The following is a 71604-nucleotide window of genomic DNA, read 5'->3' on the forward strand; positions in this document are numbered from 1 at the left end:
TTGCTCGCTGAGGTCGGGCATGTCGTAAACAGTTCCCTCCAAGGGGAGGCGCATATGACCTTGCGGGATTGCCATAGGCTCGACCCGTTCGACTTAAGTTGGACCCTAGATATCCGGTTCGCGAGAACCATAGCTTTGACCGAGCCCAGAGGCCAACTCGCTCCGACCAACCGTAGACCGTGAGCAGCGAGCGTAAATGCACTGGATCGTGGAAGCACCAGGGCTGAAAGCGATGCCGATGAGGTGTAGTATACGTGAAATTAGTACCTTACCTGGCCGGAACAAACCGAGCACGCACGCACAACACCGTCAGAGTTGTGGGATGGTTATTGCTATGGCGATGCGAGCGGTAACGCTCCGAGAACGATTGTTTGAGTGCCGATTGTTGGTGATTGTTTGTCCATGATACGCCCATCTACTATTTACCCGGCGAACCGGCGTTCTGTTAGCTGCGAAAATAGCCCGCTCGTTTGCCTTAATGATTAGGCGATACTTGATGCTACAGCAAACGGCTCACATTTACCAAACGCCCATCCCAAAGAAAGCTTGCTCTCTTTCTTTCTTTTTCCATTGCCATTGCAAACGATTATCGCAATTCATTATGCTCCGGCAGACAGCGGGCTCATATCAAGCCATCGTCCGGGGACCGTAACTGGGTGCGTTCTCCATCGTCGATAAGATTGTGCAGGGATTATTATTTTTATGCCCTCTCTGGCTTTCCGTGGCATGGCACGGAAAGAAACCGTTTCCGAGTAGGATTACGGTCCAACTTTTCTGCCACGCCTTCGTCAACGGATTATTAATTCGCTTATTGTATTCGCATTCGAATGAGATTGCGCAGGCATAAAGCTCACTTCCCATCAGGGAGGATCGCTCCAATCGATAACAAATCTTTTTTCATGCTTAATTAATTTGCTCTGATTGATCCATACGCTCAGATACCCAGCGCACAACTGGTTGGTTTATTGCCTGTAGAGAGACAAGCTATCAACGACTCCCCAGCCGGCAGCGTCACAGCCGCACGGTAAGCATTGCAATGGTTGGTGATGGTAAACATTTTAAAAATTCATAACCCACCACATTTTGTACGACTTCTGATATGATGCTTCCATGGCTCATGTTACACCATGCATTTATTAGGCAGCAAATCATCAATCATGGATACACTACTTTGACAGCGTAACAGACATGCGTCAACAGGACAATTTATTCACATCTATGTGATTGTTTGCATTTGTCCGCCGTAAAAACTAGATCACATCAATATTTCAATTTTTCATCTCCAAACATATCAAAAGGGAGCTTCAATGTATTGCTCATGATAACATTATTCCACAGAGCTATCAAATGGTTTTATGAAAACATAATACCTTTCTACTCCGAAGCAGAGCAGGATTACTAAAAACAAATCCAAAAAAATAAACACACATTCATAGGTTCGTTTTGTTTGCATGGTCAAATTGAATATTGATTTTATGGCAATTCAAATTAAAAAACGATGCTGACAGATATTGAAAATTGAGCTCATTATTTCAATTTGAAACCTTTTTTATTCGACCACCAAACAGCTTTTAAAAGCTAGATTGCTATGCACAGTAGACATATCTAGAATATGAAGAAGAAAAAGAGTACTAACGTTTGTCGTTAGAAAATTACCTGTGAAAGAAAACAATTCCGATATCATTATCCCACAAAGGATATCCTTATGGCTGCGCGAGCAAATCGAATTACCGTTAACAATACCGAAAGCACACCGTGTAATGGGGGAAAACATAAAAATTCTCGTTAGGTCCAACGAAACCGACTCGTTGCCAGATAAATATCCAGTAAACGCTTTTTCTTCGTTATCCCGCTATGGCCAACTAGCATTGCATTACCGATGTGTTGTTGCTAACAAAGGACACTGTTCATGATGAGTGATAACGCTGCCGATCGAGCAAGGTTTCCGTTATAAAAAATGATCGATTTGTCGTAAATGTACAACTAGGGCAAGAATCGGTGGAACGGTTTTTAAACGTAACTTGTTTCATTTGACATACAACCGAATATGCATCCAACTACTTGACACAACAAATCGTGGCAGCCATCCGCACACTATTCTGCAGCTACCCAATTAAAAGTTTTCCCGGCTAAACCTCCATCAGCGGGACGATGCGTTGAAGCGAAACTTACAACCCATCCGGATGGACGAAGAATATCCACTCGAATTTCTCAGTGAAAACGGACTCGATACTAAACGAGAAACGAAGAGCAGTTTAAAACTTTGCTCCGCTTCCAATGGTGTCGTATTTTCTACGATGCTTTAGTTTCGATGGACCAAAAGCCAGACCCGCGTTGCATTAATATTCTAACGGCTTTTTAAGCCTCGGCGAAGGAAAAAAGTTATTCGATTGGATGACGATGCTTTCTATTATTTTACTTCCTGTCTTATAGACAGAAATCGTTATGAACAAACTGGCACAGCCAGTGATGAAATAGCAACATTCCACACGTATTGGAGGAAAAACATTGGTCCGTTTCATCATCAACTTAAGGGGAAGAAAAACTTGCAGTGTAGCATTTTTTATTTTTGTGGATTCTATCGAGATATTTCTTCTTTTTCACAGCGAGTTTAAATCACCACTTTGTCTCAAATCGATCGATTATGATGCGTCTTATTTTATCGGATAATTTTCACCGACTTCCATCTTTCGGAGGAAAAGCGAAGAAAAACTATATTATTGATACTTTTCGACGAGAAAGAAACTTAAACTTCACATAACAATCTATCCGAGCAAAAAGAAATCGAAACGTGGAACCAGCACAATAAACATCACAAGCAACACAAGCAAAACAGGAGATTCGCCGTACAACTTTGGAACGGATTTTGGCCTCAGCTTCAAAACTTTGTCCGTTTCATATTATGCGACCATGCAACGACTTCCTAAAGGATCACATTATTCAGCAGCTTTGTCTGGTGGAATTCGACCGCGCTTTAGTGCGCGTGGCTCAAAGGTAGCCATAGTTAGTGCGCTTAGGCAATGGAAAACGCGCTTAAAAAATGCACGTCGTCGCTCGTGCGAAACCTGAAGCCTCGGGTGGTGAAAAACAACTCACCACCCAACAACACACATCTCGGCAAGCACACAGACAAACCTTAGGGCGTTAGGAAATTTGTGTGTCCTCAGGGAAAGTTTCCCGGGTGGAAAACGTATACGCTCGAGGAACGTTTACCAAAGATATCGCATAGGAAACAGCGGTACAGCAAGCGTGCTTGGAGTGAGCAAGAAGAGACTAAATCCTCGATTCTTCGAGTGGCTGGTCCTCGTCTGTCGCTTACCGTTAGTTATCATTTTAGTTGGGCGTGAGTTTTAACCGTTCCCGGTAAGGTGTAGCACATTTGTTTGCTCCACACGTCATAATCTTAACTTTGCAAGTGTGGCCTTGTTTGGGTGAAAGAGTTTTATCACAGCAGCTGGGCGACAGTTTGCACCTCAATTACAGCGAAAGTTTTTTGTGCTTTACGAAGCAAAATCTGCTGCCACATAATGGTATAGTGAGCGATGCGATGAACCGAATCTTTATTTTGCAGGGACGTTCTATAGTTTTTTTTGTATTAGGAGACTTATACTCAAATACGCTCATAATCAACCTTCATTCACTACAGGTACGCCATTGGCCTCCCAAAAAATAATCGCCAATCTTTTGAGGATAATTTTTTAGCTGTCAAAAGATTTGTGATACTGAAGTTTACTTCCAGCAAGCAGTCATTTCACCTTAATTAGTTTTAGGAACAATTTCAACGCGTGTTGATTACAAATAACACCGTTTCTTCGATATCGCAGTTAATTAAAAACAATTAACCAAAATGGATCTACCGGTTCCAAGAATTTTGCTTCCCTTCTTGAAGCACTCGTTTTCCGACGTAAGTACGAAACAATCAAACCGTTCCACCCCTCTGTTGTAGCTCGTCATTGGACCGTCAATATTAATTTTCACCTTCTTCTAAGCCAATCATGCCGTCGAAAACACAATGGACTGATTAGCGAAATTTAAAACAGACGTTTGAAGTATCTAATTAGGTCCTTTTTTATCTAGGGCTCATTCTTTGTCTACTATTTTTTACGTTTGCTAAAACATATTACCATGCCACCCCGTCCGTACTAAGGTTATTATTTTCTAAAAATATATCAATACTTGATGCTTCGTCAAGACGTCAACCCAAAAAAAACAATGAATTGTTGGATTAATTTTTAATTTGAGTTGAATTGTACTCCAACTGGATGCATATTAATTTATTTAAAAGGCTAGATTAAGGTGATATTTTGCATAAGGAGATGTTTGAAATATATATGCCATACTTATATAAAACTAAGCATTGTGCAAACGGTATGAAAATCATTCATACATTCCTGTTTTTCTGTATCGTTTTTGATACATACAACCGTTGAGAGCCACAAAAAATTCTCTTTCTGAAACCGCAACAAATTTAAAGCCCGTAAAATCATTTCTGTTGTGATGCCTTAAATGGTACGCACTCGTCAAATGGAGGCGCCCAGTACGTTGTAGACGTATGACTTCAATCATCTCTCTGCTATCATAAATGTAGTAATGCAACAAAAGCAGGATGTTTGATATTGTTGGTGCTAAGCATAATCGTACAAAATTTCCCGAATTTTGCTATTCCTAAACTTGTGACGAATTTGAAGCACGTACAATGACAACTGGAGTTATAAACCAAATGGAGGCGCCTAGTATTTTGTACGCGAAGGGCTTCAGCTAGCTATGTACACTGATGAATTAAATTTCTTTTTTTTCGGCATCGTTGATACAAAATAAAATTGGGGAAAATTAACCAAAAAACGTCTTTTCCTGAAACCGTTACTCACAATGAAGACTTGTATGACGCCTTGAATGAAAGACCCTTGCCAAATGTAAGCGCCTGGAACGCTGTAGACGAATGGCTTTAGTCATCAATTCGAACACATAAATTTCGCCGAATGTTCTAGACTTTACCGCTTAAATGAAAAGAATGTGTTTCCATGGATAATAAAACAATAATCCAAAGACTGTAAGCCTAGCATCTCTGCTGCATAAAAATAATTTCAAATGTTTACCGACGAAATCGGCTCATTTGAGCTTTCCATGAAACTGCGCACCTCTGCTAACAGAGTATCAACAGTTCGGCGTAAATTATTCCAACTTTCCGTGGCACGCATGTACGGCTTGGCCACGAGTAACGGTAAAAACAAGTGAAAGGTGGAACCATTGGAAAGGCACCGTCGATATAAATTATCCCTCTGACCCGGGCGCTTGTTGGCTCGGGCGGTAAAATGCTAAATTGTTGCTCGCGAGCTCGTTTCGAGTGGACCGACCACCGTTCGTATGTCGATGGCAGCTGTGGGCGCATAGCGCGGGAAGTAACTATTTCAAATCGTACCGGACCCGGGCCCATTTTGACTTTTCGCTACTCGGTGCTTACCACCCAGTGGAGCTGCCGAAGCCCGCTAAGCTGGTTAGTCCCGGTGCCGCGGAACGTTAGGGTGAGGAACAATTTAAAATTTATGGTACCACTGCGTACCGGCTCGTTGACTCGCAATCAAATCCCTAGCCGTGTTCGCATTGGGAGGAGGTTGCAACGACAATGAGTCTACGGCGTGGATTCATATTGGAAGCGCACTCATATCAGCCGCGAACTTCTATTACATGGTAACACAACCGTGTTCCATGCGAGCATGTTCGAGAGCACGTACCACGTTTTCATTACCATAAATAAAACCGATCCGTAGCTTGGCACGGAAATCGATGGCTCTCAACGAAGGCTTCCTCTGTTCTCGTGTTAGTGAAGTATGGAAAAGAAAAAAAATCAAATAGAAACTGCAACTGTAACCGGAGCCACTCGCCGTCAACTGCACGGAACAGGGCAACGGCGATTTATTGGAATTTTCAGCTACCCGATCTTCGTTGCTCTCGGTCTGGTAAGGTGAGAGGTTGCTCAGGTCAAAAGAACACCATGCGCTCGTTCATTGGCGAGAAACTTTTCCAGCACCCAACCCCATTCAGCTGGCGTTGTGGTGATTCTATTCCGTGATCGCCATCGGCATGTCGTAGAAATGAACCTTGGAGTACGTTTCCTGCAGCACTTTGCGCATTTCCTTGGAATGTTCCCAATCGCGCGTTTCGCAAATTACTTTCACCTGGAAGTATTTCGCACCAGCGACGAGAGAAGAATAAATTGTTAGAATACCACCTGTTGGAAGGGTCAGCAGTGGTGGATTAGAAATAAACGGTTCAATCACTGGAATAAGTGTTTTGTTGACATGATTCTTTTTATATGGAACTTGAATGTTTCGAATATAATGATTGACACAAAATTCAATGACCTGAATTGAAAAAAAGCTCTCGCTTTAGATTGAGATTCAATGTTGCTCGAAACGCTCTGTAAAATTCGAATTCGAATCAATTAGTTCTCGTTGCATAAAATTCCCCGAAAATAACTGCATTCCGGCTTGCGCGGATCCCGGAAGTACGCCTTACACGTGCTTCAAAGGGTCACCTCTGTAATGTCAAAGCGAACGACGGGATTTCGTTTACCACAAAAAGAAAACCAGCTATCCAAACAATTTCCTTCCCATTCAATCAACATCGGTGCGGTACCGCGTCGATTCATCGCCATTCGCGCGCGTTAGCCACCGCCACCGGTACGCTGATCAAACACCGGCATCAGCGTTATGGCGGGGTAAACGCGCGGTCCTCACCAAAGTGTGCGCTAATCAACGCAATCAAACAGCGACCACCGAACATCCGAGCGAAAACGTGAAATCCAATCGTCCAGAGCGCCCCCACAGAACCTTTTCCGCGCTAATGAAGCGTGCCCCGGTCAAGGTAAATATTAGACGCACCGAAGTACTCTCAGGGTTAGCCACAAAAACCGCGACAAAACCAACAAAACCCAGTCACCCAGGTACTCTGTCGAGGGGTTGCCGTCGTCACGCACGACCGCGCACGGTCACTGACCATAAATTAAATCATAACGACCTCCCATCGCGCACCCATCATTACCATCAGCGCGTTCGTGTTTCGGCTGTCGACGCCCGAAATCCCGGCCCCATTGTGGTCGTTTTTCGCGCGAAACGTTCTGCCGAGCTTTTCGTCCGGGTGCTCACACCCATCGTGAAGCTCTCGGACGACCACAGCGAAATGGAGAGGGGAATAAAAATGACATTCGCAGAGCAAACTATGGTGACCCGGGAATAGGACCGTTCCGGGAAACACGCCTATGCGGTGGATGAGGCTCGCGCGCGGCTACGTAAACGGCGGCTGCGCCAGCTTACCTCGACGTGGTGAATGTCCCGGATGAAGGCACGTTCGTGCATTATATCCTTGATGGAAACGCCCAGACTGGCCAGCAGATTGCACAGCTTCGCGACCCCGCCCGGTCCATCGCTGACGGTGACGGTGAATCTGTCCGTGGTGGATCCGATTTGCGACCATCAGCACGAGCGCAGGCAATTACCCGCGTGAGTCCAAGTTACGCCACGGTTACGGTTCGAATGACACACAGTCGCGGGCACGGCGAGTGATAGGAAAATAAAAAGGACACGCAGGGCAGTGAAATGGTAATTACCGTCAGGCACCGTCGAAAAGGCGCGATGTCCTTGTTACGGCCATTCCAGCTCCACCACCTGGCTTACCTCTGCAGACGTCCTTCGGCGGCCATGCCACGTTCCAGACACTTGCCGAACATGGTCGTATCGATATTGCCTCCGCAAATTAGCAGCACCACTCTAGCGGAAGCGGGATTGATCGAAGGAAGGAATGCAAACGCGTTAAACGGTGGTGTGAGAAAATGGGGCGCTTTCGCCGAAATGGCCGCTCTTTCTCGCTCTCTGGCACTTACCGCTTGCCGATAAACTCGTTCAAATGACCGGCCAGAATAGCGGCTAAGCCCGCTGCTCCAGCACCCTCAACGACGCACTTTTCCAACTCAACAAGTCGCAAAATGGCGAGTGCTATCCATTCCTCCTTGACGACGATCATTTTATCCAACAGCGGCACGGTCGTGGCGTACGCGTTGTAGCCTACCTGCGGCACAGCCAGCCCATCCGCTAGCGTTTCCTGGTTGGCCACGAACACTGGGCTCTTGTTTTCTAGTGCTCGCGTGAAGCTGGGACACTTTTCCGACTCGACACCCTGCCACCGGTGATGTGATGAGAACAAAAGCACACGCGCACGATTAGCGATTGCAGGAATTCAGGCGCCATGGCGCAATGTGGGCGCGATCGAACGGAAAACATTCCACCAACCGGAACTTACGATGATTTTGGTATTCGGGCTGAGATTCTTGATGGCTGTCGCGACGCCAGCAATCAGACCGCCTCCTCCAACCGGCACGACGACCGCATCGATATCGCTCACCTGCTCGATGATCTCCAGCCCGATCGTGCCTTGGCCGGACATAATGTGCGGATGGTCGTACCCGTTGATGTACGTGAGGCCTCGGTCGTGACCCATTTTCAGCGCAATTCGCTTCGCTTCACCCATGTCCGCGCCCTACAGAATGGCGTTAGCGTGTAGATCAACGAGTAAAGTCGCGTGAGCTTGTCGCGTAAACCGCCGTGCAATTACGCGAACATTCCAGCACCGTACGCTGGGGGTGAAATTAACAACTAAAACAGGACGTACCTGAACGACGACATTAGCGTGGTAGTTGCGGCATTTCTGAATTTTCATCAGCGAAGCCTTCAACGGCATTACCACCGTCACTGGGATGCCGAGCTTCCAGCCGTGATACGACAGGCCCTGGGCGTTTGGGACCAAGCGAAAAATGGGGTTGAAACACAAGAAAAACAAGAAAAAAGAGGATACGACACGGTGAGTAACACCAGCACCCTTCACAAACGCTGACTTTTCCTCGAGCAGAAAGCACGACGACCGCTTCCGGATCCCTTTTTTTCAGGAGCGTACCCCGAGAGGGCTGATTTTTGCCGGAAAATCACTTCCGCAAACGAACCGAACCCAGGCTCGTTACGTCCCACAGCTCACCTGGGCGTGGTTCCCGAGGGAGGCCGAGATTACGCCAGTTTTTTTCTGCTCGTCCGACAGCATAAGCAGCGCGTAGCGAGCGCCACGTTCCTTGAAGCTGCCGGTGAACTGCAGAAACTCCTTCTTCAGGTAGATGTCCATGTCGATCAGGTCGGAAAAGTGAGATTTCTGTGAAAAACGACCACCAACAGCGTAAGCGACAGCGAAACCACGACCATCACGTGCCAACCGTCACGTACCACGCAGGGTGTCAGCTCGACGCCCTTTCGTATCTTGAACGCTGCCGACGTAACGTCCTGGAAGCTGATGATCTGCGGGTTGTCCGCGTTGCAGAACGGATCGACGATTTCCGGCTCGGCCATGGGATCGGCATCGCGCGGTCCATTCTGAGTCATCGCTAGCTTCACTGAGGCCATTTGCGTCGTCACGGATGACACCTGCATCACTGGCAATTAATCTACGGCGACACTCAAATCATACGAGCTATTAAAACCCGCGACAAACAAAATGAGGAAGGTGAGCAAACAAAGATGGCAACCGCACGTGACAGTGATGGCGTTGGCTTGTCGTAAAAAATTAACTGACACGTAAATGGCCCCACACCAACAGGCGAAGCGTGTACGCGTGTATACAGTAAGAGGCGTTCGAGCAAACCGAGGCACCGAAACGTGACTGTGTCTGTGTTGAAAAGCCACTCTCACCATCCAGTAGGGGGGTGAAATATTAATTTGCGAAATTTCACAACCAACCACCAACCGCGTCCGGGGAATAGCGAACGAAAAGGCCTGTTGAAGCGCCAACCCACAACGAAAGATATAATTGGACCGAGGTTTTAATGGACGAAATCCCGCAGGAGTCGTGCCGGACAAAGGCTCCACCATCGCCTGCAGCACTCGCTCGAGTGAGCTTTATTGATAGTGATCGTGTAACTTCGTTAATCGGTTCCGTGAGCATAACTCAATCAAACTTTCGGGCACGGGACGAATGCATTAGCCAAAAACTACTTCGGAATTCCCCGGGCTGGCAACTTCGAATCGCTGGCCTATTGAATCGGAACGAGGCACGTGCAAAAAGATGATTGCATTTGCAAACACATTTCGAACCGTTCCGAACTCCTGGCGTGCCTAAATCACGATCCGTTCAATGTTGGGGTAAATTTTCCACTCTAAAGCAGCACTCCCTTACTCTCCACTAGCTCCCATATCGGTGCAGATTCACATGAATTATTTAGAAGTCGAAACGCGTCACTGATTTACTCGGAGAAATGTTTGGCATCGGCGAGCAATGCGCACTCGTTCACATTAGCTCCCATTCGCAACCCCATGCACTTGGTTGCGTTTCTGCACTACCGAACGCTGGGGTGGCACTGGCCTTCGGAATCTCGAAACCAAATATTTGCCAACGCAAACACGAATTAAAATATGCGCTTGCGAACACATGCGAACAGATTCCGCATTCGGTGTCGATTTCGTCCCCATCCTGGCACTCTATTAACGAATTTCCCTCTCGCGGGCATTCGGCGGTTTATCGACCCGTCCCCGTTGGTTGGTTGGTTGGGTTTGTTTTTGCCTTTGTACCACAGATCTGGTGCGATTTGAAACACTTTCAGGTTCATTCTCAAACCGGTGCCGCAAAAAAAAACGAGCAGCTTGAACGCACATCTAATCAAACGAACGCGAGAATCCTCGAGCACTGCACGCGCGACTCTCTTGTGAACAACCGCGAAGAAACGCGCAAAAAGGCTCAAGGAGTAAAATACACACACACACACACTTTTGGCAAGGACTCGAGCTCGATGGTGCTTTCGGTGCTGCAAACACCCAACCAGCTCGTTAGCGGCCACTCTCCGGTTACGCACCTTGTGGCAACGCAAAGCTTCTTCACCGATCGGCACCACTTTCGAAAACGCGATTCGTTGCTCGCCATCGCCCATCGTGGGTGCTCTTTTTATACGCTGGCGCCTCAAACTGAACGCTCGTTTCACACTGACGCAAGAACGTTCGCCCTGGCAGGTGAAGCGATCGTTGCGAAGCGTCCAATTATGAGCGTCCCATCCTTGAATTCCGGGCGGCTCGATTATCGTTCATGTGCGAAAAAAAAGCGAAGTAGCAGAAAAAAAAAATAATCACCACACAACGTCATGGGGATGTTTTCGGTGCCAAAATCGATTCGTATAAAAGTTCGATAATTGACACACCATCCACCCAGCAACCGATCGGTGGGGTGTTTCTAAGCGAGCGGCCAAATTCGGAACGGAACCTGTCGGGGAACTTTTTCCAACGCGTCCACGCTAACTACCAATCCCAGATCGAACGGTTCACTTACCTAGCCGCCAAGCACGCCTTGTCTCACATTCCCAATCCGACTGATTTTGTGTCCTCCATCGTGAACGGTCGCGAGAATTCCAAAATTCATTCCATTAGTCCGCTTGTCACCATCGTTCACGAGGGTCAACCATCCCTCAGCGCCACCGATAAAGCCCTTTGTTAGGATGGCTTCAATTCATCTCGCTCCGCTTGCGATGCAACGGTGTTGTGGCTGCGGTTTGCTGACTCGGAACGGCTTTGCTTATCACCCGGTTATGGTGCACCACGCCGGATCAGTGGTAAGCTGCAGTACGGGCTCAATTTGCTACGCGATGGGCGCCTTATCGGTGTCGGTTGGTTCGTTTCCCAATGGGCCTCGTGAAGGTGGGTGGCTGGTTGTTTTCAATCTTGCTGATGTTTGCTGCATCAACGCTTCCGCTTATTACTCATTGTTTGCATTCGCTTCTCTGTCACTCGCTTATCGGCGATCAACGATGAAGTCTCCCATTCGAGGGCTCAATGTTCGCGTTATAGGTCGAAGAGGCTATTAGGACGACCCAACGGCTTGTGGTGTGCTTCTTGGTTGACGTACATAATCAAGGCGAACTTTACACGCCGGTTCTTCGGTTTACCAATTCATCACCAGCTCATCGTGATTTCATTGCTTTACCACGCGTAATCGCGTAGTGTAGCTGATCGCTGCAGCGAAACGACAACAAATTCAAGCTGCTCCAAGTAACGAGCCCATAAATGATACGCAAAACATACCGCACCAAACGGCGTAGGCAATCATTCGGCACTCGTATTCGGCAGGCCTGTTTTGCGTCCACTTCGCGTGCGAGTGTGAATGTTTCATCAAATATTTTCCAGCTGGCCCCCGCTAAACGATCACTTCTGCTGGCGCCAGCACGTCTTGTGACGAGCCCGCGGAGTGTGGATTAGCGCGCTTAAATTAGGCTACCCGAAATACTCTCGCACCCCGGGATTTTGAGTGCGCGTTGAAGCCGCATGGCGTTCTTTGCCTGCGGAAACTGTGTAGAACGGGTGGTCCTTTAAATTATTCATTCCCCACCGTGGTAGCGTAATAGTTGATCTTCGCGTCTCGTTACGTTGAATGAGGTAGCCTCTTTCTTTGCTTCTCGACGGCGCTTCTGCACCATCGCTAACGCAATAAAATAAGCAACCGTGGCAGCGACAGCGACGATGATGATGGAAGACGTGTACACGCGGGTGGCTAGGCAAAACTGGAAACGGAATAAAATATCTTCTTTGTCTGAAGTCGAAAGCAAAAATAAATAGTCGCATCGCTTGGCATTCAAATCTCATACTTTGCGAAGCCTTCAAAGTTAGCGCGGACGGTGTACAGTTTTTCTCGCGCGACTCCCTCCAGCTCGCGTCCGGCATTTTCAATTCTATTTCCTCCCGTTTTCCGTTCGCCGCTGGGAAAATGGCGCTACGAGCCGGGACTGCTCCATCAAGCGCCAGTCAAAGTAAACAACCATCTCAACATTATTTAAGCGCTGTTGAATAAGGGCGCAGCTAGTCTTTTTCGTTGTGTACGCCATTTACATTTTCAAAAACTACGCCCCATTTATGTGGATCATCCGCATGTTCAGATGCATCGACAGTGCACGAGCTGGGTAATTCGTAATTTCATGCACCCTCCTTACTGGTAGCATGTTTACACACGCCAGGACCAATCTGTGGCGTAAAAAGCATTTAAAATGAGATGTTCGATAGAAAACGTACGCAATACATTGCTGATAAGCACAACCGTTGTCGCAAATAACATATGTATCAGAAGGCTAGTGTAACGCCAAACGAGTGAGAATTGGGGCCGAGCATTCTATAAAAACGTAGACCAAACAAGCCGCATTCTCAGTTCCAACGTACCACCAAGATGCATTCGAAGGGATTGTTGGTGATATTTCTCATGTGTGTAGTGTCTCTCTTAGCGAGCGCTGAAAGTGTAAGCGACCACAATTGATTTCAAGCTGAACGTTGGCAGAATTTACTTATGAACTGTGCTTTTTTTATCCGCTACCATCCGCCATAACCAGACTTCGACAACTGAGAAACAAGCAAACAAGGAGCAAGTGACTGCAAATCCAACCGCTGTTGATCCGTTAACAAAGCAAAAGTGCTGCCCGCAGGTGATGGCACCGTACTATCCAACGATGAAACCGAAAATTAAGCTCATTGTCGTACCGCCCGAGCGTGTGTCATGATCCTGCCCGATATCTAGTGTGCGGTGGAATTGCTTCACCCAAGCGAACAATAAAGCGTGCATTTTTGTGCCATTCAATCGGGTTGTCTTTTCGATGGCAGCCAACAACCTCTTGCTCTTGGTTAGGAAGAATCATCAAAGCAACCGTGGCCTGTCAGAGCTGCTGCTTTTCCTCGAGCTGCTGTGTCCTTTCTCGTTCTTTCTCACTCGTCCTTAGCTCCACGGTCTCTTTCGCTCGCTCTCGCGCTTTCGGTCGCGAGGAGGCAACACAATTTTGCCCCATTTTCGAGCGTCGATCGGATAATTTCATCTAATAATTGTGCATTTTATCATCGTTTTTAATCGCGCAGCTGTGTCAGTTCACAGCAAACAATGCCGGAAGGCATGTCTGCCCGCGTGGGATCGAAGCCCCCTGATAGTGCCAAACCGGAAGCGAAACGAGCGTGAACAGCGCGAAACGAAGGACAACCGTTCGGCACACATCCCCTTGGCTTGGGCACAAAAAAGGGTCGACGTGGTAGAATGCCTGGCAGGGCTCCTTTCGAGCGGCACCGGCAGCTTGGTGCAGATGTCGAGCATACCACGGTGGGCCCGTGTTCCAACCGCACGAAAGCCTCGACCCATCTGACCGGACCGGAGTCTCGAGTATCTGCCATTGGAGGGTTCTTTCGCCGGTCGGGAATCTTGTACGGCAAGATTTTTGCACCAAGGAGGAGGCACGTTGTCGTTCGCTGGCCGAGGTCACGGCAAACCGATGGTTGGTATGGTGTGCGGCTATCATCACCGGCATATCACCGGCACTTTCCGCGTTCCAGACGCCTCTTGCCTTGCCTTGCTGCCTCGCTGCGTTTAAAGCAGCGCCTTTGATGCTTCTCCGTGTGCTTGGCTAGCCGGCCGGAGACCACTTGCGAGGCTAGAAATCAAATCCACCCCACAGGCGTTGCCAATCCTGTTGTCCTTGCGGGCGTGGACCTAACCTCCTGCTTTCCGGCCGGTGCGACGAGGCCGAGATTAGTTTTTGGCCCTTATAACGCTACGCCAACCTGCATACCATTAGAGCCGTTGGGAGAAAGCCCTCTCTGGGGCCGGGAATGCGTCCGTTCGGCAAAACAACACGGCTGCACTCTCGATCGTGCCTCTCGTGGGTTTTCTCATAATTTTTGTCACAAACAGGCATGCGTGGACGGGCCGTGGAAACCGGAAACCGTGGTGTCTGGGGTGGGTGAAGCCATAATCGGGAGGAAAATTTGGAGCAACCTCGCCCGCGTACGAGCGAGCGCTTGTGCCGCATTTCCGTTATCATTGCCCGGGCATCGAAACCGGTGCAGAGCTGCGATAGAAAGCAACGTAAACACCGGCTCCGGTGCTCGAAAGTATTCACCGTTTGCGTCGAGCTCGAATGTTATAAAATGAAAAGAAGAATAAATCAGCGCAGAACGGGCAAAAGGCATATGCAAACGACAGGAACGTTCGTTGCAACCGTCCAGCATGGGTGCTCTGCCAGCATCAACATCGGGCTTAATCAATGGTAATTGAAATCAAAATATTTACCCAGCCCAACATCGCCCAGCGATGGTGTTGTGAGCAAGCGCAGGTATGTAACGGCAGAGCGATGAGTTTAGCACGTGATCTGGGACCAGTTTGAAAGTCCCTAACGTTCTCCCTTACAAGCCTCTTGGCGCTAATTACATCGCAATGATGATGTTTAAGCTGATAACACGTGCCGTGATAATAGCTCGTACACTGAGAAGCACCCATTTCGAGATACAACATCACGATGTGCCTCTGTCGCTACACGATAGAGTTTATTTTACAACAATAGTTGTACTGTTCTCTGCATGTTTTCCCAAGACGCCAAACACTTCGTTATTTCAAAATTGCAGCACAAATACTCGGTCTCTCGGGTGTAAGCAGCAAAAGTTCCATCCATCCCACTCGCAATAAGCGCGCTCGCAATTTTGGTGATGAACGAGCTCCATCGAAATCCATCGCTTCCATTAAGCATACAAAACTTATAACCTATATCGCCAGTAGCGTGTCCGGATGACAATGGATTTCAATTTGCTATTGTTTCCTTTTTCGCGTATTCATAGCCGAAAAAATCAACACCACGTTCGTCTCACACTCCCTTCGGCAGCAATCGCCGGGAACGGTTCACGTGATTATATGGGAAAATTGTTTGTTTTGTTTTCGACCCATCGCCATGCCGCTTGAAAATGCGTCCCACTGGCGTGCGGATGTGCAGGGCACGAATCGGTGAACCCCAACGGCCCAAGCACCGCAACCGCCAGAGAAGGAAAATCATTTAATGTGCAAACAATTTCACCAATCGATTGCTTCCGTCCGAAGGGGAAATGAAAAATGATGAACTTCCAAACCCCGCTTGTGGGACGACCCGAAGGATCATCGCGCGGTACCCGCAAACTAAGGGAAACGTTTTCTTAGGACATATCGCCTTGCAAATGTTCGAAGGTTGATTTCGATTTATATTTCATCTAGGTACACGGGTGGAATCGAAAGTGAAAAACACCACCGGAAAAGGGACGAAACCGTTCCATTTACTATCCATTATGTTGCTGATCGGTTTCGATGCATTAGAAGAGAATGCTAGCATTCTTGGGAACCGTTCTACAGAATTGGAATCGCTCGGATCTTCGTAGTTGGCTGACTTTTCGGGGCAGCTCCAGGCGCCGTTAGTCGGTATAGTTCCCGGAAGAGATCGTAGGCTGGCATCGTTTCAGTGCCATTATAAAAACGAGTTTCAAGTATAAAATAAACGGCAAACTATGAAGAAGCAGTGTGGACCTGTATGGATGAGATCGAACAAGTTTCATGTTACAAGAATTCAAATCAAAGCATCGTTATTGCAAAACTAAAACCGATTGTCCATTTTACCTCTAACCTGTGAATACCAGAAAATGATCTTCCAATTTGGATGCTGCAAGGGCATCACGGCATCTGAAATGATAAGTATCCATTACATTAAATTTGCATTCGAAAGAGTAACAATGTTGCAAAGTAACCAGCTCGCAAAAACGAATCGATGCAAATTGGATTCGTGTACCTCGCAAGGTTAACATAAACATTTAAGAGACGGCCGCACATCTGCAAACTCAGACGAGTCGAAACAACGATACCTCCAAGCTATCCATTTCATTATGATTTGCGTGTACGTGTGTGCATGCGTGTGTGTGTGTGTCCGGATGTTTTTTGTGCTAACAAAATGATCATCTCCACGTCTGCCTCGCATCACATCCGATACGATATGATGATGTTATTAGGCCCTCTATGTTGGGCAACCGAACGATGAACAGAAGAACATCTCACTCACAGCGCTCGCTTTCGATGAAGTGCTTTTTCGCTCGTTTTTGTGTTATTTTTTTTTTTTTTTGGTTGTGCTGCCACTCTAAAAGCAACCATTTTGCTCCCGAGCAATCTCTCCTCGTGTTGCTCTTAAGCTCGCGTTGCTCTCACCATTTCCCGGATCGGTTCATTTGGCGAGTTCCATCGTCAGCCTTCGACCGAGCTGGTGAGGTTTCCCACATCCGGCTTCCGGTCGAGGTTCATGACAGCGGGCAGCGTGAAAAAGGAAGGAAGTGCCCGTTTAATCATATTTCGTTTCAACCATTATTGAATGGTTTTGACTGTCATCTGACCTTTTGCTTATCGAGGTACACGAGCGCCACCATGACCAAGCTCCAGACTGCTGTGCTATGGGTGTGGGATGCTTGAGCGCAAGAGAACCTCACTTCACTATTGCAAGAAAAACAAAAAAAGCAGCTCGATGATGGAAATTGGATTTTTGGGTGCAATGGAAAGGGGTCGACCGGTGTGTAGAGGTGTTGGAAGGTGCTGCCAGCTGCTCACATGGCAGCCCACCAGACGCAGCCATGGCAAAGCGAAGATGAATCGACCCGACACGGAATATCGGAAACAAACGGGCAGAAAGCTTACCGTCCGTGACGTGCTGAGCGTAAGCTGGGGTGCGTTTGAAGCAGCAGTGCCTCGAAAATGCTGACTACCGGAATGCGGAGTTCACCGTCGCAAATGTGTCCAGCGGCTTCCTAATGCCTCGTAAAGTTTCGGCAAACTTAAACAAGTAAACCACTAACAACGTTAGCGCGCCTCGCGTCCGTGAGTTAAAAGCTCGTCGGAGGCAGCAACTTCGATGTATCCAACACGCTGGATCCGAGGTCCTGAGCTGCAGTGAACTCACGGAAACGTCTCACTCGGCATCTTAAATTTACTGTGCTCCACTCTCGAGTCGCCTCGTTCGACAGTCGAAGACATTCGATATTCGGGGGCATGTTTGTTAACTCAATTCGGTGCATTTCCCCGGCGTGCCTTTGGCCACCGGTGACTTCTACCGGTGGAGCAGCGAAGTGCAGCGTACGGGCTCAACTCAAACACACGCCAACACCGAGGGCACGTCCGCAGCATAAAAGTCTGCCGTGTCGTGTACGCCGCTACACACGGGAACTTTGGCGATGCTCTTACCGCTCCTGGGGAACAAACATAAGAGCACCAGAGCCATAGCTAGCCCTCTGGGAGTGTGTGGAAAAACAATTGCGGACGCCCGACGGGCAGGCGGTCGGATTGGGAACCGTTTTGTTGAACGAAATGGAGCGATCCCGCGGGAAGTCAGCCCGACGCGCAATCCATTCGATCCGGGGAGCGAACATCCTCGCTGAATCTTACCGGCGTTGGGTTGAGACACGACCATAGCTGGTAAAAGGCTGGTAATGCAGAGTGAACTCGGAGCTTATCCGTCTGATGACATACACACGGTGGAAAGGAATCCGTTTGCTGGGCTTCTTTCGCTATCCGTGCTGAAATGAAACCGATCTCCGGTGGACCGTGTTCGCTTCCAGATGCAGTTTGATCTCGGTGGACGTGGGTCCACCGTGATGGGACATGGTCTACCGGGTTTTCGTCCTTCGTTTCCATTCGCGCGTGCATTTGCCTTCCGCCATCGCGTAGCACGCTGCAATGGAAAGAATGACAAAGAGAACCATGGGCGTGCACGATGGCTTGTTTGATCGTAGGTGGGAAATGGCATTTTCTGAAAATAAACAGCTAAGAACTGTGCTACCGCGCTGGAATGGCTGCCATGTAGCATGACATGTAGAACACACACGGATGTGAGTTCGCCGCTAGATCATGAGTATTAACATGGTAGAAGGTAGGAGTTTATCTTGCGGGAAATACGCTCAAATGCACGAAGCCATGAATAAACGCTTGTCAGCTCATTCAAGGTTTTTATGGATGAGAAAACGTTGGAAATAAATTCTTACACGTCAAATGTCATTAAAATCGGACATGGGTTGATTGTAAGCCAACAAATTGCCATGAACTTTCTAATTGAACTTGCTGTAGACCATTTGAGCTTATTGATATCTGCTCAACCGAAAGTTAAGCAATAGCTAGTACTGTCATTCAGATCATGCTCTGCATACGAACTGAACTATTCAAAGCGTTGAGCGGACCGTAATCAATCGCATTGTTCCATTTATCATTATTCCGAAGAATCCACAGCCACAGCATTCACTATGCATAGGAAAAATCCGCGCAGGCTGAATGAGATTGCGATAGCGTTACGTTAAGGTGTCCTTTCTCATGGGAACATGTTGCGGCAAATGGAAAACCGTACTCAGTGAAATCCCAAACACGTAAGCATGCACGTCCCGGGGGTCTGCAGCACGAGCTAATTAAATCTTTCCGCTTATGTGGAATTCTTTGCAGCAATCTCGTCGCTCAAAGCGGACGGGTAATGCCTGCGGGAACACCCGACAGCATCCAGTGGCTAAAGGCTGGATTAAGATGCCATCGGGTGGTGTATAAGCAACGGAGACCTCGTCGAGATGCTTTCACGCCGAAAAATTGCGCGAATTTTAATAGACTGCTACACACCTCGCGAATAACGCGCTGTAACAGCCAAGGGCATGCCCAGCACCTGATGTTGCCATGCTGCGAACACCTTTCAGTTATATTCGCCCTTCCAACAAGCTTTTACCGTGCGCATTAACGCGAGCATCTGCGAACAATTCAATTTGCCGTACGTTACGTACTACTCAGGACCCCGTTTTCTTGCCGATTCCGGCAACGATCCGATACAACGCGTCCAGGATTAATTTGCGCGATGGGAATGGCACGAGTGAGTGGGTGGTTCCAACATTGCTCACGCCAAGCATCTTTCCGAAAGTAGGACAGTTATCGTAATTCCGTTCGATCCGATTGCGCCCGCTTCCGTGCGCGTTGGGTTGCGAAATTCGTAACCGTTCGACATGAAAATCTGTAGCTTATGGGTGGTGTTTTGAGAAAAATAAATAGCACCATAGTCTACCGCCGGGTGGAAGCAATCTTTTCCGACAACAGTCACCTTGCGTCTTACGATTCTTTTTTTGTTACTACTCCCACCAGCATCAGTGGCTCCTTTCGCTGTTGGAAGGTGGTGCAAAAAAAAAAGCACGTCAAATGAACTTCCCAGGCAGCTTTAGGGCTGGCTTCCGCCACCGACCGTAATGAACGCGGAAGGCGCACGCTGCATGGTTGAATGCGGCTGCACGGGCGGACAGAAATCCTCCAATGTGCACCGAAGTCGAAGAGGCAAGCTTAAGGGGAAAGCGAGAAAAACTCAATTAAAAATTAATTCACTACAGGGCGAGATGCGAGCTGGGCGGGTTGGGCATGCGAAGCCGAGTAAGGCCAAAAGACTCTCAGTGACGTATCCCGTATGCATGTGACAGAACAAGAAGGAAAGAAAACAGTGAAAGAGAGAGCAATGGAGAGAAAATGAGAGAGAAAGAGCTAATGCACGAGATCGAGAGAGAAAGAAAAGGTCGGGATCGATAGCAATAGCATGGTCGTGGAGTGGGCGTCGTGGAGGGAAAACAATCGGACAAGAATTTCCCAGCCGGTCCGAAAATACCCACTGGTAATCAAGTTTTCTTTCCAATGCACTCGATATTGGCGAATAGTTTCATGTCGGCTTTAGTTTGAGCACTTTTCCGAATTTTTTTTGTTTTGCTTTTGTCCTTTATGAACCGCCATTCTCCTTATCCCGTCAATCCTGGCCAGTTGGTAAAGCTCGGCCTCAACATGCGCGTGCAGTGGTGTGCCGGACTTTGGGGGATTCTTTTTTGTTTATATCTGCAAAGTTGGCCTGTTTGCATTCGGGTTTATTAGTATCGCGGAGCTTACAAAGCCATCGGAGCAATGCGTCCAAGCTTCCCGGTTCGGACACCAGCAACAAAACAGTAAACTGTGTTCTCCTTCGCTAGCATTCGCGCCCTAGATCAAAGTTATTACTGCTCATTGCTGGGCTAACTGCTGGAAATTATGAACCCGATAATATCGCTCGCTAAGGGTACCATTGTTGGTCCAGAAGATAATATTTATGACTGTGCTGGAACTATTACTTCTGTACTTTTGATTTTATTCCAAACCACATGATATGCTCGGTTTAGGTTGCAATCGTGGTTGAAACAGCAATATCGCTTTTGTAGCCGGTGTATAGCGTTTTTAACGATGGAGAAACAATCAAATCTGCATATTTTTATGATTATCTGCTTTGAGAATAAGATCAAATTAAAAACTTCAAGTAATTTTGTTTTAAAGATGAGACAAATCAATATTGAAACTCACCAATTATCATATTAACTAACCATTCTACAGAGAGAAAAACAACTTTAAAAGAATGCTAACTATATTTTGCTTTGCTAATTTTAAACATTATTTATTCCTGTAAACAAGAACATACATTCCAAGCAACTTTTATTTTATAATCGGCTAATCATGCATGAATAAGAAAAGATAGTATGTTGTTTAAAAAAGCAATTTTCCCCTTGAATTTGAAACAATTCCTCTGTAACATATGAATGAAAATTATCTTGTATGCATTGTTGAGCATAAAATGAAGTAACGCGTCAGCGTTTCTATGCAAACGAAAGCCCCAAGAGACATGTTGGCAGGAAGCTTTTGCAGTATGTTCTGTGCTTTATGGCAAAACCAACATGGCCGCCAAAGCTCGGCAAGCGAATACGTCCCAACCATCACAGGTTCGCTTCTCGACTAGACAATGTGATCAAAAGAGATACTGGCCCAAAACAAGTCGCAATGAAAAGCTAAAGCTACACATTTTTCCCAATCGATTCAAACCCCTTCCGGTGAAAACTTAAAAGGCTTTTGGTAAATAGTTTCCTCTGAGAAATGGCTTTATTGGCTGTACTGCGGTAGGGCACACCTTTGGACGCGTCCGTAAATCTCGCTTATCGGCTAATACGTGTGTCTGCTTGCATGTTATTTTATTTTGTACAAATAGCATAAATAAATAGTCGTAACCGCCAGCTGCTGCTGCACTCGGCTGGGTTCGGTCTGAGGGGATAAAAGGCGAACGTTCGACCAGCACCGTCAAGCACCGGTGGAATCGCTTCGCTTCGTGAGTTAGTTTTCCGGATTAATGTAATCAATAAATGGAATCGTCATTTTGCTAACGTATGTCTGTCTGTGGTCGCTTGCTCGCCGGCAGGACCGCGCTACCGCTTGTAAGTGTGTATTTACGTGTGCCGATGTGCCTTGCGGTGAATGCTAGCGGGCGAATGCGTGTGTTTGCTAGCTTGCAACCACGGACCCGGGCCGGGTGTGCACATCCGGAAGATATTGCAAGTGAACGTGATCCTAAGAATAAATACTCGAGGTTTGCTAGCGAATGGCACACCATCCGTTTCGCGCTCACACACAAAACGGCACACAAAATGGCACGGAGAATCAATACCACCGTCCAGGTTCGATATTTACAGTTTCTTTATCGTTCCGGTGCTCCCGGAAGTCGTGTCGGTGGCGGATGAATCGGAACTGAGCTTGTCTCGTACGAGCGACTGGGCGTCTCCATCGCCGGCTCGTTGTGGGTCGATGTCCGTAAAGCTCCGCGTCTCATCGCTGCAGCTCACGCGGGCTGCATCGGGGACGCATTTAAACGAAGAAGGCGTTCGCATCAGTCCCATCGGTCGTACGTAGCTATAGTGGCTTTCGGGTTTGTGTTCGATGCAAATAATATCGACGGGTGGGATGCAATCGCCCTCAGTGGCGTCGTCGTCTCGCGCTGGCTCACTCTCGGACCCAAGCGAGTTCTGGCGGGACATTGTCATGTAGGTGCTTTCCTGATGCGTTGGCAACAGTGGTCCCACATGCAGTGTGTTCAGTGCGATCGGAGGTTCTTCCTCTACAGGAGGCTCCTCAGCCACGATCGGAGGTGAACTGATAAAATTGTGACTCGTGCGTGCTGGTCGCCCGAGTGTGGAACAAACGCGTGGTGGTGGTGCTGGAACTAATCGACCTCCTCCAGCAGCGTCACGTCGTAAACTTTGTGATCCCAGCGGACCCATCCCGTACAAAGACTGTGGAGGCAATGAGCGACGTTTCACCGAACCAGCTCCGATCGTCGCACCATTTCGTGGATGGTCCGGAAGGACCTTGGGAAAATTCCGCCTCTGGATCACTCGAAGGGCCTCCTCAGGTGACAGTGGATCCTTCTCAGAGCTATCATCTCGTGATGTCACGTTGATGTCCTGCTCCTCGATGAAGCTTGTGACTTCTTCCTCGCGAGCGCATGGAGCCCTCGACCGTTCGGGGCAGTTGTAGTACGGCTCGTTGCCGATCATATCCGCCGTCTGTTTAAGCTCATCCGTCGTGGCTGAGCTGGAGTACGAACTTGAAGCGGAGTACGAGGCAGACGAGCGACTTGCGGGTGGTTCTCGTACAAGAACTAGCCCTCCAACACCCGGACATCCACTGACAAGACAATCTGGCTCATCTGCGGTGTCGTAATCGAACGATTTTGCCTTTGTCACCTCGATTGGCTCTTGCCGCAGCACACTGTTACTGCGAGCCTGTGGTGTAGCGTCGATGGCCACGCTGATTTTGTGTGGTGGAACAACCGGAGCTACACGACAACCAGCCGTTGCCACCATCCAATCACAAACCTTCGTGTGAGAGTCGACGGCATCCACACCTGAGATAGGCGTAGGACCACAAACATCATCCGGAAATGGCTGTTTGGCCACGGGTTCGTACGAGTTCGACTTCCGGAGCATGAGAGCTCCTGTCGTGCCATCCATCATATAGGAACCATGCTGCAGCAGGTGGTGATGATGGTGATGTCCTCGCAGCTGTTGGCAGCCATCTTCTTTCTCTGCGAGGCTCGCTCCTGCCACAACAACTGCAGCGGCACTTTCGAGCATCGCATCGTCGTACTTGCGCTTAGGTTTACGTCCTCCTGCAGCTCCAATGACCGCCGATCGAGCAAGATGGCGCCGCACGAGATACCCCACGATGGCGACGATGTTGAAAAGCAAGAACACGATGGCTACGGCGATCAGGATCGTGAGCGCAGACTCACTTCGCATGATCTCCGCCGTGTTTCCGTCCAGTTCGGGCTCGGTTGCACCGAATGCGACACCCTTTGGTGGATGTTTCTGGTGCTTTTGATGTTCTCCAGCTGTCGTAAGCTGAGCGGCAGGTCCTGAGGACTTCTCCACCACCGAGGGGATAGCTGAGACCGAGGAAGTCGCTGGAGCGTTGTACATTCCCGGCCCAGCCAGTGGGTCCTTCATACGGTACAACAGTTCCTTGAACGGGTCTTCAGTTGGCCGTTCGACGTCCACGTGGATGGGATAAAGGTTGATATGACCAGTTGGGAAATCAGGATGCGGAGTTGTGCCACCTCGCAGTCTAGTCGAGCCAGGACCTCCACCAACACCTTTACCCGGCGCACCGAAGAAGTCTGAGTAAGGAGTGTACGCCTTCGAGCTGGTGATCTTCTTCAACTCCTCAGGTAGCTCTTCGTTCCAGAATTTCATGTACTTCTGGCGATACCGGTGGCCTACAACAGGCGTGATGCCCATATGGAGGTAGCTCTGGTTGATGTTGTTGTACTCAGGCCAGTCAACGTCATAGTACGACCAGTCTTCGGGGTTAAGGTTCAGGAACAGATCCTTCCACGGTGCCTTCGGATTTCTGTGGTGCGTGAGAGAAAGAGAGAGTCCGAGTGAGTGGAAACAAATTACCCATCTACGTCACAGGCAGCCGATTGAACACGGAACGGCGTTAGGCGAAACTTTGCGCGAAAAGTTTTCCGATGTGTCCCGCCGCTGACAGCGATGGAGCGAAAATGCAAGCAAGAGCTTTCGGCATTACAAGGCTCGTCACCACCGTCAGGTTGGGGCGGGAGATCCATCCCATCGAGAAACCCTTTCGAAGCACGCTAGCCGACGGTATTTGCCCCCGATGCAGATTAGTTCGATGGTTAGTTTCGCATGCATGCGGCTCAAGATGTGGCATATGCTTTTAAAGTGCTTCACCGATCCGGCAATTTAATTAAAAACTTCATCCCACACATTCCATTGAAGTGAACAGAATACCATCGATAAAGAGGCACTTCGAAAAGAGCATTTTATTGCTCGACCTCCTCGGGCATGCATTCACTTCACGGGGGTTCATGAAAAGCAATTGCCACAAATAATAAGCCAAATTACAGTGTACTTTGTAGTGCACTTTCCATAGGGTTACACGCTGTTTTGGGATGCTTAGATAAACATCCAGCATCTAAATATAGGGTGAAAAGTTGAGTTGTTTCGACGAAATTAGATCGAATATCGATTTGAAGCGAACGATTTGCATCCCATACTATGTAAAACCGCAAATACGCAAATACGCGAATGGAATGGTTTTTCACCCGTTACTTACCCAGTTTTAGCAAAGTTGGAGAAATACTTCATCACCGCTTCGGAAAACAGGCGCTCGCGGGCGTTGTAGTGATGCTGGAACGGACCCACCTGGCCCAGTGGAGCTCCGAACACGTACGCCAGATCCTCACCGACCACGCTCTGTGAAAGCTACCCACACCCCGGAGCAAAACGCGAAAACCGAACGAACCCGTAATTAGACATCATTCAAACGGGATCCCGGCACCGTGGCGCCATCCAATCACTTACTCGTCCGTACTCGCCAGCCTCGCTGTTGTGGCCAAACACGTACATGTAGCACTTTGGGTTGACCTTGGACAGATAGAGCCCGGTCTGGACCATCGGTGCGGCCACGCGCGCATCCGACAGGATCTCCAGCAGATTGTCCCGGTGCTCGTCGGCCAACGCCTTGTTCGGGTCCATGTAGATGTCGGTGTACCTGTGGAAGGAAAGTGAGTTGTGAAAATGCGTCCACGCTGGGCTCTCTGACGGAAAAAAAGAGCAAAAAAAAAAAAGAATAGCTATACGTACTCTCGTAACGTGGCAGCAAGAGCGAGATCGGGACGAATTTCGAAGCGATTTTGCATGTAAAATCGCAATAAATTGTCCCGCTCGTTTTCCAGCAGACCGTACGTGAGCGCAACCGCATTCAGGATATGATAGGACTCCAGCTCGGTCATACCGTACAGCAGATCGTATCTACACCGACCCGGTGGGGAACGAGAGAGAAAGAAAGATAAATCAAAATTAATTTCCGAACAAAAGCGCGCGACAACGCGAAATCGGATAAATCATGCGACGGTTACCCACTAAAAATGTCACTGTACTGGCCCATGACTTTGTGCGGCATGTTGGGAATAACCAGCCCGTCGACGATCGGCCCAAACTGGGTCGAGAACTGTGGCGAGGCCGTCTTCACGCCCAGAATCTCGCTGTAGCGCTTTCGGCGTAGGCAAGCCGCAACCTCATCGTTCTCGCCATTCAGCGGACAGTTTAACCCCTGCAGGACCTGCATCGTCGATTGCAACGGATGCTGTGTAAGCGCCCAGTCTGACAGGGCCGAACCGGACATCAGGATCGCCCGGTGAAACAGGCCCTTCGCGACTGGCGACACCATCAGGAAGTTCACACAGGCAGCTCCCGTGCCCTGGCCCATCACCGTCACGAGCTTTGCGTCGCCTCCAAACGCACCGATGTTCTCCTTGATCCACTGTAGCGCCGCGATCTGGTCCAGCAGACCGAAGTTGCTCGTCGTGTGGTCGCTGATGCCGGGCTTCATGAATCCTGCGTGCGTGTATGTGAAAAGCGGGAGTGAGAGAAAAGCTTCACCAGGGTGGTCCTTTCGAGCGCTTACCGAGAATCCCCAGCCGGAAGTTGAGCGTCACTACTATCACCTGGCCGTAGCTGGCCAGGATGGAGCCATCGTACGGGTTACCGCTGTTCCATTCGTACGATTCGCCGTGGATGTACACGATGACCGGGTACTTAGTCTGTGGTCCGATGCCATCTGCAAACACCGCATAACCAAGAGAGAGTGAGATAGGTACAGTTAGTAACCGACGATCGAGCGCACAAAGCTCGATAATTGAAATTCAATATCGGAATTATGGGGATGGTAGCCGCGAGGCATCAGGCGAAACGATTTGTTGAAATTGAAAATTGCACGCTAAAGCCGTCGCGTTTGCACCGCGTTATAGGTGGTGGTCGGTTGGATTAGTTATTTTGTTTGACCGTAATTACAGGGCACAATATCCGAGGGTAATTGGTTAACCGATGGTTAGTGCTTCTATTAGTGAGAGTTTTCACACGCGAAAACGAGATACTTCGACGAAAATTGCTCTTATTCATCGACATCGACATCCTCAATGTCTTTGTGCTTTTTGCGATCTATCTGAGGCGGCTTAAATTCTCGAAAAGGGAATAAAAATAACATTGATCGATAGCTTCGCAAAACGAAATTGGCGTCCTTCCCAGAATGCTTCAAATAATCCTCCTGGTCCATGCAACAGGAACTGAAAAAATGAATCTCTGCTGTAAAGCGCTCGAATTTCCTTTTCCTCCACCGATAGGCATGCTAACTACACCAGGTTGGGCTTTCGGACGATCATTTTCGCGTGTTGTGTGTTGGATGAACTAATTGAATTCCGCTGAACGTAATAAAATTCTTCACCAAACTGCCCTACACCTGGCGCGCCGTTTCGCATGCATCCCGGCTCACATCGCAGTGTGTCATTTTCCATTTATTTAACTCAATTCCGGGCACAGTTTTTCACCTCCAGCACGACGAAGCTAGGGTTACAAACGGAGCCCATCTCGACATGGGATTCAATTTGAAAACCCACCCGCCCGATGCTCAGCACCTGCAAAGCAGGTGACAGTTCTTCCGTCCCAGCCCGGTGAACCGGAATTGGGAGAGAAAATTAATTCCATTCTCAACCGTACAGCGCTATAATGTGAACATAAATTTTCGTCCGCAAGATGAAAATAGACACCCCGTACGTTTCCCGCAGTTTCAAAACCCTTAGCACACGGTGCAACCGGTGCAATTGCACAAACACAAGAACCGTAGTCAACACGTACTGCCTTTGGTTGGTTCTCTGACTACCGGTCGAGCTGACATGCATCGCACAAGTGAGCTGTTGTGGATGTCGAATTCCGCATTGGATGCACTATTTTCCAATCTCAGGGGGCATTTTCGTTTTTGCACATCGTGTCGTTTTTAATATTCACCATCGTTTTGTAGTATATTAAGGGTTCTCTGAAAATCAAATCCGTTGGCTAATATTTACCAAAAAATTAAAATTATACTTTTCGTGCAGCTTAGCAACTATGAATGCTATTATTTTCCATTTAACAAAAAATATAGATCAACATGTACATATCAATAGAAACTATCGAGTAGTGTGGCTTATTGGTTCAAAGAAATGCCTGTCCCAATAAATGCGTATTCAATTGAAATTACCCACTTGGACATTCGTATGCGTGCACATTACAGCCTTTATAATGAAAATTGATATATCTTCTCAATAAATAGCCCTTGCCATTCCTGTAAGGTCGAACACCACCCAATAGAAGCATCGAAAGATTGAATCTCCAACGACGACAGGTACGAGAAGATTCCTGAGATGCATAAATCATTCGCAACCATGCGCGGAATGAAGCAGTTACATTTTTTTTTTAAATTCATTTCGCGGAAAACACCATTTATTTTACACCACCGGTGACCGAAAGCAAAACACAACCACCGTCAACAAAGCAGTACAAATTTCCGCACCGAGGCCAATTAAGCGCCGAACAGCGACGAATGAAACCATGGAACCGGTCCAACTGCGATCGAACGCGGTTGGCCTTCCGTTCCGACCCACATTTCAGCTTCGCGCCTCCGAACGGCACGTGGGACGCAAGCGCTAACCCGCGCTAGAAAAAGGGAAAACTCTCGACGCCAAACCAACCCCACAGAGATCGAGATCCGTTTGGCGCCACTTCGCTGAACGCGCGACAAACTCAAGGACTTTGAGATGTGCACGGGTGGGACGCTACTGGCCGGTTTGGGAAGGTGAAAACCCTCTGAAAGAGTCGGCGTGGTCGTTGAGTTTATGATTGAGTGTTCGACGGTGGTATTCCTGCCACCGGAGAGCATCGATTTGACGTCAAACGGCCACCAACGATGAACGTCAGCTCGCCAGCATTGGCATATCACCGCAGCATGGCGTCTTTCAGCAAACAAACGTAGATGAAAAAAGAAGCATTGGAAACTCACCGTAGCTTGGAACGTACAGGTTCAGATAGAGGCAGTCTTCGCTCTCCATCTTCAGGTAGGGCAGAAGCCGTTTGATCTGATCATACCGGCCCTTGGAGTAGTTGTTGTTAGCGTTGTTCAGGCTGGGTAGGTTCTGAGGGCACACCGGTGATAGTTTGGTCGCCATTTTGAGCCCATTCCAAGGAATCGGTGCACTCGGAGGCATGAATCGTCTCGACCCAACAGGAGCCTCAGCATACGGTATGCCAAGATACTGATCGACGTTTTTCAGCCCCGACTGAGCGTGCATGACTCGTACGAACCCACGCAAGATACCTTGCTTTACGGCGATGTCACGCGTGTACGGTGTTCCATCTCGTGGATCGTATCCTTGTTGCTGTTGTTGCTGTGGCTGGACAGGTCCTACCTGTGGTCGTGGGTTTCCGTGTGCCTTACGATAAAGCTCAGCTCGAGCTAAGAAAGGGTTGTTTCCGTAACTCGACACCGCCGAACGTTGATAAGTCCCGGCAGAAGGCCCATCATTCGCCATCGAAATCGAAGGATATAAATCTCTCCCATCGGCTGTCAGGAATCCTGGAGGTATCTGAGGCTTCCGCTCGGTAGCAGTGGGCAACCCCAAATCATCGTACTCACTGCTGTCAAGAATGGTTTCCACCTGCGCGTAGCCAACCCGCATGGAAAGAGCTACCGCGATAAGGAAAAGCACCACGCGAAGGTTCGTCATTTCACCTGCAGCCTTTCACCGGCTGGCATCGACGGATTGGGCACAATATTTGATTGAACACCTGCACTGTTTCCATCCACTGACACGACACCTGGTGGACGCACAAACCTCATCACCCTTCACTAACACCCGGTGCACGGATATGGAGGATTTCCACCGAGGAAAACTGTTTTCTTCACGCTGTCAGTTCTTTGGCTCGATCGCTGGCTGCAGTTCAATAGCTTCTCTTTCACTGCACTCGCTTACTGGCGTATGGAACGCGTTGAGAAAGGAGGATTTTCTCTTCCAAGCCCACGTTCAACCCGTTCCGGATGGTTACGCGACTGAAGCCCTGAACTCAGCAAAGGAATCCCTGGCAAGATCGTTTACTCGCATCGCACTCACTGCCACCGCTGAGGAAGGCTGCATCGTAAAACATGCGAGTCGCATGCAGCTGTGTTCGTTCTCGCAGACCTGCCTTCGGTGTTGCACGTAGTTTCGAGATCAAACCTGAAGAAAGAGACAACACGATAACATTAGACCGATGGGCGAGTGGTGCTTTGGTGTGGTTCGGTCGACCTACAAATCTCAAAAGGGCAACTACCAATGGCCCGCGTATTCGAATAACAATAGAATCGTTGGGAAGCCGCTTTTATGCTGTGGTAATGTAGACAAATGCCACTGGCACATAGGGACACACACACGCACACACGCACTAAAGCACACCCACCCCATTTGGGTGGAAAATCCGCCCGCGGAGACGAAGCGACCGAAGGATTAGCGGCACAGATGACACAACATGATGATCCACTGACTTTTTGTTATTGTTTTTTTTTTTTTCGTTGGTTATTTCGCTTTCCCGGTGCAGAAGGGAAATAGAAATATTAAAAGAAAACGCTCGCTCGCCTCACCTCAGCCACCGCGTACACCCCCCCCCCCGGCTAATCAGATGTTTACGCTACGCTGAAACGCGAAACGGTTTTAAGTGAGTTCTGCCAGCTAATGGGACCGATGTGAGGGTTTGACGGAGAAGGCTGAGGATGATGAGGCATGAAGCTGTTTGTGATGGGGTGAGTAGTGGGGAAGAGTGGGCGCGGGGTTGAACTAAAAATGAACGCCAAGAAGCGAAAACAAAATTAAATAAAATCAGGCGTTCTGAGGAAGAAGAGCAGTAAAAAAAGCAAACACCCAAACGCCATCTCTATACGGATAGAGCCTTCTTCTTCTCGCACTCACTCTCTCATTCGCTCTCTCGCACTTCACGCAACCCTGTGTGGGGAGGCTATTTTTACGTTGATGGTGTCCACCCGCGTCCCTTCTCGTGGCATGATAGAGATTTTTATTTTTTCCCCAATTTTTCCCACCCACCCCAACACACACATCAAAACGAGCTCGTTTGCTCACTTTCGCCCCACACGCGTGTTGCAGAATGTGTTGCGTTATTGTGCTCTTGAATTTTTGCGCAAATAATTGTACCAAGCCGCGTACTGAGCTCGCACCCCTGACTAGAATCGTGCGAAAAGCCCCACGATGGTACTGAGCGAAAAACGAAAAGAGAAAAACACGCGTAGCATCCTTCCAGCTCGCTTCCATTGAGTGGTTTTCTGCTCTCTCTTTCATCTCGTATATTTAATTTCCCCACTTCATCGGTCTATTTCGGCCACGCCAATCGCGTCACGCCAAAGCAAAAGTGTATCAATTAAACCGTTCGAAAACAACTCATTTACATCAACACCAACGCTCTATTAGTGTCGCTTGGGGTGTGAATTTCAAACGTGCGACCGGTGGGTGTCGGTATATGATTTACGCCCAAACCGGCTTTGATGTTTTCCCCAGCACCCGAGCACATGGGCGAGCGAGTCCAAACACGGGTTTACGAAAGCGTAAACTATGCAGCGTAAACGCACGCCATCGCCATGCGAGAAAACACAGCCATCTACCGAAGGACCATCGTCCAGCCGGAAAGGGGTTGCTAGTGCTACACGGATAAAGTGTTGAGTTCAATTGTTGAAGTGGAGCCGCCCGGTAATTGGATCCCTTTTTGTCGCCGCTTGACACATTCCTCGACGCTGATGCAGTTCAATGTCGGGCGGCGAATTTCGGGCATCATGAGTGGGGCTATTTTTCACCGAATCATGATTCAACCGCACCGCAACATCTGCCGTCGATGATTAAAGCCGCCGTTTCGGTTCGGAGCGTACATTTTATTATCATCTTTGCCTGTTCGAACAGGTTTGTGATGCGATGTAAAAATAAATGCTGTCGGTTTCTTCGAAATGAGGTTTTGATGTACAAGAAAGCTTGCTGAAATAAGTCCATAAAATTACTCTGCATGAATCAGAAGCATTTGTTAATAAGATGGAGCTACGGAGAATTTTCAATTAAATACTGGAAAAGATGCTTGTGTTTAAAAATTCTTCGACCTCCTTCAAAGCTATCTGAATCGGATCGAAAACTAATCAAAATATTCGACATTGCACGGAATTCTCTTATCCAAACACCCTAGTTTGTTGCAGCCGCTCATGCCCATCGAAGGCATGTAATTTCCCGCCAGTGAAACGATAGTAAATTGCCCTCCCAAGCGCTCCGACGCATACGATACGTTTAAGGGCGTAAGGCGAGTATGTTTCCGATCCCATCGCAACCTCTCGGTTTCCTCCACCGAGGGCTTTTACTGTTTACAGAACAATAATAATCGCACTTTGTGCATCTAACGCGCCACGCTACGCTTCGAGACGTCTCTCTAAGGTACTACATCGCGATGCTACCAGCGCAAACATTGGACGCGTATTAATAGAAACACCCTCGCAACCGTCGGGGTATGCGATGGTGTGTTGCGGGAAACTCAAACGGAGGGACCTCGTAACTTCTTGATGAATCTTGAAGTTTTACTGCCACCCAAAACGGTCGGCAAAAATTGCATCACCGGAACGAAGTCGGAAAAGGTTCGCGAGCAGAAAGCGTAAGAAAACGCGCCTGACCGGATGGATGCCTGACCAATCGCGGTCAGTGCAAAAACTTTATTAATTAAGGAAGCACACGTACGATATGAGCTCGCTCGCTCGCTAGTACCAGCTGCCGACTTCCGCCTTTGGTGGCTTCGAGCTCTCGAGCATCGTCCATAAGCCACCCGTCGGTGGTAATATTTCATCAATGATCAAAATAGCGCACCTCATGCCCAACCGCTCCGTTCTGTGCTTCGGGTTCTAGCAGCAGAACCTGCGGCACTCGGCGATCGTCGAATGCAATTAATTAAAGTTTGTTCGCCACACGCCGCTCCACACGGTCCCCGGATTGATCCGGTCAATATCCGGCGATCGGGAGTGGTGGCACGCACCACGCACGACCGGCTAAAAGAGCGTCCGTAGCGAAGAAGTCCCGGAGAAGGAAGAGCTAAAATTAAACTCCCTTCCCGAACGAGCCATGCGAGCAAATGCATTTTCCTTCTGCGTCAAAGTCCATCATCTTCCGCGCGCGTCGTACGCATAACGACGCGGCACGTTATTGCACCGACGAGCCCGACGAACATCTGTTCCCTGTCTGTGTTCGCCAAGCCCGGCCGGGAAAGTGCGGGCCAGGGATGCGATACCTGTACAAGGATGCCACCATTTTCCCCGGACGGCAATAAAACCGAACAGCCGCCAAACCCGAAAAGGGCAACGGCAACATGGTGCGTTTCTGTAGCACCTTCGTGTAGCCAACGTTCTTCGCTTCGTTGCGCGGTTCCAGCCGGTACAGGCCGCTTCATTACAGGGCTTCCCAGAGCGCCCGGTGTCGCTTTAATTGCTCCTGAGCCGAGGAAAACCCGGCAGGAAGCCTCAACACGCAATCTTTTCTTGGAGCCCCCCGTGCATGTGCGAACCATTTGCAAGCGCTTCCAACCGGCACGGAACCGAACGCAGAATTTGTGCAGAGCCCGCGTGAAAATTGCAGGCACCATATGCACCCGGTTTTACGTGGCTGGGGGTGGTGTTTTCCATTTTTTCTTTTTATTTCATCTTCGTTGGCCATCGTCTCTTTCGAATCGGATGCGCTCGGTGCAGATGGGTGCGCACGTGCGGCATTCATCATCTCCACACCCGGTTTCGAAGTCGATGCCGTTGCCGTGAAGCAGCTGGAGGACACGCGTGAAGCGACAAGCAGGGACAAGCAGGCAAATGGCACGAGCATCCCTTCGGGAAGGGCACGTTCCAGGGCGTTCGTGGTGAGCGGCCAACGACCGAAAGGAGCGAGTAAACGAGTGAAGAAGATTGATTTACTTGTGCGGCAAACCCCCGACCAGAACCCAGATGCGTCCGGAAAGTCGTTTCGTACGCGGTTGAATTCGCCACATCGGTGCTGCTCGATGCAGGACATTGGTCTAAAAACCCGCTGAAGTGCACCCGTGTTGCTGCTGCGTTTGCAAGCACCACCCAAAACTCCTGACCAATCGTTTCGAAGATTGTCACCCGGGAACCGTTCGTCCCCGGATGCATCCCTTCCATAGCTGGCCAGACCGAGAGCCAACCCAACGACTGCTAATTAATTCGTGTGCTATCACCATCGTCTTCGGCTCGGCTACCGGCAGGACAGACTGGCTCGGCTACGCACGCTACCTACTCGAAAGCGAACAGGAACTCGAACTCCGGCCGTCATTAGTTGGTCATTAATTTTCGGTAACCTTTTCGCAAAGGTGCCCCCGCACGGGCTGCCGGCACCACTAATCGAAACGAGCGCAATCGGCACCGGCAGAAGGCTTCCGGGGTGACTCCGTTACGGTTTGCGAGAAGAAACGGAACCGAAATTCGGAACCCCTCGGCGTACGCGGATGGGCGGATGGGTTGGCTTTTTCTGCCGTCTGGAAACCTGCCGCTTTGCGAAATGGCGAATGTGCGAATGCCACCATCTGTTCGCTGCCATCCATTTGTCGGAAGCACGAGAAATGTAAAAATAATGGCCACCTTCCTTCCGTTTGCCACCTCGACGTGCTCGAGCGAACCGCCATTTTTTTTTTTCTTTGGTCGCTACAGCCATCGCTCACTCAGCCGCAGTTAGCCGTGCTTAGGTGCCTTACGTGCCTGGGGAGGGTTTTATTTCGGGTTTCTGGGAATTGCTGCCAGGCTGCGTCGAGCCAGGGTCCTCATTTGTGGCATGTGGGAAGCCGTACTCGTACATCATTGATTACTTCCATGGCCATGCCACGCTCCAAGTAACGGGTCCTTGGAGAACGTGCCGGAGACAAACAGCATCATTTTGTGAGCGTTGCATCTTCAGTTGCGTCGGCAATCATTACACCACAAAATCGTCAACACCCGGAAAGACTTTCGCAACCACACTCGGGCTGCAACGGGAGCCATTCTTGAGGTGCATTTAGCTTCCAAGAAGCTCCCATCTCAATTAGTTTATGAAGGAGCGTGCTTAGGGAGAAATTCTCATCACAAAACCCATCCATTATCGGTCGAGTTGATCAACATGCGGCTTATTTGCATTGCAGGAAATCGCAAATGCGTACTTGTACCGCAAATGGAATGAAAGGGCGTTCGTTTCCGGGAACCTCCTTCACTAAACCGGTGGAAAATGGTTCGAGAGCGCACACCGAGCGGATGCAAATGAACAGCGAGCTTCAATTGTTGCTCGGCACAACAACCCGAACAACGGCAACGCGTAAACGCGAACCAAGGAATGTTGCGCTTGATAACTAAAAATAATTATCACGAAACCGCGCGAGGGGAAAAGGAATTCCCACTTAGCGTGGTGGTGTTTTTTTTTTCTTCGGGCAGTCCTAAACTCGAACACCCCAAACACAAACAGCAACAAGCATCAAGCATTAGCAACCGCGTGATTGCATTCTTCAAGGTGACGAAACGTGGCCTGCGTGCGTGTGTTCGAACCCTCGATGCCGTGGTTCGCTCGCAGATGGTCGATCGAGTGGTTGGTCTCGAGTGAAAGTGACACCACCCGATAAGGATGCGCCTTGGTGGTGAATGTACGAAAAGCGGGCGGAAGGAAATTAAAACGCAATTCAACCACCACGTACGATCGGTGAAAGTACGAAGTACAAAACATGCCACCGACCTGACGACCCCTGACGGTTTGGTTTCGTTCGATAGGAATTTCACGTCGGTGGGATTCCTTTCCCAAAAAAACAAATCCCACTTCCTAGTGTCATCGCCGTGTCATGCGAAAGGCTCAGGGAAAGCGTACGTTCTTTCTCGAATCTTTCCCGGTAAGACCGACTTTATCGTGCCTTTCACAAGCTACCTCTCTCTCTCTCGGAGTTGATTTTAATTTCCTATCCTCTGACGATGCGATTATTCGTATCCTCTTCCACCATCATTGGAGCTCCTCTCATTCGCGCACTCTGTTTCTCGGTTCGCATTTTCACGATCGTACCCGCGTATGGAGCGAACTGCGGCGTGACACTTTATAAATTTAGCGCACCCGTAACCGAAATGCGTTTGATCGGGCGAACCAACCAGCGGCTGGGTGCGTGGAAGCGACGTAAAAGGAGTAAAAAATAAAACCAAACACACATGCACAACCCAAGCGTACGGACACACGCGTACCGTCACGTGTGTAAGCTCGATGGCAGGGAAACCTCGGAAGAGGCGACGATTCTAGCGACGCAACCGGCTCACAAACCGATGCCAGCTGCGCGGTTAATGTTGGCTTAATGCGCACACACGTTAGAGTAAGCAGCACTTTTCCGCACACACCAACAACCCGGTGGAGGGAGGAAGAACACAGTTAACGGAAAATGCCCGGCATCTCGCCCATCGCACGGGGCGTTATTTATAAAACGCCTCGCGAGAGGAAGAAGCCGATGCGTCGTCCCTTTACTTGCGGTCGTTGTCGTGGCGTACGCTACTTATGCTTGCGTGATGCGTGCTGTGACATACCATCCGCGCGGAACCCACACATCCCATTGACATCCCACCGAAAAGAAACCGACTCCACACCCGGTACGATCGCAAAAACAACGCGTGTACGGTTCCGAAACGAAAAAGGGGGTCCATCACACGGTAACGTTCTAACTCACCTTTAGCGTCCCCGAGATTGAAATACACCCGTCCGAGATGTCCTTTAGCGGGTTTTGGTCCTCCCAGAGTTCAACAACTGTGCAACAATGTATCGCGATCGCAGCGCGATCGAGTTGTTTGCATTCGAATATTTAACACGTGCTAGCGGAAAACGGTGAATCGAGTGAAGAAAAACAAACACACGCAGCATACCATCAAAGGTCACGCGGGGCGATCGGTTGCGCGATCATCTCACTCTCGCAAGCATATGAATTCATTTCCAACACAATGCACTCACTTGCATGCTTAGCATAGCGATGCACGAGCACGATATTTTTGTTATTCTTATTCAAATTGTTTTCATTTGCTTTCCGTCGCGACGGTTCTTCACCAACTCGTTGACGCCAAACGATCCTTTGCACAAACCTGGCTTGCACGGGCTTATGCTAAAACCATGTTGCTACAAACTCGCGATCGCGCACTGACTCACACACTGGCTTCGTTCGCTTCGTTGATTGTTTCTGTTTTTTTTTGCTTTCGCTTTTCGGCGTTAATGCTCCGGGAGAACGCAACAAAAAAACGTTCTATACCAGTGGCACTCGTGGAAGCGCACATATGTGCCGGAAACACGCGATCTTGTGGCGCGTGTGCGGACAACACCGCGATCGATCGAAGACTGAGGTGGATCGGAGATGCCTACGTCGTGAAGACGGTCTCTCTGTGGCGCAGAAAAAAGATCACGCTCTCCATTTGGTAGCACGTGTACACGATCGGTGACAAATTTAGCTCGTCCCGTTGGACCGCGTTTCTGATGTATTTCTTGTTTCTTTTGGTAAACTCGCATCGAGCTCATGATTCTCGATCTAATGTTGCTAATTTCAAATTGAAAAATATATTTACACACCGCTCTCCAACATGCAATAAGTCAAGCTTTTTATACGATTTTCAAGAGAACTACCATTTTCCAAGGATTTATATTTTCTTTAATATAATTGTACATTTCAAAAAACGAGCTAATGGATAGTGTTTGGAGCAACCCTTGAAATTATAGCACGAGTGCGCTTACTTACAAGCTCTCAAAAATCAGCTGAACGGGAACTCACTCCCCATGATGGTGGTTGTAAGCGCGTTGAAAGTGTATTGGTTCTACGCGAGCATGTTCTGTCAAATTTTGAATAGATCAATCAATAATCGTTGCATCTCAAGCTCACCTCAGCCCGCTTGATTTAATTCTCATGCATGCAAAATGCACACCACTTCGTTGGAAAAGATGCAATCGTACCTTTCGCATGCCATCATCGACCAGGATCCTTTTTCCCAAGGGCACTATGTGTTGCTGCTAGCAAACCCCCGTCAGAGCCGTCGACGAGTGTTTGCCGTGCGCATGCCTCAACTATAAACCCTTGAAGTACCCTCCAAAATCGCCCATCGGGCGGCTGGCGTAACGTTTGCCCATTTAGTCAGAGTTAGGACACGAGACAGCACTGTGTGCTTTACGGTCGATGCGTTCCGTTCGCGTGCGTTGGTTTTCTTTTTCGTTTTATCCCGGCTAACGCTGACGGGTGTTCGTGTTCCGTGTCGTACGTCAGCGCCCTGGCAGCTTCCACCGACCCGCGTGAGTGCTCCTCCGACGAAGGTCCTCACACCAAGGACACGCCAAACGACGGCAACACCACTAATCATCCGCAAACAACGTGCCACGATCCGCGGCGAACGGTGTGGTTGTGGAATCAATGGGATTAATCGGCAGTGCATTTCGCGATTCTTCGCGCTTGTGGTAAACGAGCACGCTTGCTTTGGTAAAAATTGCAGCGATCCGTCGCATCGCGGCCTACTCTGGTAGTGCAACGTGCAGGGCTGGGCGCCTCCATCGGTGTGTTGTGCTCGTGTGTATGTGATTTTTTTTTGCTTTTGCTTTTGCTTTTGCTTTTGCTCTCGGAATCACCACGGAATGAGTGTTTACCGCCCGCATTGATTGGGCTCGCAGCGAATGGTTACCCGTCCGTTTGTGACAGCCAGCGGCGCTGGTGACTGGCAGTGATTTGAAATGTTGGTGCACGGTTCCCGGCCGCCCTGTTGTGAGGGAATTATGTCAAATTATTGTCGTTTTGCGCGTCGCAAACACAACTCGTTCGGGGCAACGTGATTCGCGAGCCACGATGATGGCAAGAGCGCTCTTTTGTCGTACGGCGGGAAGCGCATGGCTCGGGCAAGGACACGGTCCCATAACGACGGATGCCCATTGAACTGCACTTCAGCCTTGCCGGTGGTGTGCTTGTGCGCGTGTATGTGATTGTGAGTGTTACCCCACGGTTGTTTAGCTGGGTCAGGATACCAGGCAGGCCCGTTCTGGCCCGTTTCCGGATGCCATGGATGCAGCAGCAGGGAGGATTATTCATCGCCAGCACGCCCAAGGCTGCGGATAGCCGAGCGTTTGTCGTTGACTTTCCGCGAATCGTCCGCCTCCACTGGGATTACGCCATTTATCCTTGCTCGCGCGCTGCTTCGAAACCACTCCAAAAGGACGGGACGGGAGTACAAATAAGAAGAGTCATATCATCGAGTGATTCAAGGCGAACAAGCGAAGGGGGTGAAAAAAAAAACAACAAGAACGGGTGCATTGTGTTGAGTGATTGCTTTTCCTTGGGCCATTCATCGATGGATGGTAGTTTCTCGGATGTGTCGAGTGCGTAGTTTGAAGGTGCGAATAAAACGAAATCCAGCGGCTCGGTAAGAAGCCTTACCTTGGAAGGTGGAATCAAACCCGTTGTGAGAAAGATAAATTGGAAAAAAAGTGTTCAAAGTGATGCCGTGGAAAGAGAGCGAGTGCTTCAAGGATAAGTGGATCGCTGGTGAAGGTTCTGTGGTGAAAAAGTGTCTCTAAAAGAATATCCCGTGAAAACCCTGCTATCGGTGCTAGTGTAGTAGTGATTGTCACTTATATCTGAGCTTTAAATACAGGTGTACGTGAAAGTGTAGAAAGCAGAAGGAGTTTCTCCTTGCATCAGATACTGCCACCGATAGTGTTTGTTTTTTTTTTGCAACATCGTGCTCCTTCCGAAAAGCTCTCCACCATTCCATACGGAGCAAGCAGTGCACACAGTGCGCGTGTTATACAATTGCGGAAATCATCCAAACGAAGGATAAAAAATAGTTACAGCACGGGCAATAATATGTGATGCATGAGCTTACACAGCAATGTGGCAGCTGAAGCAACCAGCACCAGCAGCAGCAGCAGCAGCAGAAGCAGCAGCCGAGTCGACTCGAATAAACTAACCATGCTGCCAGCCACAGTGTTGGTTGTTTTCGCCGTTTCGCTCGTGGCCCCGATTAGTTCCGCGGGGTCTGGCAGCAGCGGGAGCGGTGGAAACGGTGCCGGAGCAACCGGAAGCGCCGGTGGCGGCAGCAACATGGACGAGAACGAAACGCTAAAGAAGTCCACCAGCTCGCGGATTGTGCACACCAAGTACGGTGCCGTTTCCGGCACGATCGAGCACCTGGACGGGCGCCACCTGGATCCGGTGGAGGCGTTCCGGGGCATACCGTACGCCTCACCACCCGTTGGCAATCTACGGTTCATGCCACCCGTTACCGGGGCACTCTGGTCGGGCGTGAAAAAAGCGGACAGGTTAGCGAACGGATAACACGAAAACACATCCCGCACATGGCTCGCTCCGGAAGGCTTACGACGTACGACTCACTCTTTTTTTTTCTCTCTCTCGTTCCCGATGACGGAGGGAGCCTGTGCACTTACGGTTTTCCTTTTTTTTTGTTTTTGCTTATTGCGCTTGTTATTTAATTTATTTTTAACGCCCCCTGCGGGTGGGTTGATTTTCACCCTCATCCTATCCAGGTTTAGCCCCGTTTGTCCGCAGCGACTTCCCGACATCTACAACGAAACGGCGGCTCTGGAGCGGATGCCACGTGGGAGGCTGGAATACCTGCGACGCCTGCTGCCATACCTGCGCAATCAATCAGAGGACTGCCTGTATCTGAACATCTACGTACCGACGCAAGGTTCGCATACGCGGTCAGGTGAAAAGCGCGAGAGAGAAAAGCGTGCGGAAAGTGTAAAGCAAAAAAAATGTGTGAAAACACATAAGCATAAAGCAGCCCTCGGTGCGGGTGTTTTTCCTTCTTGCCAAATGTGCTTGTTTTGGGGCTGTCATTGGAAGTGTCATTAGGGTTCCAACAGAGACAAAGCGAAGCGCGAAACAAACAAACAGCTCCTGTCCTAACGCACCAAGTGCGGGGATAAACAACCCACCAGAACCGAACGGCCATCAGCCGCAGGAGAGAAGAAAAAAACACACACAGAAAACAGCACGAAAGGAAGCGTAAAGCGCAAGAGATTTTATGAGATTTAGAATATCCTTTCCGGAGGGTTCCGGTGAGTGACGCAGCCAGCAGCCCGTGGGCCTCCTGCTTCACCCGCCAGGAGAGGATTCCAGGGCAAGGGATGCTCTAGATGGGAGGATTACTCCAGCAACTTTGCGTTGCGGCCGTGGATGGAAAAATAAAATTGGCATCCCTTGCCGGCTGCCAGGCGCAGCTCGTCCTTGTTCGCCACTCGGTGCGGTTGTCGCGAAGGCGTCAAATGTTGAGGCGAAGAATGTGAGATTATATTTTAATATCCAACACGCAGCGAGCTGGCACCGAGCCGCCAGGAATCGATTTTGCGACATCAAAATGAAATAAAACGGGGGAGACGAAGCAAAAAAAAAAGAATAAAAACGCGAATATACCACGCGCCCGCACGCAGAACCACGTCGGCGCGAGGTCACCAACGGGGGGGGGGTGGGATGAATCGGTCGTTCGGTGCTTTTTCCTATCACCACCGAGTCCGTGTGGAGGAACTGCAAAAAAAGCATGATAATAAAAAAAAGCCTCTTGCGAACAGACCGGACGAACCCCGTGGAGGATTTTGGGTTTTTCGCCCGGCCAAAGAGGCGGGCGTTATTTTTGGCCCGTTTGTGAAATCCTTCATTGTCTCTTAGGCGTCCCTGGAAAACCCCCGGATACTGGGGAGGCATTTTTCGTGGCTCGTTTTAGTAGCTGGTGTAAGTGAAGGATTAGCTAGCGGCCATTTGCCGACCGGACCGATGGGTGGGCCATGATCGGGTCGTAGCCACAGGGAGGATAAAAATAAGAAATCCTTCGCCCCAAAGTTACGGACGAATAAAACAAAATCCTTTTTTGATAGCAGCACCCGCATCGTGACCCACAGCACGACCGGGTGCTGCTATCACTCGCTCGTCCTTGGGCCGTGCGAAAGCCGCACAAAACCGAAGCCCGCTAGTGTACGTTCGTTTCATGTATATTTTTTACGGCCATTCGCCAACGTTCGATGAAATCATAATCTAGTTCTGGTCAGGACCGACCGACCTTAGCGAAACGTGGCAGACCCGAAAGGGCCCACAGAAAACGGACGAACCGCATTATTTTATCTCCATGTCGCTTGCACGGCCCAACCGGACCCGGTAGTCTCCGGGTCTCCGTCGGGCACATTCTTCGATCGCCATTAAAATGCCGGTGATTCTTAATCAACTCACGAATTCCCGCCCGAAGTACCTTCATCGGTCAGCAGTGGCGGAAAGAAGCTAGCGCAAACAAAAAAAAATCTGAATGACCTACCTGTCTTGAGTTGGCCCTTCTTCTAATGAACAACATTTTCCCGGCGTGGGCACAGCAACGATGAATCGCAGCATTTCCACGACTTTGACCTTCGGGAGCGTACCTGCCATCGGTGCCAGGCCGGGTAGCCTTTGGTTTGTTTCTTTTGATCTACCCCTGGCCAAAAAAAGGGGGCCTTTGAAATGTGCACGAATTAAAGCAGCTCCGATTGTGTGTTGAATGATTTTTCATCGAAGCTTTTCGAGTGGAAAATGGAGAGCCGCCCATCCCGAGGGTGCCCAGGGTGCGTTATTATGGAAACGTTTGAAGAAATTCAAACAAACCCGACGACATTAATCAACCGTGCAGCACGGGCAATCAAATACCCGTAACGCGTTCCGGCGTTTCACGCCTCGAGCGATTCGACGGAATTGGAAAACGGGTCCTGTTGGGAAATTTTCCACACGCGCTGGAAAAAAAATAAACCCCAACTCCACCAGTAACCCTTTAAACTTTACCACCAGCTACGAAACGATTCCCGAAACGCTTGAAATAACGTGGTTGTGATGCTTCGCTGAAGTAATGCTTCGCAGTAGATTAATTGGCATTTGCACGAGCCGCATCAATGAGCCAGCCACTTTACTGCGCGTATAAACATGATTAACAATAACTACGTGTAACAATAATGTGCGCTCATATTTCTGAGTACCGAACAGATTAATAATTCCATCCATTCCAACCAATGATAAACAGCGTCTATTCCAGCGCACACGCCAATAACTCACTGGCTGTGTGTGCTCCTTGGCACTCGGTCACGTTTGTGCCACTATTTCGACGCAACGCTCACCCGATCCAATCAAATTTTTCCACCTTCACCCCAGCAATGCCACCCAGTAGGGAGTAGGAGGTTGGTGCTGGAGGGCAAAATACGATGGTCATGTTCGACATATTTTATGGAGCAATGCTGCCTCGCTTGGATTTCGGTGCGTGTTTGGTCGTCGAGTTTTCCAATTACGGCACGCAGCGTGGTGGCGCTTCAGCTATCATAACACCCATAAAACTCGTCATTAATTATACGCATCATTCGGAGGTAGTTAACTTCGGGCGCATGTATGGGTGTGATTTTTTATGGCCACCCTCGCCGGCTATGCCACGTAATCCGGGGAAATAAATATACGCATATTACGGTTTCGGCGCATTCGGGGAGTTGCCGTTTGCTGCGTCGTCTGAGCGCCTGGAAAACCCCTTTCCGGACGATTTCGAGATTCATTTGCGCTGCAAATCTGCCCAAGAATGCCTTCGCGCACCGCGAATGCGATGAAGCAGTTAGATGGCGTCTTGCGAAGGCTGCCCCGCGATCGGGTCAAAATGTGACGTCTCATCTTATTAGCTCACATAAATTAAATTTACCAGTGCCCCGTAACGGAAGGATTTCCGTACTCCGCTCATAGAGCCGACACACGCCCGCACGTCAACCGGAAGGCGAAAAACTTTACCCTGTCGGTTGTGTCGATGACGACGACAAGCATGACGCCTGGAACGCACCCGCCCGTAACTGACGGTTTCCACCAACAATTAATCATTTGTTTGATTGATCAATAAATCTTCCCTCGTACGCGCGGTGCCTCGCCGAGTACTCAACTCCGTGTCTCGGTGTGGTCCTGGTTGAGAAACGGGGCGTGCGCCCGAACGGGACGGATGCCATTGTTTGCCCACGCGTCTTATCCTTTCCACCGCACGCCAACACTCTAGCGCCCGGAACACAAACTCATTTGCCAGTGCTTTATGCAGTGCTGGACGAGCGCCCAAGGAGTCGCTCGAGCTTTCCACCAGACAAACAGTACCCGGATGGAGCGATGTGGGCGCCATACAGCGGATTGTCGGCATGCACGCCGTGACTCGACACTTCCGGTCGTGTACGGCCAGTTCGAGGACAGCCTCGACGCCGTAACCAACGCATGGTGCTGGAAAAACCGCGGCAAAACCCGTGAAGGATCAACGGTCAGGATGGTGGGCAGGATGCTGCACACTTCCGGTGGGCGCGATTTGTCACACATACACACTCAGCATGCTGGCGCGGGTAAAGCCACACGCACCGAGATCGATTTGGAAAACTGCAATGATGGATGAGTGCCGCTCGGCTCGGTTCAGATGAACGTCGAAAAATAAGCATAGTTTACATATTTTGCCGGCACCATGCCGAGGTCGCGCGATTCGCATTCTTCAGCGCGCGTGCACTGAAAATGCTAATCGACGTCGGGAGGACGAGCAGGCGTTGCGTTTCCATGGCAGCCGTAGACGGTTGACTTTGATTGATTCATCCGACTGGGAGGGTGTTTTCCGGCGTTTTACGTGCCATGGGAGAGAAGGCAGTTGAAAGGTTCGACACGGGCGTAAAATTATTCATTCCGATTCGGGATACGCACCGACACACACACTGCCATCAGCGTATCGAGACAAATTGCCCGTACGGCAAACATTTGCCGCCGAGATGGAACGCCCCAATCACGATTGGAGCTGCCTAAAAAGGCGGCCATTCCGGGGTAACCAAAAAGGGATATTTGTTTGCAGCATACATTTTGTGGTTGCGGTTGTGGCGCCAAAATCAATCAGGACCATAATTCCAGCACCAACACGATGAAGGTTTTCGCATTTCGGGTTTCTCAAGATAAATGGAAATCATCATGTCAGCTGTATTCCGACAGCGTTGCGCTGTGTTTGGTACCATTTTGGAACACGATGAATGAAACGATGCCAACACGTCTTATCATAATCTCCCACACACGACTTCATCTTCGTTTTGCAACGCGACCATTTACAGTTCAGTTGGAAAATGTTTGCAAATCCGTTGCCTTTCGCTTGAACAGTGCCGTTCCAAGCGGCCACACCACCTAATGAGGATTACATATTTTCATTTCAATTAGAATACATAAATTCATGCGCATGTTCAGCACCAGCTTTTCATATCGAAGGGTGGGAATTATCCATCCTGAAAAATTCAAAATTAATCAACCACCTCTCCACGTACCACGAGCGCAATCTTCCAAGGTCCGGCCGTCTAAATGTTATACAATATTCCGGCGACATGTGGTGCTCATTGCATATGCGGCAGAAGCTGGACAAAACTGTCGTCGAGAGGCCCTGGCACGATGGCAGACAACACGGACCACGGCATCCCGAGAACCGGCCAGCGGGCAAATGGGTACGGACAAAAGGGGCTGCAGCATTTCATAAATATTAAATGAGCGCCTTAGCCGAACCTGAATCAAACTACTGACCAACCGGTCTTCGATACGCTCGAAAAGGACACCTCCGGCGGCCATGAATGTACGAAAGCCGCTGCAAAATACATGTGTGAGTGTGCTCCAGTTTGCCCTTGCGACCGGTCAGTCCCAGGGTAGCCGGGCGGACCGGGCATCGATAAAAACTCGGGACTAAATACTCCCATCAACCGGGTCCCCGTACCAGCGGCAGACGGGCCTTCCCGGGCAGGGTCGATTGCTTTGGGTCTTCGGTATTGTGCTCATGAAACATGCAACCAAACCTGCCGAGGGTGGCCGAATGGGTCGAATTGTATTTCCTTTTGCTTTGGCCAATGCTCGGTCGACGCGGTCGTTTCGAAGTTCTGCTACGCTCAAGGAGCTTCAGAAACACGTAAACAACATCATCCATTGCAGAAGCGCAAAGTACCGTAACGATACCAAATTAAATAGAGCAGGATGGTCCGCACATTGTTTAAAGTCTTCCAACTAAAGCCGACTCCATTCGTTCGCTAGTTCGATGACCAATTCGAGCGCCTTAAGCGAGCACGAATCTCAAACCACACGGACACCCAACGCCCAATTGAATTCGATCTGGTGGGATATCTTATTAATGGAGCTATTTAATAAAGATGAATTCTGATTACACCTAGGGCCGGTGGCGAATACCAAACAAAATCCCTGGACCACGTCGATCGGTTGGTGCTTAAGCTGGATTTCGATGGCCGAAAATATCTTCCGCATCGCTGGACGACCTACCTATCGGTTCGATTTCTTTTGCTCTCACGGTTTTAGCCGATATTTTCCGTTCGCGTTCTGCACGCTTCAAGGCACCCTCCTGGTACGAAACCGACCGAGGAAAGCTCGATACGTGTTCAAGTGGCAACGCTTTGCTCCGTCACGGGAAGCGAATCGCACTTGAATTGAGATAAATTGAATTTGCCCGAGTACCTCCGAGGGCACCGTGCGTTCGCCAGGACCGGACCTTCTGTTTCATGGTTCTTTGGGTGTGCATTCGTCGAACGGTTTCGGCTTCGAATGGTGCCTACCATAAATTCTTACCAAATCGTACCGTCCACACTGGAGACGACGAAGGGACCAAAAGGCAAAACAACGGCCCACGGCCCAGTCGCACCTAAATTTCGCCCAACTTATCCAACGCAGCCTGAAGCTACAGCGTTAGCGAGCGTATTTTGTCGCCCAAAAATTTGACACCCAACAAGGCGAAAGAAAATCGCCCGTGCGTGGGAATTTGTGCCTATGGCGTGTGTGTGTGTGTATGTATGTGTGTGGGAGAAAGAGAGAGACTTCCAAGTTGGTGTGAAAAATGAATGGCATATTGAAATTTATTGGTCAAATATTCAACAAATCCCTCTCGCAAAGATTTATGTGCCGTAATTTTAGCTTAGAGCTCCCATGCGTCAACGATAGCGAGCCTGAGGGTTTATCGAATGCAAACAGCCCAACATCTACTCGTTCACCACACATGCACGAGGGGAGGAAAATTTGTCGTAAATATTTGAAATCAATTTTCCCACCGCTCTGCCTTGTAGCGACTAGCCATTGTTTGGGAAAATATTATCTCAAATAATCCATAATGCGCTGATGTTTAGGTACAATTTCGTATTGTTTATGCTCCTGAATCAACAAGCACGCACAACGTGTGAGCGAACACGGTTTGTTTAAACGAAACTATTGAAATGCAAACTCCATCGGCAGATCGTTACACTTTGTGCTCAATTTATGAGCAGTATCAACTAAAGCGAAACTTCTTTCCCTAAACACCCCAAGCCAAGCGGTCCCGAAATGACGCTACATAATCGCACACCGGCGACCGTTGTTTGGGTGGGGGTTTGAAGCATAATGCCAACGTAAACGACAGCACATGATACCGGGGGAATCCGTACAACTATGGCTCCATTCCAGGACTCCTCTGCCTCCGCAATCATAAGCCGTGTCCGCTCGTGCTTAAATAACCCTCCATTTGGTGAGGCGTATTGAAAAGACGACAAAGAGCCCCATGCTAGCGACGGTGTCGTATTACTTCCCCAGCCAGGCATGAGCCAGCAGAGCGATACCATAAGCGCACGGATGATAGCGAGTGGCTTATCGGAGTGTGAGTAGGAGCGCGGCTTTGACTGCCATGTTACCGTCCCTAGCTGCTCGGGAAATCATATATATATAAAAATGGGAATCCACCAACAGAGAAGTGAACGCCACCAGTCAAACAACAGCGGCAGATTCTAATGGATTAAACGTGTAGCAAATCCGCTCCCAATGGAGCAAAACGGAATGGAGGAGATTACAATATGACATAAGCATCCAATTAGAAGCTTAACGAAACTCACATACCTTCGGATCTCATTTGACAGATAGGCTTTCTTTGCCGCCATTGCCAGCGGACTTCCGGGTGTGTTTAACTCCTCGCTTCATCGCGCAACCGAAAGCGCCATCCATCGAGCTCAACCGACGTTTGGGCTTGGGTTCTTGCTTCAAAGACAACTTTTAAGCGCCCGGTCGCTCGCATTGATTCGTCCACCGAGACGGCTCGTGGCTGGACATTTTGCCGAGCCTGATGGACTGATTTTCCCGGGGCCTGAAACGGTCGTCTCGTGGGAAGTGCCAGGACGGTATAATACGATTACTCGAGAGGCTTTTAGCAGCTCTCGATGGCTTTCCGGGGACGATCGAACATGGTTCGTGAATCAAATCAACGCTCAACCGAATCGGGCGCCTCAAGATGTTGCCAAACATGAAATGCGTACGTGAAGCACCACTCGATGTGGAACATTAACCGGGCCCGGAAAACGCCGACGGGCACGATCCGGGATCTTGAAAATTGCCCCACATTACGAGAGTGCGTGTATTATTTTCCGTTCGCGCAATTTCCCCCAGGAACGGGAGCGAGCGGGAAATAATCAAGCCATCCATGTACGCGAACGTTGGATAACGCAAAACGTGCTCACGACGCGGCGGCCCTAGACGCTTTTCCGATTTTGTGTTTCCATATCTTCATCAAATCGCTAAAAATCATCCCACGCTCGGTGGGAAATCCTAGCAACAGCACCTTCTCGTGTTCGCTCGTTGCGAGCTTTTGGCGTGGATGGAACAAGTGTTGGGCTGAAAGCTCCCGTCGCACCGCGATCGCACCGGAGGCACATTTGGCTCGTCGCATCGACGACATCACCGCTGGGAGATGGTCCTCGGAGACATTCTCGGTGGGGATTACATAAAATTCATTTTCGACAAGTGTTTTGTAACGACAAACGAAAAGGACTCTCCACGACACACGGCCGGGTGAGAGTAGGGTAACAAAAAATAAACGGCGAAATTGGAAAGAAAGGAAAGCCGGCACGATTTTGAGGCTGCGTGTGTCGTTGATACGGTATTATGCGAAACGTTTGGCATCGACGCACTGATCCTCGAGATGCTCTTTGTTGGTACGGTATCCAAGTGCGATTTATGCTCATTCACCTGTCAAAACAGACAGACGAGATTACCAAAACATGCATACTGCTCAATTCAAGCACGGCATCAGCATTAGGGTGGGCTTTTTTTTTGGTATCCGCCACCGCCATTCTGTTTGTGAGGGATTTTCACATAAAGGGCAACATCAAACCGAAAACGTGCATTCGACAAAGAAGCGTTTGAGTTTCGTAACCTAGCATTAAATTGTTTTCCATCGCACAAAAAACGCTCTTTATTTTTTTCTTCTCTCGTCTAATTAACGAGAACGAACTCAAACGGATCTGACTCCACAATAATCAGCTTCACCTTCCTGGGGCCTTTGAAAATTTTCAGTCTCCGGAAAAGCGAAAGACACTTACGCGGGACGAAGCGGCTAATTAGCCAGATTAGCAAGAAGGCAAAACACCAACCACGACAACCGCACGCCCAACGTTCTCGTCATTCACATACTTCTCTTCGTCACTAACTTTGTGTCACGTTTTTTCAGCTGGATCAAGAGAAAGCTCCAGCTCGTCGAAATACGCCGTCGTGGTGTTTGTCCACGGTGAATCGTACGCGTGGAACAGCGGAAATCCATATGATGGATCCGTACTAGCCAGTTATGGACAAATTTTAGTAGTTACAATCAATTATCGTTTAGGAATACTAGGTAAGTGGTCACTCATCGTCACCGTCCATCATCACACTGATTTCCATGTCTCTGGCTTTTTTGGTACAGGATTTTTAAATGCCAACGTCGACCGGTTCTCTAAAGCGCCGGCCAACTACGGTCTAATGGATATCATTGCGGCCCTTCACTGGATACAGGAAAATATCGAGGCCTTCGGTGGAGACCCGAGAAGTGTAACCCTGGCAGGACACGGGACTGGTGCCGCATGTGTTCATTTCCTGATTGCGTCCGCTGCCGTACCGGAAGGTGAGCCTCCAAAGCGCCATCTAGCGGCTTTGTGATGAAATCACTAAAACTGTTGCCATATTTCCAAACACAAAGCTGGTATAAATTAAAGAACGCTCACGTGCTACCGATTTTTTTTCACAACGCATCAACACATACAGCCCCCGTACGCACGAAAATTTTCATTTTTCGTTCCTCAAATGCAAATGTGAAATTTGCATAGGAAAACAGCGGCAAAATCTGCGCGCTAAGTCAGACGGTGAAATGTGACCAAGCTGCTGCACGAACGCAGAACGACGTGCGAAAGACGCCGCCTCTTCGGTTGTCACGTTTCCATTATGGAAAAGATAAATTTTTGTTTGATAATCATCAATTACTTCGCCAACATTTCCATTCGCTGAACGATCGCTAATGGAATGAATAAATCCATCACCGTCCCAGCCCAGGGGCTCGTCCTCGGTCGAATACTCCCCCGGGCTGTGGGTGTTAAGCGTCTTGGACGACCGAGAGCCTGATGAAGCGGCAAGTTCTTACTTCCAGCCGGATGTCTTCCCAGACAGCTGGGAGTTGCCTACAAGCGGCTCGAAGCGCAGACGGTGCTGCAAATCCCACGGATCCCTGGGAAACTCGCAAAATCAATAAAGCCGCTTTGCAAGTGGCTGCAATTTGAATATTATTTTGTTTCTTTTTTTTTTGTCTTGCTTTTTGTTTTCGTTTGGTATTTTATTTTCCCCGTCACTACACACTCGGCTCATGAAAACCATTACGCAGTTTCATGATTTATGTTGTCGCTCTGTGGCGCGTTGTTGCTTTCCACGTGATATTTGCTGCAGCTCCTTTCCGCCGGAAGCCAACCGAGCCTTATTTACAACGGTACCGATTCCTGTATCGCTTGGTTTGATTTATGTCGATAGCAGCAGCTCACATCGTTTCGCTAATGTTATGCGCACGTGCCGTGCCTCGCTCGGTGTCGATTCTTTTTTCGTTGAGCAAACGGAACAAAAAATGCAAATCGTTCCAGTCGCCACGCCTCGGCAGCTCCATTTCCACTCGCTGGCAAATGGAGCATGCTGATTGTAAATTCCTTTCGCAGAACTTGCCCACCGTATTTTAACCATATTCCTGCTCCCACTCGTGGCCACGCGGGCACTTTCCGTTCGCTGGAAATAGCTTCGCTGCAGGCAGCTGCTAATCAAACGCTTGACGGATACTTCACGGTTCTCCGATCGACCCAACAGTAGCCAGCTCGAGTGGCTTGCGGAAACGATCGGCGTGTTGCAAATGTGCGCTTCTCGAGCACCGACAATTCCTGTTACACTTCCCCATTGGCGGCTGTCATTTGGGAATGGCAGTTAATTTCGGATCCGCCTGTAAGCGAAGCTACTGCAAGGTCCTGCCACAACGCCCATCGGCTATGATCGGCCGGTCCGGATCGGTCCCGTTGCCAACGATAGCACCCGGAACGGGGTGGGATTTTCTTTCGCTGCAACGCAATTTGTGCCCTGTGCCACATCAATGAAACCAACTCACTTTGTTGCCTTTCCCAATCGCAGGGCTGCTGTTTCATCGGGCAATCATGATGTCCGGTTCGGGACTCGCACCGTGGTCGCTTGTCGGCGAACCGGCCAAGTTCGCCGCCTACGTATCGCACCACGTGAACTGCTCACCCGAGCTACCTCACCAGCTGCTTCTCAAGTGCTTGCGGGACAAACCACTCGAGGACATTCTGTCCACTAGCGTGCGAGCGCCGGACTTTGGCAACGCGTTCGGACCCAGCGTTGACGGTGTTGTCATAGGTAGGTTCCAACCGGACGCACGGTTTTCGTCCTTTTTCGCGGAAGTGCTCATTAAATCACGCCAACACGGTCCCACCCACGACAGATACCGGCGAGATCCTGCAGATGGACGGAACGCACTACAGCGACTACAATGGCATTCCATCGGCCACGAAACCATCCGCTCATATCCACAACACGCTGAACACCATCAACGCGATACTGTTGCGCAAGCTAGCCATTAACAAATTGTCCAAGTAAGTTGGCTCCACCCGTGGGGTGATGCGTCCCGTTTTTTTTTTCACACAACCCACCGCTTTCCTGGGACACGTTTCAGGTACGATCTGCTGGTTGGGGTGACGCGCGCTGAAGCCTACTTTGCGTTCAACTCTGAAGACGTGCAGTACGGCATCGAAGCCGACCGAAGGGCGAAGATCCTGAAGAACTACGTCCGGAGCACGTACAGCTTCCATCTGAACGAAATCCTGGCCACGATCGTGAACGAGTACACCGACTGGGAGCGTCCGGTTCAGCATCCCATCAACATCCGGTAGGTGCCCGTTTTTCCGTCTGACGTTGCCGGCTTGTTAGCACGAATTGGTGCGTACTTTTGCTGATGGGTTCGCTTTTTTCTTTTCTCGTCCCGTTCAACCCGTTCGCTTGGCGTGCAGGGACGAAACGCTGGAGGCGTTGAGTGACGCACGGATCGTGGCCCCTGCCGTCCAAACGGCCGACCTACATTCTGCCGATCATCGCAACTCGTTCCTGTACGTGTTCGATTATCAAACGAAATTTGGCGATTTCCCACAGGTAAGTTGCACCGTTTGCGGTTCGGCTCGTAATCAGCTCCATTACGCGGGCCCCGTTTGGTCGCATTTCCATCCGAACCGGAACAAGTCCGTGACAGAAATGGGGGTTTTGTTTTTGCTCCGCTGCGGTACCTTTCGGTTGGCTCGTGGACGCTTCCGATATGAAATCCGATAAGAAATAGCAAAAAAAATACATACCATTTCGACGGTTTTGGAAAAGACTTGCACAAGCACAAATTGCTTCGCTTCATCACTTGACAGCCGCTGCCGCTGAAATGTTGAATTGCACAAATGAAACGTCAAAATCAATTTGCAAGCTCGTTCAACAGCTCAAAACATGCTTTCTTACCGCCGGAAAACTAGAGAGATTACAGGCCCTGCTCAAGCACACCCGACAAGCGGTCTGGTTCAAGACTGTTCTCAACTTCAAACGCCCATCGAAGATATACCTCCAGCCCAAAACAATCGAAGCTCCTGAAAGCTCCCGCGAAACGACTGCCAATGAACACGGCGGCCTCAGAAAAGCCGCCCTCAGAAGCATTGTTTCGCCACAAAAAAAAAAAGAAACGTCAAATTGATTTCACAAACATTTTCCCACGGCAAACTGCGGTGCGCGATATTTTGATATCAGTACATAAATATTTGCTTTATCAGAGTTCTACCAGTTTGTGCGTACCCAACGCACAACGGCGTCTTACGGTGGAACACCTTGCGCTCTTGCGGCTGGTGGAAAGTTTGCCGTTCGCCAGCACGTTTCCCGGCCTGGGCTCGGGCAGTTCCCTTCGGTGGTTTCAATAAAAACATTCTTTCCATACCGATTTTTGTTTGAGGTTGCAATTGCTCAAGTTTTGCTGCTAGCAAAAACCGACCTCGAACCCAAACCCCAACAGCCGGGTCGGATGGTCTCCTAAATTGAAATTCTTTCGTGGCTGGCAGATAGTCAGAGAAAGAGCGATATGGAACAGAGGGAGAACGATTGGGAGAGAAAGAAAGCGAGACAGAAATCGCACGGAAAGCACAGATCGCGTGTGCAGCAAGAAAACGGAGCCAGAATAATGCCCCCGGTGGAATTAGATTCCCCTCGGGGGTCTTTGTGGAGCTTCTGTTTTCATAAATTATTACACCGGACCGGCTGCGAGTGCGAACCGGGCTCTCTGGGGGCTATGGGACGGCATCCGAGACCGTCCGGGCGAGCGATGTTTCATCCCGCAGGTTATTTTCATTCCACGCGTGGGTGCGGCCTTACCAGCGTCCATCTCCATCAGCGTTAGCCTTGGCGATGGGTCAGAGATTAAATATCCTGTTGTGGCCAACACTTTTCCCTGTCAATCTCAGCGCAAAACCGCAACGCGATACGGACCCTGGTTGCGTTTTCGGGCAAACGGTCCGATCCTTATCCGATGTATCGATCCGAATCCCGTACCGGCGCAGGAATGTACCACTGACTCCGGTTGCTTTTGCCATTTTCCTGCTGGAATCGGAACCCGAGCGCAATCTACTGTTGTTTGCTTTTTTTTCGTGTGTTTCACGTTTTTCCAAGGCCATGCCCGTTCAAACAAGCCCGTACGAAACGTATGTTGGTGGTTTGTGGGGTTTTGTTTCCCTCCCAGTTGACCTTTGGACCGAATCCAAGCGAAACCAACCGATGGTCGAATGCTTTTTTGGAAAAAGCGAAACGCGAAATTTATGTACAGCACTGTAGAATACTGCAGAGTATAATGATCACACAAATGGAGCTTTGGTCGGTTCAGAGTCAAACCAACCACAGTTAAATATCCCAGCTTATCTGTGGCTTGGTTGGTAGTTACACCTTACCGGGGAAATTACTGCAAAAAACCAAGCTGTATTGCAACAACAAGAAAAAAAGGCTCGTAACAGTGGCTACAATATGCACATCGTTTCATGGGACGCCCATTCCACAGGCATTCTTTGTAGTTTTCTCTGCGGTGAAACAGAAACCATCAGCAGAAGTTGAAAGTCAATCGAAACCGACCCGAGTCTGGGGCTGTTTGCACAATCCGAACCATGCGGTGGAAAACTCGTCACAAAGCTCACTGCCGTTTGTAAAGAAAGCTACAACATGAGGTGAGATGAGCAGATACAGGTGGAAGCTATGAAAGCCCAACGTGGCGATGAGAAAGAGAAACCAAATAATCCCAAAGGCTGCCCTGCGCGGCTGCAGGAAAATCATAATCCTTTTCCAATGGTACGCAAATATATTGCGTGAAAAACGTGCCCCCGGACACCCGACAGACCGTGCTGGCATTCGCTGTGTGGCTTGCGGGCGTGCGATTATATTCCTTTTTTTTCTTAACCCACCTTCATCTCGATGCCCTTGTTTCTCGGGGGTTTTGGTTTGCGTGCGCACAAAGAGCACTTCTGCTCGCAACTCCCAGGTCAGTTTGAAACCGCGAGTGTTCGTTCGCACGCCGGTTGGTTTTTTTTTATTTCCGTGTTGGATTTTGTCCAATAGCCAACGAGACAGCCGACGAGAAAAAGGGCAAACGCAGGGCCGAACCACGGCAAGATCGGTGATGGATTTGTCCGTAAAGTTGCCAACAAAACCGCAGACATGAAATGCCGACTGCGAATATCTGCGGTCCCTTAGCGAGCAAACTCACCGCGCCGGAAAGGGAAACAATCCACCTCGAACACGGTACCGGCAGCTGGAGCGGAACATAAATGGGAAGCAAAAAGCAAAAAAAAACAATGTGCCAACGAAGAGAGCACCCTAAAAAACATCGCAAACGAACACATAACTTTAGCCACGCTCGTAACATAATCTGAACTCGTGTTGTTATCACGCTGCTCTCAATCACAATCCGGTCCGGTGCCGCGGCAAAACCCACGCCGCCACGTGCACAGCGACAAGGGTGTATCCATGGCGAGGACCTGCCGTATCTGTTCGGGGCACCACTGGTCGGAGGATTCAATCATTTCACGCGGAACTACACCAAGTCCGAGATCGCCCTCTCGGAAGCGGTTATGATCTACTGGTCAAACTTCATCCGCACGGGGTACGTATACGTTTCGCACCGGGTTCAGGTTTTTCCAGCTTTTTTCCCTCGTTTGTTTTTTTTTTTTTTCGTTCTGCATCATTATACAACCCCACAACCGAGGCGACAGGGAACCTAATGTCGGCGGTTCCCGCTCGTGTGCGGGTGCAATTTGTGTGTGCATGAGAAAATTTTTTTGTCGTTGCTGCTTTTGTTCGTCTCTCAGCCTTCAACAACACGTGCACTAACCGCGTGCTCCGAAAAATGCCAAATCCGGCACAATTCTCGAGTGGCCCCGTGAAAGTGGGCACGTCCACGTCCGAAAACTCCCATAAGCTCATCATCGTCGGGCGCGCAGAACACGTCAGCAGGATGCGAATGGCACATGTGACTCGGAAGTACCTGCTCGTTCCGTGGCAGTCCGTTCCACTTAGTTCGGCTTTTCGCCTTTTTTTGTTTTAACTTCGCCCCACCATTCTAACTCGTAATATGTCCTCTTTGGCGTGTTCTTTTTATGCTTTTTTTGTAGTTGTTTTCCAAAGGCAAAACCATTCTCACACCATCTCACTCACCCGTTTCTTTCTCTCTCTCGCGTTTTTCCATCGGTACCTCACACAACACGCAATAGTAATCCGAATGAGCAGCTGGAAAATGATCACGTACGCGACCGGACACGCTTCAAGAACATCGAATGGACGCCGTACGAGAGTGTGCACAAAAAATATCTCAATCTCGGTGAGTACGAACGATTCTCGCCGCGTGTGGGAGGAGGCGATTTTCTAGGGCCGATTTTTTTCCTTTTTTTTTTTTTGGTTACGTTTGCTTTTTTGTATTCGCTGGCGTAAATTGGCGAAGTTTTGTGCGAACAAATGCCGTACGCCACGCGGAACAATAGAAAAGGAAGCAATACGAAGGTGATCCGAGCCATCGCATTTGGCAGGATTTATGAGAATTTCGTCCAGGTTCATGCTCAGGTTGCCAGGCGATGGTGAATGCGTGCTGTTAGCTGCCGCTAGGGGTACCAATGGGACGCCGCTTTCCATTGGACCTCGGGGGCATACCAATCAGTGTCGAATAGCTATCGCACGACCTGGCTCAGGGCTATCGTGAATGCGATTAGAATGATAGCCTCCACTTTGATGATATCGGCCTTCATCGGCCCCTCGACCTCCGGACGGTGTCTTCCTTTTGCGTGTCCTTTGGGACCTCGGGGTGGTTTCCATCCACCCCGATCGATCACGAACACCCTGCGGGGTTTGGGAAAGCTTGCTAATCGTTTGAACTCCGCTAACGACCGTTTCTTACCAACCAGACACGAAACCGAAGCTGAAAAACCACTACCGAGCGCACCGGCTGTCCTTCTGGTTGAACCTGGTGCCGGATCTACACAAACCGGGCAGTGATGACGTCCCGGGGGCACATCACGAGCTCGAACCCGACGACGAGGACCAACCCGGGGCCCTTATGCCCACGGTGAAGCCTCTCAATCCACCTCAGCGTGATCCGGCTTCACTTGGCACGAACTATACGCTGCTCACCACGCAGGTCTTCTCGCTGCTCAACTTTTCCTCGTACGGCATCCTGCCCAACGGGACACGGCTTCATCCTGGCACCCGAGCCGGTCTACCCGTGGCAGCTGAGTCTTCCGAAGGCTCCGACGATGATGGCACGGGCTCAGCAGGTCCTGGCACAGGAGCCGGTTCGTCCTCGCAGGAAGATGGCTTCGCTGCGTACAGCACCGCTTTAAGCGTCACGATCGCGATCGGCTGCAGTCTGCTCATCCTGAACGTGCTGATCTTCGCCGGAGTTTACTACCAGCGAGACAAAACGCGCCTAAACGAACCACGATCAGGCGCCGGCCTAGGACCAGGTGGACATGGTACGCTTCAGACGAAAAAGCGCACCGAAAACGGTCAAATGCCGAACAACATTTGCGGTGAGTTGGAGGGTTTAACCATTCACGCTAAAAGCGACCCATCCACCATCCTGGGACACCATCATCCGGCCCTGCAGCATCACCAAATGCCCCCACCGGAGTTCGCGGATCTGCCACAGAGGGCGCCACCACCACCAAAGCACCTGAAATCGGTACCGGGCGATGCCGGTGGGATGCTACCGGCGCACGCGCTGCAACTGATCGGTGGCAACTGCGGCACACTCACGAAGAAAAGCTGCGTCAAATCGAACCTAGCGATGGCGGTCGGACCGGTGGGCCATCCTTCGCAGAACGTCACGATGGACGAGCTGCGCGTGTGACGCTAAGTGTCGTTCGCTCTCGAGGACCGGCCGGGCCCGGTAGCTCCCGACGACCGGATGGCCCTCGCGATCGATGGCGCCATGACGGCCCTGTAGACCGGGCCCGAGAGAGCGGATGCTAATGATGAATTTCAATAGGTTATGAATAATTAGCGGGCTCGGGGCAGCCGATAGCCAATTTTTAGCCCACGACGACGCCCACGAGAGCGCCCTCGAGGTTGGTGGCAACTTTTGCGAAGGAATTGATGATGAGCCAGCGTGCGGCCTGGTTGCTCTCAGGTTGCCAGCGGCAGGTCAGGTGTAATTAATCAAGGACGACGAGAACGATGAGGACGACGATGACGCTGACGCCTCCTGCCGCACCTTTCCAAGCTTCTTCTGGCCCGGGAGGCGGGTGAAATTAAAACATTAATTTTGCATTCCCGCCAAGGCGAACGGTTTTTGCTTATGATTTATCAGTGACACTTCCTGCGCTAAATTATCTTCGCCTCCCGAGCTCGGGCTGTTGATTCGGATGAGCTGGTACCAGTCAAAGGTCACTGGCGTCGGCGTCGGTGTGGCTCAAGCCGTGAGGATGAGCCGTAATTTGCAACCATCCTTGAAAGATTCAGCAGAACCGTCGCACCCTACCGTAGCGCCGCGTTTGCTAAATTAATGATTAAAACATTTCGCCCACCCGGCAGCCACGGGGTGCCCGGGGTCAGCGGCAGGTGGCTCGAGGCGCGAGGGGCCGTTCTGATAATTGGAAAATGTTTTGATTTTTGGCCCACCGGAACCGCTTCGGTCGCTGACAGTTTCCATTAGCGCGGGTGCCAACGAGCAGGCGAGCAGGCGAGAAAGAGAGAGAGTCTGCTCGGAAGCGAACGGGCTGCAGGGCGGATGTTTTCCGTTTAATGGAAAGCAATTTTCCCGGCTAGCTCCCGTAAGACGGTAGATGGACGGTTCGGACGGTTCGGGAGGTCGCTAAAATATGCCTCCTTCAAAGCCCTGAGGGTTGCTGGGCTTCAATTCCGTTTGCCAAACGGACCATTTGACAGAGGTGAAAAACATCCCACGAAAACATGCTTCTGTAAGCGCAGTTATGCTTTTTGCTGCTGCTGCTGGCTTTTTCCTCTTCTTCACGCCGGTGTTTGTGTGATTCGTCCAGCCACTATTGACGGGGACGGTTCGGGCGCCATTTGCTGGCTCACGATTTTTCCCATGTTTTGACTGTTTGAACAGGCAATTTATTTGTTCCGCCTCCATTGTTCTCGGGCGAATGATTGATGGCGTTTATGAGAGGCGGCACTGGGATCTTTACTTTCCGGCTCAGTTTCAGTTCATTACCTTGCAGCATACCATCCCCAGCGCGATCTCCGTCTTAATCCTGCGTCCTGCGTCCTGTGCGTCGAGCTCACCTATCCACAGGGGACAGCAATAATGCTCTATTGTTTGAATACAGGACCAAACGGGCGGTGTCATAAATTCTAGGAAATAATAACAATAACAATAAAAATCTCTTTGTACATAATAAACTCCTTCCCCCTGTGTCGAGCCGGTGTCCTCGGCCGGGTGGTTTTCCGGCTGGCCAGCTGGCGCAAAAGGGGCCAGCTCGCGCCAAGGCGATCCCATTTCCCGGCACGGTGTTGTATCTTTGATTAAGTATTCGATAAGCCACCATAACGAGCGAGATAAGGGGTTGGAATGTTGTTTGGGATGTTTTGTTTCGGTTGTTGCGATGTATATGTATACTTTTTTTTTGTTTTGCCCGGTCCCACCCAATGGTCTGCTGGCTCGTTCTAACGCTTCGGTTTCCCGATTGAATGTGGGGCCCAAAAGTTACGGTTGGCTCGTGATTTGTGCGTTGGATTGCGATTTCGCCTTGCTCTCACTGTGCTCCACCTTGGTGCGTGCCACGGTAGGAAAGCAAAATGGCGACGCACGGTTTTAATTATGAAACAATATCAGCAACAAACTCGTAATTAACAACTCCCGGCCCCGAAATTCGGGACATGTTCAAAGACCACCCTACACAAGGATTAATCTAGCTTGGAGAGTTATTCTACCGATCTACCGAAAAGGAGGGAGGTTATGTTTGTTAGTTTTTCCCAGAAAAAAGGGCGCGTTATACCTCAGTTTGAAATAAGCTCCAGTTCGGAAGGCGTGTGATACAGAGCGAGAGAAAAACGCAAAAACGAAGCACAGCAAACACAGAAAAGAGCAAAAAAAGTTGTGCTTCATAGATTAGTAAAATTAAACCGTGTTATGTTGCGTTGGAAAGACGTCTTAATGAGGCATTACTGTTTTTGGAAGTGTTATCGCGACGGATCCGCAACGGATGATTGCCACATAGCGTGCCGCTGCGAACCGGCGCCAATTTATTTTCGTCAAACGAAAACGCGCGCGAGATGGCAATGCCGTCGCAATTAGCACATCTGTTGACGAACTACGAATATACATAAACATATATACCAAAGGCAAACATTTCGCAGGAGATTTTATCTTTGTTGAGCATGATCGGTTTAGTTTTAATAGGATTTCTAAAGACTGACATTTCTAACGAAACTCGTACTTTCCGGAGCGCCAGGAATTCGCTCTCGTTATTACATCGTGGTGTGGCACACGGCGACGCCACCACACACCCGAACATGGAATTGATTTGTGAAATATCGATAAACGTTTAGGTGTAAGCAACTCGTGGTTATGCTCCGCGCGTTCCAGCACGTCCGTGAGCTTTCGTTTGATTCTTTTTTGTTTTTTTTTTTCGTTCTAAAGCAAATTTTTCACTTTATGGGTTCCAATTATACCAACCCGTTGTCTAGGCTGTACGCGACGAGGTACAGAGAAAATTGAGAACAAACCGATAGTAACAGGAAATAGCTACAAATGTGTGTGTGTGAAAGTGTGTGTGTGTGTGTCGTCGTTCGAAATCATTCTGATAAGAAAACAAAAAAAGAACTAAGCACTAAGCAGCAAGGTGAAACGAGACGGCCGCATGTAGTCGGGCCGACTTCCAAAAGCGACAAGTACAACTTTTTCGTCTCCTTACTAGTCGTTTGATAGTACCACAGCGCGATCGCGAGCACACTGGGTTTGTGGCAAGGCTGCACTTGAAAGAAGAAAAAAAAAACACATAACCACACTGCAAAAGTCGTTAAACCTTGCCAAACGTGACGAAACCAAACCAGTCCCGTAGGGCCGTGGAAAAGTGTGCGAGAGAGAGAGAGAGAGAGAGTTCCCTTTTAACACTGTACATATTTCCGAAATTAATGAGCTACATAAAGATATCGGGAAGCTGAGGGGAGAAACAGGTGAATGCGAACAAAGGGAAGTAACACTGATGGGAAAATGATCTACACGTAAGACACTCATCACTAATGTAAACACAGGAAAAACTCGATGGGTACGCACATTACAGCAAACCGGGAATGCGAGAGAATTGTAGAAGCAAACAGAGCAACAGAGCAACTCGGTTTGCTCGGAAATAAAGGCGACACAAGCGTTAAAATTGAACGAGCGGCTTGTTGATTCAATGTGTGTACACGAAACAAGGCGCGCGGGTGGATCAGGTAAGTTTTCCGAACCATCTCCGCTTCTTCGCATCACTTCCGGCAACTTTTTGGCATGAAAAAGGATCGAAACGAAAGAAATGTTTGTATATATATATATATATATTTGAAGCGCTCAGCGAAACATTCATTCTGGGAAGCATAATAGCTGGGTGAATTTTCCCTCGCAGCGTTGTTCACGTTGCCGAAAGTTTTCACCGGGCGTTAGAAATAAAATGGAAAACCGTTCGCGTCAGCAGATCATTCGCCCGAGTGATTCCATTATCAAACCCATCAAGCGAGAGGTATCAAACTTTATCATGCGGCTCGCTGACCCGTACTCACTGCCTGGTGACTATTGAATTATTTATTTTGATTTTCGTCGTAAACTCGGCCACCAGTTCGCGCCGTTGCCAGCTGTGGAAAATTTAAACACCTTTCAGCGGGCCAGCGGGGACAAAACTGGGCTCGAACAGTGGCGGTGGTGGGACCCCAAAACGCAAACACAATCAAACTGCCGGTGGAAAGATAAAACGGCGAACTTGTCCAAATAACGGCGAGCAAAGAATGCAAAAGCATAATGAAACGAGCACGACAGCGGGAATAAAAAAGAAAATGTTTACCGGATCCTACGGACGACAAACGACAGCGCTCGCAAGTTCGCAGGATGGAGTGTCATGTTCGCTGGCAGCGAAAGCCCTCAGTTCCTTCGTTTCTACCCAAAACCGACTTGGCGCACGGCCCACCGGCATCAAGGGAAGTTTCTCCCGGTGCGCCAATGAACGACGGTACCTTTACGCAGGTTGTTTTCCGGGATCACCAGCACTGCTTGTACGCTCGCGAAAGGACAAGCAAACCCTTAAGTAAAAGAAAATTAGTTTACCGGGCAGGTTTCCCGTTTCTCCGTCGCATTTTTGGCCGACCGTTTTCGCGTGGAAGCGAAGTTTTATTTCTTTTTTATGAGACTCTAAATTTCGGATCTGATTCCGGTTGTACAACAAATCTGCCAACGTTCCAGCGCCGCGGGTGAAGTGACCATGATTTATGGTCGGTGGCATTTCGGCGAGCTTACTGGGGCATACTTTCGCCGCTTTTCTGCGCCGTCCGTCGCTCGGAGACGTGTCTTTTCGATGTTTTGTGGTTTTTGCGGCGAGACGCTAGGCGATCGGGAGCTTCACGTTTCACGGGGATTTTCGAATGTGTCTTAATTCGATTGCACAATTCATCGTGTCTCTTTGGTAACGGGTTTTACCTCCCTACTGGTTACAGTTAAGTTGCGTCATGTAGTGGAACGAAATAACCCTTCACTCGAGTGACTTTCCTAAGTGGTCATAAATTTTCCTAAACTCCATGTTTGATACAACCCAATGGTTGAGAGAAGCGCTCGAGAAGGAGTATGTCCGTATGTCTATTTACAAAAGTTTATCATCAAACTCCTCGCTGCTATGGCTCACATATCGAATCAATTCAGGGTTACCGTACAATTGTCAATCGTGAGGACAAAAAGCTCGTAATTGTTGATCGTGGTCTCGCGCATCATTGGCATCAAATTCTAATTACGCTCCCATCAACCGCATGTCTGGGGAAGTTTCATATCAAACCACTGCCGGCTTACCATTGCAATTATTTTTTAATCCTGCCATGTGGTTACGGCAGAACGCACCGCCACGCTTTTGAGCAATGTTTAGTTATGAAAAGGGCTTGGAGAAGAAAAAAAAAAGCACAAACCACAACGGTCGCGTGAGGTTGATATTTGTTTGCACCACACGCTGCAATCCACCCGCACGTACGTGTCTGACTATCGAGCGGTTAGCATTGCGACAGTTCCAATATTTTCCGGTGGTTTGACTGGAAAACCACCGTCAACGGGAGCCCATTTCCACTCGTTCCAACCACCGAGAATGCAACCGGGTGCACCGAGGTGATGCATTATTTAACCCTCTCCTGCCCAGGCAGGATTGTTCGGGTGAAACAATAGTACTGCTAGCTGCAGAAGGGCGATGATACGGGCGGACCGTTGCTCTAGGAGACGTAAAACAATAGCCATTCAGCGGAGATGACACTCCCGGCTCTGTCTTGGATGAATGTTATGCCACCGGCATCGCGTCCGACAGCCTGTCTGGCTGTCTATCTGTCTGTCTGTCAGCTCGTGCGCTCGTTTTACAGCACAACGTTGCTCCGGGTCGTCATACCAGCCATGGCCAGCAATGGCGAGAAACGGCTGCAGCGGTGAGTTTTCCAGCCAAGCTTCATGTTCTGCGTCCCAAAAAGGACACACCTCTGGATGGATTCCTTAGCCAGCAGGGGCTTAAAAACGGTGACGGTCGTTTCGTGCACGAAAAGGGAAAAGAACCCGTACGGGAAGTAAATGAAACGAAAACAAAATCGATTGCACCGCAACCAACGGGGAATTGCAGTCGCTTGGCAGCTGCTTCTTCTGCAAGTGCAAATTGCTCGTTTGTCTGGACTACGATTGCTCGCTGTGCACCGCATGCCCATCGGAATGCACCGGAATGTCCTCGAGCTAGCATAACGTGCAGCATACATCGTCCGGCACTTAATCCATTCACCTTTTGGTGGATGTCTCAAACGGATGGCGGATAAAAATAGGTGTCTGAAGGCAAAGCCAGTGCGATTCATTTATTCGCTTATCTGAGCATCTGAGGTTCGTTAGCGAATTAAATTTTAAAATAAATTCAAAGTAGCTTCCTTTCCAGCCAGATGATCGCCATAATACGATCAGCATTGCGTCGAGGTAGTGGTGAGTGATTACGAAACTGTGAATAATTATCCGTTTCGCATTATATTCCTTCATCTAGACACATTTATTAATAGCACACGGGTGTACTTGATCACTTAAAAAGCTTGTTTTCGCTCTCGTTGGAAGCTCGTTTATGTTCATGGTCATTATCAACGCATAGCTCAACGATTCATTTATGGATCACCTACTTGCGCCAATTATGTAAGGCGGTACCTGTAGTACTCAACAACAATCTGTCCTTCTCCGAGGCGGAAACTACCCGTGCGGCCTGCACCCAGTCACTGTCGCGTCACCGAATGCCATCTGGTGTGGCATTTTCATGCCACGGCTCGCACTAATTCGCTCGAGCCGTAAACGTGGAGCACCAACGGGCACCGATCTGTATAATGCAATTAATTAAAGCAAGAGCCTCCCGGCACCCGTACCGGCTTCCGGAGAGATAAGAAGCCTTCCAACTGACTAGTTGGAGTGAGGCAGCCCGCCAGCTCACCAGGGAATGATGTTTAATTAATCTCGCTTTTCCGGAAATTTCCGTTCCACGCAGCGCCAGAGGCGTGGGTGAATTGAAAATCATACCTCGAACAAGACGTACTTAGACGCACTTCTTCGGTACGGCAAACAGACCGGAATCTACTGCCAACAACCGTGTGGCCCACTCTCTTATGCGTCTTATCTTGCGAGTGGAATCGTGTCCTGTGGTTGTGCGATACGACGGCCATACCGCTGGTCGGTGGAAGGATTCATTTTTATGAGTTTTTTTTTTTGCTCTTTCATCTTGTGCATGCGAAATTAATCTCAAACGATGGGGGGGCGTAAGTAAGCTATTTAACGCCATGCTATGCTATGCCGAGCATCAGGATTTGTTGCGAACACCAACGGTCATTGAAAATTTCAACATTAAATTCTATATTTTGGACAAGATTTTTGTCAAAATATGATCGAAAATCGGGCCAATCGCCTGTTAACCCTGATAATTATCAGCATCCATCAATCGTTTTGTCGGGTGATTGATTTGATTAGCCGCTCTCGTGCAGTATTTCAATATTAGCTCGACCTCTCCGTTGTTCGAAGCTTTTCCGCTTGTGCGCTTGTGTTTGGCACCTTGATCCCGACTTTTTACGCATGATTCTTTTTCATTCCGGTGATGTTTCGGTTCCACTTAATAGGTCATCCATTAATAGCTTCCCCAATCTGGCATCAAGCAACATTCGCGTCGCTGTCCGCTTTACGGGTAACTGTTGCTCATGTGTCACAAACAGCGAATAGGTCGACCCGTTGGCATCAATCATTTACCCTATCTGGTCGCTGCCACAGCGCTACCCCGTGTGTCCGATTTTGAACAGCGTTGGTCCTGATAGGTAATAAACATATCATTAATTATGTCCACCGAGGCACCTACTACGAGGTGCCACCGTCACTGTCAGCAGCGCGTTACTTGGGAGGAGATTTTCGTGCTTGTTTCTTTTTTTGACCTTATCACGTGATGGACGGCCAAAGCGGGCTTCAACGAGCCGGTCAAACCACACTATCTCGCACCAAATACACGCAGAGGCGTGGCTGTGGTTGGAGTAGCAAAAAAAGCAAGTTTGGCTAAATTATAGCGACAGGCAATCCCGGTTCCCGCGAGCGATGACTTTTAATAAAGAAAGCCAACCCAGCAATAAGGACTCCGGTTTTAGGTGTTATCAGCGGCTTGAAACCACGATGGTACACCCACCAGTAAGTACGATAAAGGAATCTTCTATCATAAATCTTCGTATAAATCAATCCATCCGGGGCCAGTTTTCATAATCACGAAAACATGGGAGGCGATTAATTTTACTACCATCAAGGGAGCGCCACCCGGTAGCTTGAATGCGCCCATTAAATCATGGAAGCACTGCGACCGTGATACGATCGATCGGAATTTTCAATTACCAAATGGCACGTGTGTGAGTGTCGCTGTAGCAGGGATGAAAGCTTTTTTGCAGCGCTTTCGCCACCAGCATCCATGGCGCTTTCGAGCATGCAACGGAACCAGTAATTATAATCCAAATTTTATGCATCCCAAGGGGCTGTACGCTTCACTTCGTGCAAATGAATGCGCGTTGCCGGCGTAGCAGATTAGACCCGGCAACTCCCTGATGGTGCGGAACAACACTTTTCGTGGAAAGAAAACCGGTGAAAATTAGTGATCAAGGTTAAACAGCATGAACACGAAGCTCATCACACGCTGCAAAAATAGCGTTGTAATCTCTGTAATTTACGGAACGATTTTTTTTCTGTGAACCTACTTGCAACATTTTTACAATTCCTGTTTCATTAGCTCCAAGCCCACGGGTTTTTATTACGCTGTCATTCCATTTATTTCCAAAATTTTCGTTCAACAATTTTCGTCCAGTTTCAGCACTGATTGCAAATGCCATGCAGTCGAACAGCGCTCCGTACACAGCAAGTAAAAATTTCCCCACAGGCATTAATTCATTGAAATACACATCAAAACCCCTTTTGACGTGTTGCCTTTTTTTGCGCCCTTTTTGCGCGTCTTTGTGTCAGGCTTCACGTTGCGTGCAGATGAAAATTTCCTTCCGGGCACCATTCCTGGTTGGCAGGGTTCAGCTTCAGCAGGTCGCCGATTAAACATTCGTTCGAGTTCCGTTCATCGTGACCCAGGTGGGAACACGATACGTCGCACTTTATTATGATTCCCCGAACGAAGGGTAGAACAAATTGTTGCTGCACCACCGAATGTGGTTTGATGTGTTATTGTTTTCCTCTTTCACCCGGGTGCGGTTCTGGCAAGTCCTGCCGTCGAGAACAGCCATAAAGCGGTGCCTGTGGTGGCTGTTGTGTAAGGCAACAAATGAATGAACGCTTTTTCAAGGACTTGAGATGAATATCGCCATTGCGTTCACCGAATGTATCGAGCTATTACAACAAAACTCATTAAGAAAAGAAAGCAGCATTGTTGAATTTTGTTTCTCTTTTGCTTTTGTTGCACGTATGGCCACCAAACATCATAACTGGTTGTATGTTATCATTGTTTGAATTCATTGAAATGTTATGCCACGTACGTGCGAATAATGCGGGACATAGCTGGTGATTAAAATATCGCATTCAAGTTTGCAAATGAACAATTTGCGTAATTTAAATTCCGGATGCATAGAAAAATGCTTACCCTGATGTATAGCTTCTTTGATTGCGGAACTTGCTCAATGGCGCATACATGCACTAATGTAATTTAATTGCGCACTCGATCTTCACCAAGTCCATGAACTATGCTTTTCAACTCCGACCATGCCCGCAGCTTAGCCACAATGCTGCGAAATTTCCCACTCCGGGCTACATACGTCCCATTTTCATAGCCACCAGTAGACCCTATTACAGCACGCGGCATTGCGTGTTTAGCATACATTTGACCGACGATAGATCCAGATGGTGCAATCTAATTAAACTGTTCATAATTACAATGGCACACCTGGCGCACTTGGCTAGTGCGGGGTCTAAGCAGGGGTTTTAGCACCCACGCCAGACCTGAATGTAGCGCTGTGAGTGTCCTAAATCGTTGCTGGTACATGATTTTCAATCACCTGCAAATTTCGTCCCACTGGACGCCCTTTGAGCAGGTCCACCGCACAAAACCACCCGTGACGAGCGAACCGCCCTTAATAATGTGGTTTACAGTTCATTTCGGTTTGGATACGTATTAATTAAAATCTCGTTTCGCTCGGGGTGTTTGGAAAAAAAGGGACGCCCCAAACAATAGCTACCCCAATGGCGGTAGCCTCCGTGCCCATGTTTCGACCGTTCAAGTTTCGACCCTATCCAGCGCTGCATCTCGTGCGGTTTTACCGTATACTACCGGCCACTGCAACAGTACGGATGATTTATTTGCACGATTCCATGACTTATCCGTACCGTGACACAGTTGTCGGTGTTGCGTGGTGACCATCGCAGGAAAAGTAGGCGGCACACTGCACGGCTACCCTGATATGCAAATTAATTCGTCTATAAATAATGGAAATGCTAATATCAGCGGCACGATGTTGTTCTAATAATGACAGGCAGGTTTGTTTGATTAATTTAAGCTTTACTGGTTTTCAGGTCAGTAATATGTTAAGTATCCAATTGGAGAAATGGCATGACGTCAAACTTTCCCGAGTAGCATGAGCTCATATATTGTTTATTCAGTTTGATGTATATGCAGTATTACAGTTGCTCATGCTCCCGTTACTGCAAGCCTTTTTATCTTCGACACATGACACCGGACGTATGACGGTTACTCGCATTTCCCCGAAAATCCTAGACAAAGAAAGGTAGTACCCTTGTTCATTTTGGCTACCAAGGGAAAATGAGTAAGCTCTCATGTGTGCTACCGTCGCAAGTTCAACATGAAAGCAGGGAAAGTTCAAAGTCTCTATACAGTCAACTCCGGACGTGCAAATGAACAATCCATTTTCGCTTGGCCGTTCTTCATCCCGTCGTCCTTGCTGTCGGCACTATTGACCCATTAGAATATCCATCCATGGCCAACCGAGCGGAGTTTGGTAAGCCACCCGTATGTAGCCGACATTTGTTCCTTCACATACCTGGAAGAGAATTTTTCATTAGGCCTGTTTACATTGCTGGAAAAGTTTGCCCAAGATCACAGGCTCGTGCAGCTTTCAGACTCTGTTGCTTAGCTGGATACGGTTTTCTTTGAGCAACACAAAAAGGACGCATTACTATGGCTTCTGATGCATGCGTGCTGGAAAAGGACGTAGTTTGCTGCATTTTGGGAAGGAATTAAATGGTAATGAAAACCAAAATTACCGAAATAAAATACTGCACTTTTCGTTGGCTTTGTTTGCGCAAACCATCTATCAACGGTATATTTTTCATTTGTGTACAAAATATTTTAATTATTGGAATGAAAGTAAAAAATGATAAATCATTAGAAATATTGATTGAAAAAATCCGTAATTCTTTAATTAATTTAGGCTGATTAGCATTTTGGATATAATTGCTTCAGATACTGTAACCAAAAACACGTTGCTTTCCCGATCGTGCAGGTTAATTTAACATGAATAAATTTTCATCTGTTGTAACAGTCCGCTTATTCACAATTCGTAGATTATATAATTTAAAAAAAAATAACCTTGGTGTATGAAAGCAAAATTAAAACATAGCAAATTTATTTCTGCTCACAAAACAAAAACACGTTGCTGGCGAACGACCGACCACCCACAACATTATCTCTGCGTCGTGAAAATTAACACCCCAATAATTCACTTCATTGTTTTTATTTCTCCATTAAGGCCAGGGCAACTCAATGCCACACTCGGCTACCTGTCGACAGGATGCGCGCTTTTTCATTTTCCTTCTTCCCATTCACCTTTCGCCGCTCGCCATCGCATTCGTAGAACCCGCTAATTCGGCAAACACCTTCAAGAATTTCCCGCTGCAACGGCGAGACATCCGGTGTACCGGCGCAATAATCCGCTTGATTTATGCAACCCAATAACCTACGGTGAAATTAGCTTGCCTTCGTTCGCTCCAGAACGGTACGGTCATCCCGCATGGTGGCTGCGTCGCGCCTGTCGGTGGCCCGCAAACGATGACAAATTAAAATTGCGAATTAGTGCAAAAGAGCGGGAGAACAGGAAAAAAACGCGCAAGGTTCCTCCCAGAAATAATTCACTCGTGGTGCCATTTTCCGAACGCAAAAGGAACAAGCGCGCCTCCAGCGCAAGCACTGAGTGGATCCGGTATGCGAAGATATAACGCGTCCCTAGAGCTTGCCTTTCATTGCGCTGGGTTGAGCCCGTCGCCCGTCGAAGCACAAAGTCGAAGGCGGGACAGGGCGACATTATCATTTGTCATATTTAGGTTATTACGTGTAAAGCGCACGTCCGGTGGAGCCGAGTCGATGGAAGAAAAAAAAAACCGACGCTAAGTGACGCACCGGCTCTGCTCATCTCTGATGGAAGGCACTCAGGCTCGCATCCACTCGGGTGAGCTTTTCCGACGGAGGATCCAGCATTATGGGAAATTTTGGCCAAGCTTAGATTACACAGCCCTCCCAGCTTCTTCCCTCATTACTTCCCTCCAACGTCACGGCCGGATGTAACCATTTTCGTTTACCTTTTGTGGCCCTATTCAAATCGGCTAGGGTTGGCCTCCCGGTCGAAGAATGGGACAACCGTTCAAAAGCACCGGAAGCCGACTGAGTGAGGTTGGTAATTTTCATTTCGTCCCTTTATCGTTCACCACGACACCGGCACTGGCACCGGCGCTCAGCTCAGCTACCTGAGCGGCCTATTAGGTCTGTGACAGGCTTCTTCCTCGTTCACCTTGTGGATCCGTTTCAACGACGGTGTGGCTCGAGCGAGCCATGTTTTGGGGAAGGAACTATCGATCGCCTCCACGAGGGAAATTGGGATAACCCGATGCCGATGGGCCATGCCACTAACCCATCGCCTACGAGCCCGGGGTCGGAGGGACTGCTTATTCCCAGCCCGTAAGCAAGTTCTAAGCTCTTGCCGCTAACGAGTAAAGCCTTAGCACGTTCCTGCACAATGACCAAATCGTTGAATGCTTTACTTAATGAACCGTCTTTACAGGGCGGAGTGGCGATATGTTAAAAATTGAGCCATCAGCGCGTTTAACAACGGCTGAATCGAGGCGTTGGAGTTTGCTAGTCGAAATCGTGCTTTAACCATCGTAACATCTGGTGTAAGCTATTTGTACGTGTTTTGTTAAAGCGTCAAAACAACATTAGTTTGTCAATGTGGGTGGCATGAAAACTCTATGGAAATACATCTTCTGTATACATAAAAATGTACAGAACAGGTACATTACATTTACATTTAATCATGGTTAGACGGCTATAAAATCTTTACAAATTTATATCGAAATAACATTTAGTTCAAACCCTTGATGATTTTCAACACACATTCCTATATTGTTGTCACTTAGTTAATCGATTGTTTCTTGGCACATAGGATAAAACAGAAGCTCGATCGAATGAATACTGTAGAGTTAAAGTAAATTGACATAAATTTTTCCGTAAAGCTTTTGCGGTTAACTAAATATCCTCCAGGCTCCTTCCGACAAAACCGACAAAATGTTCGTCCTACTCCTCCGGCTTTCTCATCTGCAATGATGCTTTTTTTCTAGCCAGCCCAACGGATGCCTATACCCATTTCTTCAACGACCTCATCATATTGGCCATAATGAACTTATGAAAGTTGTTACGAGGGTCGTTAGCAATAATACGAGGTAGGGAGCAATTTCACCTCAATGCGAAAACCGAACGTTATTCGATCGATGTGTATGCTCCCGTTTTTAGCCGATGCCGTCAAGTGGTAAAACCACTCATATTACCTGATAGGAAATGGCGCCGATTAAATGCTGCCAAGAGAAAGATTTTCCATTTCTGCAAGCACAGTGTGAGTTTTGCATTTTCAAGCTTATCATATTGGCTTTCCATCGCAAATATCCTCACCTTATCGATCGGTTCGGGTC

General features: G+C 48.9%; 3 protein-coding genes across 3 annotated transcripts; 1 reads left to right on the top strand and 2 right to left on the bottom strand.

Moving 5' to 3' along the window:
• Nucleotides 1-5909: 5909 nt before the first annotated feature.
• On the bottom strand, nucleotides 5910-9467 carry LOC128730313 (L-threonine ammonia-lyase). Its single transcript, XM_053823357.1, has 8 exons — nucleotides 9264-9467; nucleotides 9025-9192; nucleotides 8665-8781; nucleotides 8296-8532; nucleotides 7880-8172; nucleotides 7674-7766; nucleotides 7314-7443; nucleotides 5910-6176 (listed from the first exon to the last, which is right to left on the bottom strand). The coding sequence occupies exons 1-8, from the start codon at nucleotides 9465-9467 to the stop codon at nucleotides 6060-6062; spliced, it is 1359 nt and encodes a 452-aa protein (XP_053679332.1). The 3' UTR covers nucleotides 5910-6059.
• A 12295-nt stretch (nucleotides 9468-21762) lies between these two features.
• LOC128722056 (uncharacterized) lies at nucleotides 21763-29782 on the bottom strand. Its single transcript, XM_053815875.1, has 7 exons — nucleotides 29059-29782; nucleotides 26653-26805; nucleotides 26105-26582; nucleotides 25830-25997; nucleotides 25548-25737; nucleotides 25300-25448; nucleotides 21763-24570 (listed from the first exon to the last, which is right to left on the bottom strand). The coding sequence occupies exons 1-7, from the start codon at nucleotides 29780-29782 to the stop codon at nucleotides 22350-22352; spliced, it is 4083 nt and encodes a 1360-aa protein (XP_053671850.1). The 3' UTR covers nucleotides 21763-22349.
• Nucleotides 29783-39941: 10159 nt separating this feature from the next.
• LOC128721504 (neuroligin-4, Y-linked) lies at nucleotides 39942-57831 on the top strand. The gene is made up of 11 exons (XM_053815260.1): nucleotides 39942-40387; nucleotides 40613-40776; nucleotides 49588-49749; nucleotides 49819-50016; nucleotides 51549-51791; nucleotides 51877-52027; nucleotides 52108-52320; nucleotides 52442-52580; nucleotides 55445-55596; nucleotides 56204-56310; nucleotides 56888-57831. The coding sequence occupies exons 1-11, from the start codon at nucleotides 39942-39944 to the stop codon at nucleotides 57829-57831; spliced, it is 2919 nt and encodes a 972-aa protein (XP_053671235.1).
• The last annotated feature ends 13773 nt before the right edge of the window (nucleotides 57832-71604 follow it).

Source organism: Anopheles nili, chromosome 2 (assembly GCF_943737925.1).
Source record: "Anopheles nili chromosome 2, idAnoNiliSN_F5_01, whole genome shotgun sequence".
Lineage (NCBI taxonomy): Eukaryota > Metazoa > Arthropoda > Insecta > Diptera > Culicidae > Anopheles > Anopheles nili.

Coding starts and splice junctions, on each gene's coding strand:
- LOC128730313 (XM_053823357.1), bottom strand. CDS start 9,467: ATGCAGGTGTCATCCGTGACGACGCAAATGGCCTCAGTGAAGCTAGCG. Junction 8,533..8,664: donor ACGCTAATGTCGTCGTTCAG/GTACGTCCTGTT, acceptor GCCATTCTGTAG/GGCGCGGACATGGGTGAAGC. Junction 7,444..7,673: donor GCCGAAGGACGTCTGCAGAG/GTAAGCCAGGTG, acceptor CACCACGGACAG/ATTCACCGTCACCGTCAGCG.
- LOC128721504 (XM_053815260.1), top strand. CDS start 39,942: ATGAGCTTACACAGCAATGTGGCAGCTGAAGCAACCAGCACCAGCAGC. Junction 40,388..40,612: donor GGCGTGAAAAAAGCGGACAG/GTTAGCGAACGG, acceptor CATCCTATCCAG/GTTTAGCCCCGTTTGTCCGC. Junction 52,581..55,444: donor AATTTGGCGATTTCCCACAG/GTAAGTTGCACC, acceptor CCACGTGCACAG/CGACAAGGGTGTATCCATGG.
- LOC128722056 (XM_053815875.1), bottom strand. CDS start 29,782: ATGACGAACCTTCGCGTGGTGCTTTTCCTTATCGCGGTAGCTCTTTCC. Junction 25,998..26,104: donor TACAGTGACATTTTTAGTGG/GTAACCGTCGCA, acceptor GGGTCGGTGTAG/ATACGATCTGCTGTACGGTA. Junction 25,738..25,829: donor CTTGCTGCCACGTTACGAGA/GTACGTATAGCT, acceptor TTCCTTCCACAG/GTACACCGACATCTACATGG.